Genomic DNA, 72,089 nt, shown 5'->3' on the forward strand with positions numbered 1-72,089 from the left:
CTTTAGAGGATTTTATCATACTCAGATGAATCTTTTGACGCTTGTTTTGAAAAGCAATCTGAGAACCACTATATCAATATAAACTAAACTGGGCGCTAAACACGGATGCTTGAGGACAGGAACACTCCCTGTCGACCCCCCTTCCGTTTTGATTTTTTTCTGATAAATTATCTTACCACCCCGCTCTTTATATAAGGATTTTGTCACAAATGTGGCATTGAAAGATAATTTAGGAGAAAAAAGTTGGAACGGTCCGGGGGCTAACCGGGAGGGGGGGGGGGTCGGGGGCTTGTCAAACACCTGCATTAATTTGATAAAACAGAATTAACTGTAATTATTATGGATAATAAACCACAACTATCAAAAAAAATATTTTTAAATTCATTTCTTTGTTATAGTTTCCTAACTTTAACCCCCCCCCCCCCCATTTCCAGAAGTATAGATAGCTATAATTAATTTCAACGTTCTGTATATATAGGAAATATTTGTCTAAGTATGATATATAGTAATAAAATGCAAATGAATGTCCGTGAACCAATTTTTTAGTTTGTATTTTCCTTTCTATATGAAATATTTTATATATAATTAGACAGTCAGACAAGGGCAATGATGAAGGAAAGAAAAGAGAATCAAGCAGAGGATATATACTTTGGTTAAAAGAATTAGGTTTTAAATTGAACTTTTTATTTCATATGTATCTTCCTGGGCCTCGGATTATCAACAAAATATCTTGTATCTTCTATCTTTTATAGAAAAAAAAAAACAAAAAACAAAAAAAAAAAAAAAAAAAAAACAGTTAAGAGCTTGTAAACACGTAAACACGACATTCGACAATTTGTTGTTTATAAAATATCTTTAATTTTAAACACAATACTATAACAACATCTACATTAAAGATTAGAAAGAAGCAATCCAATTGTCAATTTCACTTGAAACATATCTATCAAAATCTCCTTCATTCAGTCCTGTGTCTACATCAGTTCCCAAATCATGCGGGTTTATGATGTGACATTTTACATGTCTTTTAAAATCTAAAATTTGTTTGTTTGTTTGTATGTTGTTTAACGTCCCTCTCGAGAATTTTTCACTCATATGGAGACGCCACCACTTGCCGGTGGAGAGCTGCAAATTTTGTCCTATACTCGGCACGTACGGCCATTGAGCAGTGAGGGATCTTTTTCGTGCCAGCACCTACTGCGACACGGGACCTCGGTTTGTATGGTCTCATCCGAAGGACCGGTCTCCACGTCCCACAGTGGGATTCGAACCCGCGACGTAAGGATCAACTCCTTACTCCGCGACTCTAGAGCAGACGCTCTAACCACTGCGCCACGCGGGCGACAAAATCTGAAATAGAAATACATGTATTATAAATTGAACTGCATTCTAAATTTAGAAGTTTCATTTACTGCCCACTTAATAAAATATTTAACTAGATAGATGAAATATTCCAATTATTTTTTTTTTTTGGAGAAATTAATACTCTTGTTTACTATTTATAATAAATGTACAGGTACTAACTTTTCTTTCCCCACCATTTCTGTAACTCCATCACTCCCATAACCATCCACGAAAATCCAGGAAACATTTTCTGAATGCTGTAGAAAAAAGAATATCATGGATTTGAAAAACGGGAAACACAGAGGCATCTAAAACTCGTTAGATACTCTTTCAAAACTGTTAACGTAAATTGCTTTGTCTTTTACTAAAATCAAAATTTATATTACAATCATTCTAGCTTAACAAAAGTTGGTATTGCTACTTACTTTATATGGATATGCTGTCTGTCTTGAAATATTATATTCCAGTCGATGCTAGTATTTCACAGATAAAATCTATGAGAAACTTTTGGCAGGAAAATCGCCGATATTCTCAGAGAAATACTTTTCTTTGTTTAGAAGTAACCACAAACTACTGCCAGTAGAGTGTGACGTGTAAATCATTATGACGTCACAATGATAATGAAAACGAGATTGATATTAACATCCCCTTTTACAAATGGAACAATGCAATTTTCAGTCAGATTGGTGGTGGTTCTAAGATACATTCGTGGGGTTCTAAGATACATTCGTGTATCTAGCCGGGTGAATGGGGCCGGGGGGGGGGGGGTCAGGTGACTTTAATTGGAACCCCACTCTTCCTCGGATTTTTTAAGTTTTAGAATTTAAGAAGAAAAATACTGTAATAAAATTTAACCTTGAAAACCCCTTAAACAAACAAACCTCTTTTAAGTAGAGATATTTATATGATTGTATGTATATATACAGTATATATTCAATTCAATTCAATTCAATTAGTTTATTTACCAGTTAAGGGCCCTCTTGGGACAAAAGAAAGTACATCGTAAATTAACATTTATATATAATCATATACATGTATAATACAATATACATACACGCAAGAGAGAAAGAGTTGCATGGTTGATAGGAGAAGGACATAAAAAAAAGGAATAAACCAGATCGTTTTTATACATATACATAAATTCACATAAATACACATATACATGTATATTAAAGGAAAGGCGACATATCCCCCCCCCCCTCCCCCCGTCCAAAAAATTTCCTGGACGCGCTCGTGAAGATATTTAGGACTCAAAAGGAAAAAAAATGCCCCAAATAATTATTCACTCTATTCATCCACCCCAACGTTTTGTTTATTTAGGAACTAATTAATCATAATATTTATTTTTTTCCCTTCTCTTTGTTTTCAAGATTATAAGAAAATAATGAAGTGTTGTATACTTCTTACACAACTCAACTAAGTTCTTATAAATTTCTTATATTTTGTTTATTTGGTACTCATATTGAATGAATACCATAGAAAATCACAAATACATTCCGGAATCGATAATTCTCTCGAGATCGGTCCTTTAATTCTTACGCATTTGTCACTTCTTGTGCTTATGCAACCGCGATTTTTGACTCTTCGGAACGTGTTTCTTAGCATTCAAGGCCCAGTTCAAAGTTTTACAGGTAATTATACTGTAAAAACATTACGCAAATGAGTCTTATATATTCTGGTGACACTATTCCGTCATACAGACTTGAATAACGAAGCAATTCTTATTTTTAACCACAGCATTTTGTGTGTCATCTTGCACAGCTTTTTTTTTTTTTTTTTTTTTTGCATAAAGTTATTATCTCCTAGGTCTTGTAAATTAGTTGATACACCGTGATCTTTATGTCGACAAGTTTTACAAAATGGAAATCCTTTTTATCCCTTTCAATTATTATAGTTATGCCTACGCATCCTTATGATGATGAACATGTATAAATTAATATATTTCTTATAAATAAATAATCCTTTTTTTAAACATAAACAGTAAACATGCCCAAAAGAAAGGCATCTTCAGATGATGGAAAATTACAGAGTAAAGTATCCAAGAAAAGGAAATCTACAGAATCTGATGAAGAAGAATCTAAAGGCAGCAAGCAGAAAAAATCTCACCCCAAACTGATAGACCCAGCAACAAACACAGAAACTGTAAGTAGTCTATAGCTACTTAAAGTAGAATATTTTTCCCTAATGTACAACTGACATGTATGATATTTTAATAAAATCTTTATTAGTATTTAATGAATTAATTGTACTGTATTTAATAACTGTTCAAGAAATTTAAAAGTTTCTATACACATTCTTTGAACAGAAAATGCCTTTGTTGGGCAAATATTGGTCATTGAGACAAGTAGGTACTGCTATACAGTATACTACTATATTGTTTGTGTTTTTCCCATTACATATTAGGGGTGCAACGATACACTAACCTCACGATACAATATGTATCACGGTATTCAGTTCACGATACGATATGTATCAGGATACATGACAAGGTTAAAAAGTCTTTCAAGTTTGTCATCATATTTTTTTTAACTTGACAGGTTTATATAAAATGTTCATATTTTTTTAATAATAATTAAAATAAAATTTTGTTAACTTGAATTGGATTGTTAGGAAGATCTTTGAGTTTTGACAATATTCTAAACCAATGATGAACATTTACAGGGAACTATGGGAACCTTTCCTAATAATCTTCCTTTTAAAGTGGAATGAAAAAGGAAGACATTCATTCTTTTATTCCTTTTATTTACGTAGAAAACCAGTTGTCATATTTCTCGTGTTAACACGTTTTAGTCAACAAGACAGTGAATTTTCATTGAAATACACACGTGATGAAATATCATGCATTACCAAAGAATACGTTTAGATCTAAAGGGTTTATCATTTGTCTTAACATCTATAACTTATAATTACATTAAGTCCTTCTCCGTGTTAAATTTGAGGTCTGTAAGATGCTGGAGATGAGTCATGATCGTGTATTACCAAAGAATACGTTTAGATCTAAAGGGTTTATAATTTGTCTAAAAATCTATAACTTATAATCATATGAAGTCCTTCTCCATGTTAAATCTGAGGTCTGTAAGATGCTGGAGATGAATTAATGCGGTATCCAGCGATCTCACATTTTGCGCGGAAGCCATTTTGAAATTGTAAAAAAAGGAAACAAAACAGACGATTCAGATAATTCTGGACCGATTGAACTGAACCGCGATATCATTTTAGCGTATCGTGAATTGAAACGTGGAAAAATATACCGCGATATACCGTCAAACGGTTTATCGTTGCACCCTTATTACATATTATGGATTTTGTCTGGTCAATGATTGCATTAAATCCATTAGATAAATGCAGTTCCATATTTCTCCTATGCACCATGTTACATTGTTCTACTATTGTATGGGCCAATACAACATTCAGCCTGGACATAATGGAAATATACAGTTACATGATATGTTTTCTGAGTTGAATTTTTATGTTTCTTATGATAAAGAAATGTTGAATAAAGGCATTTTCCTATAAAACTTCATTAAATGACCTTTTTTTATCATCAGATAGGGGAAATTAAATACACAGCAAAGGAGCCAACAAGAAACAAGAAAGGAGAATTAGTTTTTCCAGATTTTCCAGAATTCCGTCCAAATATGTCACCCAAAGAAGTTCTGCAGGCTGGCAGTTTTGGCGGAACTTACTTCCGTCCAATCAAATCATCTGTTACAGGTGAGAAGCTAAAGTATTTTAAGTATTGAAAAAGTTTATACCATGCACAACAGGCATGTGAGTTCATAAAAAATAAATTCACAATGAACTGATTAATGTTGTTAAAACTGAACACCAGTATTAAAATTTACAAGTCTTAAAGATGAAAAATACTGTAGATTCCTAATTATAAGCAAGGAATCAATTATCATGTAATTATGCGAGAAGCAAAACTCAAGAAATAGAATTACTCACTTTTATATTTATTTTGCTGAAATCAATGTAAAATCTCTTGCGATTTGATGTCAAAGAGCCATTTCGTGAAAATAAGTACTCGCCAAAAATATGGAATCAACAGTAGCTCCAGTCTATAATTATAAGTTTGGCTTTGTTAGTGAAAAATTTTGTGGAAAAAATAAATTGCATCTAGAGCATTTAGCATGTGATATTTGAGGAATGTTTTTAAGTTTTGTGTGAGTTATTGGTGTGTAAATCACACAGACTTGTCATGTAGGCATATTTCATGAAGCGCGCTAGCGCTTCCATGGCCGTAGGAACCGGGGGGGGCACGGGGGTCCGTGCCCCCCAATACTTTTGCCGATATATAGAATACTATAGAAAACTTAGCTGCTATATGCTTGTGCCCCCTCATTAATAACGTTTGATGAGCTTTTTTTTTCTTTTTTTTTTTTTTTTTTTTGCTTGTCAGGGAATTTTGGTAGTTGATAGTGCCCCCTCAACTGAAAATGTATGGTTGTGCCCCCTCAAAGTGAAATTGCTTCCTACGGGCCTGGCTTCATGAATTATATGTCTACATGCAAGTCTGTGTGATTTACACACCAATAATTCACACTAAGCTTAAAAACATTCCTTATATTTACATTTTGCCTGTTTAAATGCACCAAAAATATACTCAATGTTTGAAATTCTCGCTGCCCTATATTGTCATATTTTTATTAACGTCTCTGTAGCCTCATTGTGATGTCACTTTAGCGCGAGTTCCTCCATGTATATTTCTACGTGTGAGTATACACAAAAATGGTTTTCAAATCAATTTCACAGTTGGCTTAGTAGAAAAAACACAGCAAATGTAAATATTGACATTTATGCTCTCTTTCGAAGAAGGGAGGGCATATTGCTTTACTGCTGTCTGTCGGTCCACCAACAGTTTCTGTTCGACATTTTCTTTGCAGAGGTTGCACATACTGAAATGAAATTTGGTATACAGTTTAATCATAAGAATATCTAGGCCAAGTTCTGTGTTGGGTACAATTGATCCATTTTTGACAAAGTTATGTCCCTTGGACTTGGAAAATTCCAATTATGGGGGGAGCATAAGTGTTTTACAAACATCTCTTGTTGATGTAGATTCCTTATAAACATATTTTTTTCTCTTTCCAAGAATTGATAGGTCATCAAAAGATGATTGAAAAGACACTGTCAGACAGTCTTTTGGATTCTTTAATTCAAGGTGCTTAAAATGTACTCAAACGCTAAAACCTTAACAAGTTAGACTTTGTCATTTGGTGCCATAATGCACTTGTGGCTAGTGATGAGATGAACTGTGATAGTTGTCATATTGAGGCCTTTGAGAACATTGTATACAACAAGAAATGACAACAACAAAAAAGAGCCAATAGTCGACTTGAAACATGCAAACTCATGACTGATTTCTTTTTCTGCAGGTAAACAGTATAAAGATGAGGCTTTCAAAGAACTCCCCAAAGACTGGACAGAGGGTCTTAACATTAAAAAACAGGTTAATGAATACAAACAGCAATATACTTTTAATTAAAATACATGACCATAGGAAATTATTTTTATGAATTTAATAAGTTCAAAAGTGGATGCCAGAAATTTAGAATAAAAGCTTAGACAAGTTAAAGGAAAATCAATGATTTTGTTTTTAATATCTTTCTAATATAGATACAGTTTTGAAATACAGTATCTCGAACACTGTTATCTCGAATACCATGGATATTTTGAAGTGATTTAGAGGTCCCAAACACTTATTCTTTAAGTATTGTACCCAGAATATGTCAAATCCACCGATATCTCAAAGTGTTTTCTCAGTCCGACTGAGTTTGAGATAACGAGGTTTGACTGTAGTGCATATCTGGACTGAGAACTATTACTTAAGTGTATCACATCACAGGCGACCTCTTCATCTTACAACGAGTCAGTAAATACTTGGTATCGTTGATGACAGGTAACCTCTTCATCTTACAATGAGTCAGTAAATACTTGGTATCCTTTATGACAGGTAACCTCTTCATCTTACAATGAGTCAGTGAATACATACAAGGTGAAGTGTGGGGGAAGCCTGGAGATGTGGGAGGAGAGTGGGTGGATCCACAAACAAGACCCCTATGGGTGGTTCCAGTGGTACTGCAGGTAAATATACACTGACTTGTACAAGTGGTTCTAGTGGTACTGCAGGTAAGTATACAGTGACTTGTACAGATGGTTCCAGTGGTACTGCAGGTAAGTATACAGTGATGTGCCACAATTAAAAAAAACTTCTTAAGGTTTTTGACCAGATATGAACAATGCATGAAATGAAGATTTTTACCTTTATGAGGTATAAAATATATTGAATTTTTAATAGACCAACAATTATTACATTTGAACTGGTTGTGGCAAATATTGCAAAGTCTTTTTCAATATTTAAAGCTTGAAACTTAAAAATAAATCAATAAATAAAACAAGTTTTAAACCAGTATTATTAAAGAAAACAATTTCCGCTGTAGATTCTATCAAGGAAGGAGGACCCTTGATGATGAGCGACAGGTGGGGAGATGGTTGAGGTGTGCAGGACCCACAGGAAGATGGAAAAACAACCTCATCTCCAAGTGTTACCGCAGTGGAGCACGATATAATGACCCCAACATCTCCCCCGTGGTCAGACAGACCCTACAACACTGGGGGTACAGGCTAACGGAGGAGGACTACCTGGCCAAGGAGAAACAGCTTAAGAGAAAGAAAGTGGTTTAGATAGCCTTTGAAAGATTTCTGGTCATTCAAAGCAGTTATTTTGGTATGGTAAAAGTATGAAAAGGTCTGTAAGAAGAAGATAAATGGTGTGGTACAGAAAAAATCATAAGCCAGAAAGATTTGTCCAGTACAACAAATGCATAATGAATATGAAACTAGGACAGAGATGGACACAGGTTGAGATGAGATTATCTAGAGAACTTACAAACAATTCTGTCATTTTTAAACAGTACTGAATTCCTTAAAGTATTTTTTTCTGTGAAGTATTCTGTCGTAAAAAAAAGTATGTTTTGGAATCATTGAAGGATGTGGATAAGTAACAGACATAATTCCACTTAAAACATTGCTTTTAACTATTATCATTACTTTGCATATAATGTGTTTCCGCATGAGAAAATGAATGTACAAATAAGTATAGTTATGTTATTGCCATTCATTTTAGTCTGTAGTTTGATATTTTTATGTAACTACATAATCAGTGAGAATTGTTGGCTTGAAAAGCTATAAAATCCCACATTAGTATTAGAATTCAATTTTGTTTTTAAACATTCAATGTATTTTACATTTTACTAGATGAGTGATTGTAAAGTGTCATACCCATGTTTACTTAGATTAGTATTTTTAAAAGCATAATTGTTATATGTTTTTAAAACAATATTACCTCAAAATTGTCATTTTTTTAAAGCATTCATATGTTAAATAAATATATGCAGCCACTATATATTATTTTTATTGAATATTTGCTTTATTCTATGTATTCATGTAAAGCAGAATTAATTCAAAAACTTCTATATGAAAAGAAGAAGTCTCTTGCTGTGACCCTCAAAATGAAGCCAAAAAAATCTTCAGTTTCTCAGGCGTAAAAATTTCAAAATTCAATGATGGAGATAGTTTTTTTTTCTTTTTTAGCAGTTATCTCTTATGTCTGTCAATTATCAAATTATTGATATCAAATGGTTCTTATTTTTTCCCCTTGCATTCATTACAACATGTTCCAACTTTAAATAATGTTATTCCAACCATATGTATAAAATTTAATTCATAAAATACCATATTTTCAAGAAATATATTTAGCATAGAATAAAAAACATCTATTAGCATGTATGAAAAGGAGAATAGTTAAATTTTCTTTCAGTACATAAAAAATGGAGAACTGAGTTATTTCCCTTTTCAATATACGTAAACATTGATCAGTGAGGCAGGATTTGACCTTATGAGACGGTGTATTCATACCCCCTAGGGTAATCACTCTGTCTGTCTGTCTGTCATTCTTCTATCCACAAATTTTCTGTTTTTTGCTAGTAACTTTTTTTTAGGGTTGACCAATTAAGTTCAAATTTGGTATGTTGGTTGAAAAGGCAGTAAGACATATTTTGATGCTAAGTTTGGTTCTCTGTGTCATCCGGTTTGGAGCTGGGGTGGTGGGGTAGATTCCTTAACTTTATATAAGAGTGAATGGGCAAAGAGAGATAACTGCTGAGGATGTACCTACATGTATTGTAAACTATGAAAGGCTGCAGTGAGTCTCTTGGGATTAATTTACTTTCCTCTTGAAGAAAATCCAAAGCATTTATCTTTATCTGTCACATTGAGATTAATTAACACCTCTGTCTGCAAATAAAGTTTATTTTGAAGTTAAGGTCAATTCTGAATGAATTTCTGAAATGTTGATTTAAATAATGTTCATACTTTATTTTGGTAAAATACACAATGAATTATGATTTTATTGAATTCTAAAGACAAGATATAGATAAAAATATCTTTTTTTATAATTTTTTTTCTTTTCCTTTTTTTTTTCCTTATGTAAATTCAAGAATACTATTTATTTTAACAGGTATTCAGATTATAACCTCATTCTATCATTGCTGAAAAAGTTCTTATTGTAAACTTAAGAAGAACAGGTTGAGGGAGCAGTATAATTAATCCCCTGGAATTGATTATCTTGCTGGTTGCAGAAAATTGTATAGGGTTATCTTTCTGTCCTTTTATGATTAATTAACACCTTTGTCTGCAACTGATGTTTGTTTAGAAGTTAAGGTCAAGCCTGGGTGATATTTACATTCACTGAAGGCTGGTATTTTAGAAAACACTTGCTTCATTCTTCTTTGGATATACATTTGATTTGAGTTATTATAAATATGATGTTTTTTACTGCCTTATGTAAATACAAGGACACTATTTACAGGTTGTTGGATATTTAGCAGTTGCTGTTGCTCATTCTTCTTTATTTTTAATATTTTGTAATTAAGTAAAATTCTCATCCCCTAATCTGTACCCTTATATTTCTACCTCTCGGCGGGGCCCTTGCTGACTGGTCAGATTTCTAGTTTTCATTCCTTCATTTTTGGACATATCTCGAAATACAAGACCCAATAGAGTCTAGCATATCTGTTTTCATAATTGGATATTTTACCAGAAAAAGACATAACGGCAAACTAATAAGAAAAGTTAACAAAAAAAGTTGATGACTTCAGCATTTCTGTTTTCAACTTCCCTTATTATTTTATGTCGCCACATACCATTTTCACCTGCATATAGAGTTTATGTCTTCTAGTTGATTGGATACGAAAAGCATGTTCTACGTACGAAGAATTTCTAAAACAAGGCAAGCTATTGACAAATCAGTTGACGATAACAAGACTATGAAGAATCTCGTGTAAGTTAACATTTCGCAAATTCTATGGTCGATATAATGGCCTTGTTAGCAAATAAATCTATCGTTGAGTCGAATGTTGACTGGCGTTTTTCATAGAAATGGTTACGTAGTAATTTACGCACTGAATGGTCTAGAGATTTTTCCGTTTTCCCGATCATGACAGGGATCACACAGGCGGGTGACCAGTCAACAGGGATGCTTATTCCTCCATAGCACCTCATTCCAATAATGATGTTTTTAGGGAGGGGTCTGTGTTTGCTCTGCTCCCAATTTGTTTTCTTCCAATGGACTTTTTTCGTTATTTTCATGTTTCATTTTAAATACCCTTATGCTTATTAGGCCCCTGCCATTAAAAACAGAGGGCACTTACAGGTTTTCTCTTCGTATGTGAATCTTTCTGTCAGTTTTTCCCATTTAGTTTTCTGACCTCCTTTCCTACATGCTTATAGATATTGAGCGTATTAATTTTTTAATGGGGGTTTTGAGGTTTCCTTGTTGAGATGCAGTTAAATTGTGTTCCATTCCATCCGTTTTATCAAGCATATGTAAAAACGGAACCCGTTTTGTATTTACACGCATAGGCAACCATTGACGGCCAGAAACAGACTAGATGGCAAACGGGGAAAACTGGTGACACTAGAGAGACAGCTGGCTGCCAGAAATAAACTGTTGACGAGTGAAAAGGGGAAAGCCTCCTTTCACTACTGGACTTATTATCCCCTGATATTCTGATTTTTCTCTGAAAATCTCTGTCAACCATTGTACTTTCACTGTACATTACTGTACTTACCTCTGTATTTCACAGTACATAACAGTACAACACTGTACAGAAGCACAGCATTTCACAGCACCTCCCTGTACTTCACAGTACACTTCCTCTGTACATCACAGTACCCCACAATACTCCACAGTACGCAGCCACTGCTTACCACTGTACGTCACAGATATTAGCTGTACAGATAACTGATCTTCACAGTACATTGCTGTTATTCCCTGAACCCTCATACTGTACATCACAGTACATCAAAACATTCTACAGTTTATTCAGTAAATACCAATGTACAACCAATTTTACTCTGTCCTACTCTGAAAGCTTTGTATCCTAGGAAATTTATTTAATATTTTTTTTTAAAAATCTTATTTTATTTCATGGTTCCTTTTGGATACATGTATTTCTGAGAGATTAATTTTCAAAATGGATAGAGCGCCCTTGATTCTAGATATAACTGAAAATGTTTTATTTAAATGTTCTATTTTCTTTTTAATACTTTTGTTCAAGTATTTTAAATGAGTTTCCATTTAACATCTGAGAAATGAGTAAACGGACATTTTAAAGAGTTAAAGAGTTTTACAATTCTTTTAAATTTATAGTTAATTAATTATATTAATCTTTTCTCCACACAGTATTGCATGTTTTTAATTCTACATAATTGTGTACACTGAAAAGCTGATTAAAGCCAATGTTATGATTTAGATTTCTGATTTTCAATTAATTCAACTTTTCATTTTCCTTGAATTATCTTTCATGTACAGCGTACATCTACTGATAATTTTCTCTTTATATTCATATTATGAAAACAACTAGAATTAATTAATCGTACTGATAACCCCCCCCCCCCATTTTTCTCGACAAAATGAGAGAAATTATTGAAAATGTACCGTCTTTACTGCAATATGTCGATAATTATTGACCTTAAGTTATATTGCCGGTATTGAACTCCAGAACAGTGCTGATTATCTTGGTTTGTGATGATAAACGTAATAAAATATAAATAATTTTATTAATAACATAGTTGCCGATTAATTCGATATAAAATACAAGGTATTAATCTTGCGAATCAAGTTTTAACTTAAGTGAATATATGGAACCGTTGCTTTTTACCTCTTTCCAAGTTCAACCTTTAAATCAATCAATACAGGCCCGTAGGAAGCAATTTCACATCGAGGGGGCACAACCATACATTTTCAGTTGGGGGGGGGGGGCACTATGAACTACCAAAATTCCTTGACAAGCTAAAAAAAGGTCATCAGACATTATTATTGAGTGGGCGCAAGCATCTAGCAGCTATGTTTTCTATAGTATTGTATATATCGGCAAAATTATTGGGGGGGGGGGGCGCCCCCGTGCCCCCCGGTTCTCACGGCCACGTAATAAATTTAATTCAAGAATTAATTATCATTTTATTCTATTCAATACAATGGGTACGTATATCCGTATACATGTAGCTTGCTTTATTTCCTTTTACCATTGATTAGAAAAACATGTTTTTAAATATTTCTCAACAAGACAAGCGCCTCTGAATTTTTTTTCTCTATGTACAATTTGGTTTAAAATTAAGGAGTAATTGTACATGTAATTCAAAATATCCCTGCTAACCGCTTTTGAGGATTTCTGGTATCCTCAGACAGATTTCTGAAATGGGTAAGAATAATGATCGTATGACATTTGTTACAGCTGATGTGGAAACACACCTCCCGCCAACCGCAACCCCTCTTTCCACCCCCACCCTTTACGAAAAAACACTAGACACTTGGTATCAATACTTCATAATAAACGAGGTCCTTACTAAACTTCCTTGCTGATCGAAAATAGATCGTGAATTTTTAAATACTATATCAAACAATTGTGTCCTAATTAGGCTCTAAACCATTACATATAAGAAAACTTAAAATATGAATAGAATTCCCCGATTTAAATAAAAAAAAAACCCCTAAATATCTGGTATGCATCAAAGGGATCCAATTTTATGTGTCGTTTTACTTTAAATTTCTTTGACCACTTGGCACAAACGTATTCATCATAACGTTTTGTCTCAGTTTCATAGATCTCAATCACTGGCCCAAAAGATAATCAGCGCAAAGTTTTACCGTCATCTCTCTCTCTCTCTCTCTTTCTCTCTCTCTCTCTCTCTCTCATGTACATATAAAGACAGAGGCTGTGACATCAGTGTAAAAATAAAGTTTTACATGTATATGCAGTGCGTATAATTCCGACTGAAATTTGATTTTTTTTTTTATTTCTTCTGAACTTTTTGCATGTGATTTATTTTCAAATTATGAATTTATTGAATTATTTAAATAATAATTGCAAGTTCACATAATGTACCCCATGAACATAAGAACAAGGTGTGTATTTAAACTATACTTATGAAAAAAAGACTTAATTAGACTCTGTTACACCACCCTTTTTGTTGCTTGATATTGCCCACCCAAACTAAAAATGTATGGACATTCCCTGTCAAACCAAGTAAACAGGTCTTTCGCGGGACTGCACTTGTTTTATTCTATTAAAGTTTATATTCACACTTAAAGTTCGTTTTCTTTTAATATATGTTTATAGATCTATAATTAATGTAGTTCGGACGACATCACAATAACTTATTATTGTGCGATCTATAACTTTTCAGTCCTGTAAAATGCGCATCGCACACTAAACCGATCTACCAGAAAACAGGGGGGAAGGATGCTAATATCATAGTGTAAAATTGACCCTCTGATATATTTTCTATTTTTAATATAAATTTAGTATAAATTTATTATCAATTTCAAATTATTTTTATTTCATTAATTTTTATTTACCAGTTGGTATTTTTATTTACTGCAATAAAATTCATGGCTTTGGATTTAGAAGAAATAATAACTTGAGGCCCTTTGTCAGTTTTCTTGAGAAAAGTTGTGAAATCAATTAGTGTCATCCTTTCGTGTAAAATCTGTGCTTTTCTTAGTTTTCCGCAAATGGAACTTTGTTTTCTTAATTACTTAAAATCTATTTTGCCGTAAAGCCCTATTGTTAATCTTCCGTTTGATGTCGAGTATGAGTCCTTTTAGATTAACGCCCTTTTGTAACAATTAGTGGCAAGAATAACTCAACACCTGGACAGGGGACGCGATCGGGTTTTTGTCCGATCACTTTTGCGACGGACATTCACGAATAAACAGCTTTAATTTTAAGACTGTCTCCTGTCCTGTTTTTCAGGTTTAGAAATCTTAGTTATCACTACAGTCCCCAAAACACGGTGATAAGTTGGTGCAGACATCCTAATAGTCCCGGATGAAAGAGAATAGACCACAGAACTACAACCTGAGGCCGCGGAGCCCAAGCTTCATTAATACATCGAAGTCATCAGAGACAGAACAAGAACCTACCAACACAGAGTCTACTGTCGCTGAGTCCCAGCATCAACAGACAACTACGTCAGACAACGCTGCTGGAATTCTTATTGAAACAGGGGCATATCATTCAACAGAGGAAGCAGATGATCAGCAAGTGAGTGATGACCTACCTTTAACACCATCATCAACTCAACCTTCTGAGGAATCACATGACCATCATCAAGACATCATAACAGAATCTTCCGAGGAATCTCAGAATCCTCATCACAGTGTTGAACAATTCAACAACAGCATACAAGCTGACATTCCTGAAGAAAATATAACTCCTCTTCAACCTACCATTATGACGACCTCTCAGCCAAACAAGTTTAACGGAAGTGAGTCACCATGCATTTGGCTATCAAAATTAACTGCATGGCAGAAATTTAACAAACTCACAGACAATGCAGTGCTGGAATACATTCCCTGCTTGCTGGACGGAAGTGCAGGAACCTGGTTCCAGACCCTAAACCCCGCTCAATACCAGACTTTGCAAGGATTTAAAGACCTTCTAAGTGAGAGATACAAGCCAGCATCATACAAGATGGCCATGCTTGGCATTAAGCAAGAATCTGGAGAAACTTGCGAGAAATACCTTGAAAGAGCTGAGCGCCTTGCCCTGGCACACCATGATCTTGATGAGGCCTACAAGGTGCAATTCATTGCAAACGGCTTGATTAGCAACATCAGAGGAAGAGTTCTTGCCAGAGAACCCCAAACATTTCAAGCTCTTCGCAGAGACATTTCCTTAGTTCAATTAGAACTTGGTTGTGATCAACAGGTGTCATTTGTGACGAACAATTCATCATTTGATTTAAGTGAATTGACAAAATCAATTAACTCACATATTGAACAAACAGTCACTGCACAAATCAGTGCGTTAGCTGATCAACTCCATGAAAGACCTAGGTATTCCTACCGAGAGGAATGCCCAGCAGTTAACCATTCACATTCTTGTTGTGATCACCACAGAGATCCACCTCGCTGTGACCATTATTGGGATCATTCCAGAGAACGGCACCATGGTCACGACACACGCTACAGGGATCATTCGAGAGAACGTCAACACAGTCAGGACTCTCGTTACAGAGATCAGTCTAGAGACCGCACACATTACCGTGACAGTTCCAGAGAGCGTGAGCCAAGTCAACAGTACCACAACGAGGACAGGTCCAGAAAGTCCAGACATCACGACTCCCAAGGATCGAGGAACTGGAACCGACGTGACCAGACCCCCAAACGTCACCACGATGAAAGAAGAGAGTGTGTGGGTGGAAGTCAGAAGTGCAGAGGTTGTGGTGGTAAGTCATGCCCAGATAGAAAAAAATGCCCAGCCTTTAACTCTCAGTGCAGTAATTGTAACAATTTTCACCACTACAGCTCAGTGTGCACAAAACCTAAAACACAAGCTAAGCACTATCATAGACAAACACCTTCTAGTAGACAAAACACTAATACTAAAAGATAGGGATTCGTGCCTGTCCCCAAAAAGGATAGGCAACACTGTACTAAACATCAATCAACTTCCCCAGCATCCTCAGTTCACTACGAACCTTCAACTAACAAATCTTTGTCTAGTGCTAACAAACGTCTAAAACACCATTCAGCTAAAACAAAAGCAGCAACATCAGCTAGAAGTGTCAATTTAATTATGCCAGTGGAAAAGAACACAGTAAGCATTTCAGTTTTTGGAATTCCAATCAAAGCATTAGTTGACACAGGAGCCAGCATTTCCTGTTTAAGTGCTCACCTTTTGCCAAAACTTGGTCTGAACCATAAGGAACTAGAACCATCTGACATTAGAGATGCTGTCGCAGTCGGTGGCGAACGACATGCTAGCCTTGGTGCTATAACCCTCCCAGTGTCATTCAATGGACCAATCATACCCCAAAGATTCCATGTCTTCAGATCATTTCATCAACCACTTATTCTTGGACTGGATTTCCTACAAGCCAACGATGGAATTTTCAACACAGAAAACAACACTCTTTATGTGCGCGACTCTGAAAGTACAACATATGCAATTGATACAAATACAGGATGTGCTAAAGTGTCCAGATACACGATCTTACCAAAACATTCTGTGACTTCACTACAAGTGTTTGTGTCGAACGTGCCTAAAAATTCATGTGTACTATTGGAACCCATTTCAAAACTACCATCCCTGAAACTCGCTGGTGCAAAATCACTTGTGGACACTAAAAACAACAAAGCCTTCATTCAAATTATGAATCCAACTAACAAAACCATCAGACTCAAAGCAACTACTGTGATTGCAACTGCAGCAGTTGTTGATCCTGACACAGTGTTCACCATGGATACCCCCAGTCAAAAGAAAGTGTCAACAATAAACACTGCTCAAGAACCAATCAACATCAACCTAGACCATGCAGACCTACAAGAAGATCAGAAAAAGTTACTCTTGACATTCTTAAACAAACACAGATCTGTTTTCGCCACAAATCTTCAAGAACTAGGTCAAGCCAAAACCCAACCACATCGCATAGAAACAGGTGATGCCTTACCAATTAGACAACGGTTTTACAGACAATCACCCCAAACAAATGCGGAAATGAATCGCCAACTACAAGAAATGTTAGATTCAGATATTATTGAAGAATCAGACTCCTTGTGGCAGAGCCCTGTAGTAATGGTGAAGAAGAAGAATGGCCAACTACGGTTTGCTGTGGATTACCGGAAACTCAATGCTGTCACGAAGCAGTTTACCTTCCCCCTGCCTAGATTAGAGGATGTGTTTGACACAATTGGTACCACACAAGCCAAATTCTTCTCAACATTGGACCTTGCTTCAGGATTCTGGCAAATACCCATGGATGATGAGACCAAACACAAGTCAGCATTTGTTACCCCCACTGGTGTGTACCAATGGAAGAGAATGCCATTCGGTCTAGTAAACGCACCTGCCAGCTTCCAGGCACTGATGACCCATGTTCTACGTGGACTTAATTGGAAAACATGCCTTGTGTATGTGGACGACATTCTGGTCTTTTCCAATTCCTTCACAGATCATTTAAAACACCTTGATGAAATCTTCAGTCGCCTCCAATCAGCCGGCCTAACCCTTAAACCCAGTAAATGCTACTTTGCACTTCCAGAAGTTAAATACCTTGGACATATTTTGACAAAAGATGGCATCAAAGTAGATTTGTCAAAAACAGATGCTGTTCAGTCCTTTCCAACTCCAAAGAACCAAAAGGAACTAAGATCATTCCTAGGACTATGTAACTATTATCGGAGATTTGTAAAAGGATACAGCAAAATCACAAGTCCACTATCAAGTTTGCTGTCCAAAGATAAGGAATTTACATGGACTCAAGAATGCCAAAATGCCTTTGAAAAGCTCAAAACCTTGTTAACAACATCACCTGTCTTGGCCTATCCAGACCACACACGTCCATTCTCACTAACAACAGATGCTTCCGGCACAGCCATAGGCTATATCCTTGGACAACGTGACAAATATGGAAAGGACCGAGTCATAGCATATGGTGGACGATCATTAAACAAACATGAAAGAAAATACCCTATATCTGAACGCGAAGGACTAGCCATCATTGAGGGAATAAAGACTTTCCATGTTTACTTAGCAGGAAGACCCTTTAAAATCTTTACAGATCACGCAGCACTCAAATGGCTACAAAATGTGAAACAGTCAACAGGTCGTTTAGCTCGATGGGCAGTACTACTTCAAGGATATTCCTATGAAATATTATTCAAAGCTGGAAAGAAAAATGAAGTAGCTGATGCTTTGTCCCGCCGTCCATATCCTGATACAACAGTTGCAATGGAGGACCCAGAGGACATTATCCCATCACCAGATGTGCAGTGCTTCACCCCTGTAAAGGAAGAAAAATGTACGCAAGCAACATTTTTCTATGCTGACCATCAGCAACCATTCCGTAAGACCATGGAAACAGAAACAATATACCCCGTGGACACAACTTCTATTGGTGATCTTCAACAGAGCTGTCCAGATTTCAAAGCTTTGTACAACTATTTCGTAGATAAGGATCTACCAGAGGACAAGAAATGCCGAGATCGACTCCTCAGCGAATCAAATTTTTATGTATTTCTTGATGGTGTCCTTTACCACTATTACCAGCCAAGGTCCAAAAGGGCACGTCATCCAAACAACCACCTCAAACAACTGGCAGTACCCCGTTGTCTCAGAGAAGATGTAATACGGTCATACCATGATAGTCTTGCAGGAGGTGCACATCTTGGATTTGAACGTACATACCGTGCCATCCAGTTAAAATATTATTGGCCTGCTATGTATCAAAATATAGCAGATTATGTCAGATCCTGCAGAGAATGTCAATTGTCCAAAAGACCAACACATCATGCTCCAGCACCATTGACACCAATGCCTATTGAAGACAGATTTTCCCGAATCCACATGGACATCCTTGGCCCACTCACCAAAACAACAGAGGGACATAAATATATACTTCTAGTTGTGGATTCTTTCAGCAAATGGCCAGAGGCTTTTCCATTAAGAACCCAGGATTCCACTGAGATAGCCAAAGTACTTTTTAAGGAAATATTCTGTCGTTATGGTGCACCATATACCATCGTCACAGACCGCGGACAAAATTTTATGAGCAAGCTTGTAACAGCCGTCTGCCAGATTTTCCAAGTAACGAGACATTTCACCAGCTCATATCATCCCCAAACAAACGCCACATGTGAACGGATGAACAGTACCATTACTCAATGTCTACGTACTTACGTGAACCAGCATCAAACGGATTGGCATGACATTTTACCTGGTATCCTGATGGCGATCTGAATGAGTCCCTCCACCCAATCCTCGGATCTTGCTCCATACCAAATTCTCTTTGGAAAAGAAATGTACCTACCATTTGACACATCTCTTATACCAAAAGACGGAATGAATCAGGATGCAAAAACTCATGTCACTAACCTGATGAAACACCTTAAATTAGTGCGTGAGATTGCAACCCAGAACATTCAGCATGCTCGTCAAAAACAAAAAGAGCAATATGACAAGACCTCGAAGCAACCTAACTTCTCTGTTGGACAAAGTGTCTTACTGCATAAACCCCATGTACCAAAGGGACTTTCCCCTAAACTACACAATCCATGGGATGGACCATATTACATCACTGCTGAATGTCCAAATAACACCTACAGTCTCAGAAAATGTTCAAATAACAAGGTAGTGAAATCTCGGATCCATGCCAATCGACTGAAACACTTTGAGAATCCAGATTTTCGCAAAGTACTCGATCCACCACCTTTAACAGATCCTATAGATGATTCTCATCTGCCACCAGAGCAATGCAACTCGCAACCAATTGAAAATGAAGAGCAGGAAAGAGCACAAATCCCAGTGGAACCTCACACTGAACCACAGCATAATGATGCACAGACTTCAAATGATCAGTCCACAACTCCTAATTTAGCAGCACCTCAAACTGATGATCAGCATGTACCACCGAACCCTCAAACTCAACAAGCAATGCAAAATACTCCAGAAAGACAAGTGGATGCTGACCAACCAACAAATGATAGTCATGGATATGTTGAAAAACTGATGCAATACAAACTTGTCAATGGAAAGAAATACTTCCTAGTAAAATGGCAAGGAAGCAGTGTTAAAACCTGGGAACCGGAAGAGCACATCAATGATGAACTTATCCGGCAGTATCACATCACCAGGACTCAAATGGGACGGGCGCGCAAGCGCAGACGCAGGACCAGATCATGTTTTTACTAGATTCCAAACTTTTCCTGTCTACTCCACTTAACCCTTAATTCTTATTCTTAAACCCCTTTCCTGTGTACACTGTATAAGTTTATGTTAAAATTTTAATGATTTCTCAAAATTATTAATCTAGTGCTTCTCAGTAATGGTACCTACTGATACTGACATAACTGTACACTGTGCACAATCTTTACCCTACCTTCTTTCCTTCTTTTAGTGTGTCGTGGACAAGGAAAGTACCATGGACGGAATAACTACTATGGACCGAAAAAGAGCTTTGGACCGTCTCATAACACTACTATGTTTATCATCAGTTGCCTCTGTCTCACCTCAGTGTGTGCAACAGATACTTCAAACCAATATATCCAAAGAATCAACTATGGAGTTGTCTTTGAAAAGACCAACGACCTATACCTTGGCCAGGAACATTGGTTACACACGTTCCAAATACCACTGCCAAAGAAGATTCATCTGCCTGAGTTGTACTGCACTATGCCTCATTGTAAAACGGCCGGCCACATAGTCAAATCACTTAACTCATTACGAATGCAGTGTATGGCTAGTGTAAACTCCACCGTGCATCACATACATGAACTTATCCCAACAAGAGAACTTCCTGCAGCCAAGAAATATATTGGATCGTCGAGATCAAAAAGAGGTCTTTTTGATTTCATTGGAGAAATTTCAAAATCACTTTTTGGAACTGCAACGTCTGACGATATTGCTACTCTCCAGCGCCACATGCAAGTATTGAACAACAACAATGTGAAACTCGCAAAAGCCATGGCCCATCAGGATCAACATCTGTCATCCTTTATCAATGCAGTAGACAAAAGATTTACAAATGTCCTAGCAGCTGTACAAAAGAATCATCAGGATGCTGTTGCTATTTCCAATTTAGCACAGGCATCAATGGATGCCCTGGATCACGAGTTCCTCATCATGAGTCAACTCATCATTAAACAGACGAATGTCTCAGCACAATTAGAAAAGGAGCTTGAACATATTAAGTTAGCAATACATGACTTGGTGAAAGGCAAGCTGTCTCCATTCCTGTTGTCACCACATGTTTTAAGGTCATCTTTAAACCAAGTCCAAAACATCATCACAGAGAAATTCCCACAATTTCAAGTTTCCAATAAGGACCCACTGTTTTATTACTCCTTTGGGGAATTCCTGTTTACCAGACAACATTCTCATTTATACCTGACCGTGAAAATACCAATATCCTCCTTCCATCTACCCATTTCAGTGTACAAGGTGATTACTTATCCGGTACCTGTCAACTCTAGTTCCAATCATGCTACTCAGCTAATGAACATGCCGCCCTACTTTTTGAATACAGAGGACAATCAACATTATGCCACCATTACGTCACAACAGTTGGCACAGTGCAAAGGATCAACAACTCTCTATTGCCATTTCAACATTGCACTGACAGCCTCGGCATCTCCAAGTTGTTTGTCAGCAGTCTTCTTTAATCACAAAGAAGCAGTAAGCAAAATATGTGACTTTCGTTTCTTGACCAACATGCTTCCCACGGCCATGTACGAACTGTCACCCTCACATCTACTTCTGTACCGAACAACAATGATTGCATTAGATTGCGCAAATGGTCAACGAATTCTTAAGGGCTGTCCTTTTTGTGTTGTGAAGATACCATGCCTTTGTTCAGTAACAAGCAACGACTTGTATCTGCCACCACGTTTGGGCAAATGCAACAACAATACTGATAAGGTTACCATCCTCCATCCAATCAATCTGGCCCTGCTCCAGCAATTCTTCGACAAGGATGCCCACTCAACTATATTTGGAGACACCATCTTTGAAGAATTTGTTCACATCAAATTGCCAAATTTTCAAATCTTCAACCACTCATTTTCCCAGTATTTGGCCAACGACAGATAACAACATCTAAGCCTCAAGTGCATTGCGAAAGCTGTTCGACGTGATGGTAAAGTGTTTAATAACCTTGCGGAATCTATGATCGCAGGCCAGGTGGAATTTGCGGTCGACAAATGGCCAGACACAAGTGGTATTTTAGCCATCATTGCAACATCCGTTGCATTCTTTGGCTTCATATTCAGCATCTGGTCATGTTACAAAATTCGAACTGTCCTGCTTCCATTGTTACTGCTACATCAGGCCCACTCAACAACGGCTTCTACACTTAAACCAACCTTATCGTTCATCTACCATGAGGCACAAGAGAACACACCACCGCCCAGCATAAATGAGCACATTTATGCCTCGTTCACCACTCCCCGGCCATATGTTTCCATATCAGTATTGACAACATTCTTCGTATTGGCATGCATCGCTAACCTCTTTCGAAAATTCCAACGATCGCACAGAACAGCCTTACATTTGGAACTCACTACTGGACCAACATGTGAGCTCTTTACGCTGGTGACACTACCGCTGTGTCCACATAATTGGACAATACAGACCCCTGAGGACATTTCTTCAGTGAATATTACCACCTCGTATTTTGTCCTCCATTACCTACACATTCAGTGCACTAACTTCTCGGTCACTAACAAACATACTAACCGCTCAATGGACGTACCAACAACCATTTTAATATCACCTTTTACAGCTTGGAAAATTCGTAACATTCTTAAGCATCCCTACACAGCTTATTTTCTTTTGTCACATCACAACTATTTTCAAATACTGTAAGATTTTTTTTTTCCTTTTGGGCATGACTTACCTTAAGTGTGTGAGTGAGATACATTATGTTTTGAGTTTGTTCAGTTGGTATATCTACCACATGCTTTGTACATAACTATTTTTTTTAAGTGTTTGTTCAGACATTGAGTCACCATACATTGGTGTGAATTATTTTTTTTTGTGTCTCATAGATTGCAAACTTTTGTTTAGTGTATATATACAAGTCTTTTAAATTTTTTTTTGATACATTACTTTCATTATCTACGAGCTTGCCACTTCTGTAGGATATTTTTCATTTTTATCTTTGAGGACAAAGATTTTTCTGACCAAGAGGGAATTATCATAGTGTAAAATTGACCCTCTGATATATTTTCTATTTTTAATATAAATTTAGTATAAATTTATTATCAATTTCAAATTATTTTTATTTCATTAATTTTTATTTACCAGTTGGTATTTTTATTTACTGCAATAAAATTCATGGCTTTGGATTTAGAAGAAATAATAACTTGAGGCCCTTTGTCAGTTTTCTTGAGAAAAGTTGTGAAATCAATTAGTGTCATCCTTTCGTGTAAAATCTGTGCTTTTCTTAGTTTTCCGCAAATGGAACTTTGTTTTCTTAATTACTTAAAATCTATTTTGCCGTAAAGCCCTATTGTTAATCTTCCGTTTGATGTCGAGTATGAGTCCTTTTAGATTAACGCCCTTTTGTAACAATTAGTGGCAAGAATAACTCAACACCTGGACAGGGGACGCGATCGGGTTTTTGTCCGATCACTTTTGCGACGGACATTCACGAATAAACAGCTTTAATTTTAAGACTGTCTCCTGTCCTGTTTTTCAGGTTTAGAAATCTTAGTTATCACTACAGTCCCCAAAACACGGTGATACTAAAATAATTTTCTTTTTTCCCTTAAATGAGTTTCACATTATCAGAAATCCTTTCTTTTTATATATTTATCTATTGTGAAGGAAAGTGATAGATTATAAATATTTCAATTGATAAGGTGTTCAATGGCTCAAACTTGTGTCCTTAACCTCGCTGTGGCCGTAATATTGCGTAACTAACTTCCTGTGAACTCCGGCGAGTGCCTTTCTGTATAATGCAGTGACACCTATTGTCTTAGTGTCTCGCTACCGTGCACACTCGGATCACCTCAGTCGATTCTATCTACACATAGAGTAACATCACAGACTTTCCGATTGTTTGTTTGATAATTCCGGTATTCAACAGACTCGAAACATTTCGTAATTAGTATTACTGAAAATGAAACTTGTTTATATACATAAAAAAAAGATTCCGACTGGACTTTGAAACATCAATTAAATTTTTTATAAAAGTTTTGGTGTAAACCTTTATGAAATTAAAACTATTATTAACCCTAATCATTGAAATAAATAGGAACGTTTTATCATGTTATAAAAAGAAAATATACAAATGTTACAAATCATGCCATAAAATAAAATGAATTCTTCTCTACATTTTAGTATAAAATATAGTATACACTATTTAATTGACCATATTTAGATTAGCGTACAAAATGTGGGCACATTAATACGACTACAATATTTTGCTGTTAAATCAGGCGAGAAATTATAAATTAAAAATAATGATACCGTATCTACTGAAAGGTCAGTCGCTCACACACACAGTAAAAAAAAAAAAATACATGATTGTCCGTGTGTCAAAGTTTTGAGAGATCTGAAAAGTTTTCGCCTTAGTTAGTAATTAGACACTTGTTCATTATACTTCCCCGTCCACAATTTTATTTTCAATTAAATCAATAACAAAATGGCACATGCACTTAACGTTATGTATTTTTATTATTATTATTATTTGTTATCTTCTTAATCTCGCTGGGCTTTACGTACGAATGAAAATGGACGACTAATTTTTTTTTCTTTTTTCACACTTCCCGGTAATTGCTGGCTATTTTTTTTAAACAAATAAATAACTTACATGGTTTTTCTAAGATAGCCAGGTCTCTGAACTTCCATTATAACTTTTACATCATACGTGGAATCCTCAATGATCAAAATGTTATTTTTAATTCCGAAATCATTGATGGCTTGTTCGAGTTGTCTGGAAGATGTCCTTGAATCTTCACGTTTTTTAGTCACATTTCTCTCCTCCTCTAGTTGAAGATTGTTAAGTGCGGAACACGATCTCGATTTTAATTTCATATATTGAATGCCAAGTGCTATCGTATGCTGTATACGGATCTGCACATAGATATATTATTCTCATCTGTTTGACGAATGAAGCATTTCTTTAATTGTGAATGCATTTTCTTATGAATATGTACATAAATCGTAAATTATATTAGCTTAGGGTCATATTATTGATATTGATACATTTGGTTTGTACAGCTGATCATGAATAAATGAACCGAATTTTCACGCATATTGTTCGATTTTAAGGTATATGTCATAATATGTGCACCAGATTGATGTCAGACCCCCCTTTTTTCACCGTTGAACTGGGGTGCCGATGGGGACATTTTACTTTCAAAAATTCACTAAATGTAGTAATTATAAGATTTCAAAAATTAATTTTATTTTGTTATTCTCAACTCAAATTATGGGAAAAGAAACAAACAAAAATTCATCCAACACTTGATCTGTGGTTCGCATTTTTCGACTTACAATAACCCAAGAAATATTATACTAAATATAGTATGTCAGCTTTTCAAATTTATCTTGGATATATTTTTCCTCTCCATATGGTCATGAAATAGACAATGATCAACTAATAGCAATGGCCTTAAATGTATATTTACAGACTCAAAGTGCTAAAAATGTGTTTGAAGCAACTAAAAAATAACTAATTAAAGAATATATTTCAAAAAAAATATGCGAATTCAACCTTTAAAAAATGGAATAAATACAAATACAGCAAAATATCCTGAATAAATTTGAATTCACATTTCACGGCATTTGCAGCAAATCATAAATCAATTCATTGAATTTTTTATTAATCAATCTTTCTTTTAAAATTTAATTATAAATATCAAGCTTAATGGAACCAGTTGGGGGGGTGGGTGGCGGGGGGGTCCTTCCTTTTTTTGGCTCACTAAGGAATTCGAACAGTACGGTGTCCCTCAAACTGAAAAAAATTATCTGTTTGCCCCCGGCAGATCCTGGGCTGCCTATCTGATTTCTCTGCCCCACGGAGCTACATGTACAATTCTACTTTCCGTATAAGTATAATAACATTGTTAGTGAAACTAGGCCTTCCAATGTAATACTCTAAGGGTATGCAAGGTGTATATTGTATATGAAACACATCTTAAAGTTTTTAAACACAAACTTATTTAACACTGATTGATTACTCTTGCAATTAAATTGGCTTATCCTCTCTCTCTCTCTCTCTCTCTCTCTCTCTCTCTCTCTCTCTCTCTCTTTTACAGAGAGGTTCTGTATACTTTTATCTGAAGTGCACTTAGTCTACTATTTACACAGCAAATAACACATCAGCTGCATGTTACTTTTTTCGTCCTAATTTAATATTATAATTATTATTATTAATATTAAAATTTCAAATAACTCCCTTAAGTTTGTTGTTTGTTTGCTATTATATTTGAAGACTTAGAGAAAGAGAAAAAAATTACAATCCAAATGATAAATAAAAATAAATAAATAAATGAATAAATAAATAAAAATATAATTTTTCATAAATAATTCAAATAATGAAAGTATTCTGAAGTTTTTTTGATATCTAATTATTTGATTATGGATATCAAAATAAACGTCTCAATACGTATAATCTAAATCTGTGTTTGAATTTGCGTTTCTATTAATTCAAAAATATCTTAAGTTTGAAGCTCTCAAGAAATTATAAATATATTGCTTCCTGTCGTTGTGTAACCACCCCTTGTTGATATATCAGGACACTCAGTCTTGAAACCTATTGTTTAAATCTATGGCTACTGTCCGCTGTTTAATCCACCGTTTTCCTGTTTGGTATACATTTTCTGTTGGGTGTACACGTTAACCCACAACCATGATAAGCCACCCTACCCACTGAATCATTCTTTTCATTTTTTGATATTTTATTTGTATTGACAAAGTCAGTTCAAACAATAATTAGGTTTTTTTTTTTTATCACAAGCCGTGGTGAAAAATAATTAAATTGACAGGGTAAATGTATGAGTGAGAGAAAGAGAGACTTGATTTTTTCATAAAAAATATTTTAAAAATATAAAATATACTTAGTCTAATGTTTCAAAATTTTTCTTAACATGTAACTTTGCCTACCAAATCAGGTTGTTAACCGCATTATCGAACTATGGAAAATGACAATGTGACGTTAAAATTGTTCAATACTATGAATGATAATTATTATGTATAATTTAATTGCTCAGTAAATTCAAAACTTTAAGACTAGAGGAATCATAATTATCAATTAAATGATCTTAAATATAATTTATAGGATTTATTTTTTACTTTTTATGTATGTTGCTTGTGTGTGTTAAGTGTACTAACAGCACAAATTTATCACTCTTGAAATAAATATTTTATTCGCTTAAATCTAAAATACCAAAGGCTTCTTAACAATTAGAGAAGTAATAAGAGAAGAATAAAATTTAGGAAATTCAAAAGTTAAATTTCATTCATTTAATAAGTCTAAAATATTCGCAGTATGGTTCAGTGATGTACAGTGCCAAACTGGGATGCGTACATTGAATTTCAGTGATGTACAGTGCCAGTCTGGGACGCGTACAGTGAGCAACAGTAGTGTACTGTGCTGTACAGAAGTTGAGTACTGTACACGTCTGTGATGTACAGTACTGTACTGTGCAGGCGTACAAGGACAGACAGTGGTGTACTGGGCCGTACAGAGGGGACGTACAGTAAAGTACAGGGATGTATAGAAAATAACAGTGGGTTTGTACTGTGATTTACTGGGGATTACAGTAGGCACAGGGATTTTGTACAGTGACTGTACAGTGTTTATACAGAGAAAAGCAGTACTTAAACAGTGGATATCAGAGTTTATCAGAGATTTTTCAGAATATCAGGGAATTTTAAGTCCAGTAGTGTTTGTAACATATTGTGAGGGGACAACGAGGAACGCCTATTAGAACAACACCTCCAGAGTCTCCGAGAGGGGGAATGAGAGGTTCAACACTCAAAACGGATGATCAGATGGAAACAAATCGGCCGAATCAATTATGAGAATCACAGTACAGAAACCATGGATGGAGGAGTTGCAGAAGCAAAATGTTAAGCGTGGCAAACTCTGAAAGAAGGCGGGAGATCTAAGGATACACAAATCTAGGTTTGGATGCAGTGTTGTGGTGGATGCAGTGGTGGTACAAACGCAGCGCATGATTTTACCGCCTATGAATTGCAGGAAATCCAAGCACCAGGACACACCAAAGTGTTTGGAATCTCTGAGATTCTGAGTCAGCACTCAACAGAGCCGCAGATCTAGTGGAGGTCAATTAACCGCAGGCAGGTCACATGCCGCAAGAAAGAGGGTGTGTGGCCTAAGATAGAGAATGCCACATTATGAAATAGCTTTGACAGATACGTCATTGCAATTTTGGAAACAAAATTGCAAGACAATTAATGCAGAGGGGAAACTTGACACACTTCCCAACCTAATTTACAACATCGGGAAAGAAAGATTTTGCATTGAGGAAGCAATAACATCAAGGGGCACTTAAAAAACAACAATAGGGGAGTGTTGAGAATCAGAAAGTGTGCTGGAGAACTGAGACAACTCAACAAGCAATTTAAAAGGGCTCCAGAAGTAGACACAGTTGGAATAACTGTACTGACAGATGCTAATAAATCAGATTTGAATCTTGCCAGACTGAGACGAGTAGAAAGAACAAAAAGGATGTCGAAGCGAAGAACATGAGACAAGGCATGGTTTCTGAAAGTTCTGTTCAGGTTCACAAAAGAGTTGCTTTGCATAGAATGATTTAGCACATTGCAATGCTCAGAGGAGGGGAAAAAAGCAGCATCTGAGGGAAAGCCACTCAGACCACAAATGAGGCGTCGATCTGAACTTTATCAAGCAATGTGGAAGTAGTACCACCGATAAGAGAACTAACTATAGATAGCAAGGAAACAAAATGGATTAGGATAACATCCATTATAAAGAAGGTTCTATCTGGACCAGCCCAGGAACCATCAGGGTAAAACACAATTTTTACAAGGCTTCCAACATACTACAGAAACTATTGGGATTGTACAAAGTCATCTGAAAAAAGGGACAGTGTCGGAGATATTGAAACAGGTCGAGAGATCCTTCGTTCCAAAGGAGAACTCTAAGATGGTCAACTCAGGACAAAAATTTCTTCTCAACACTGAGGGAAAAATCTTCCCATCAGTTTTAGCAAAGAGGCTGTCAGATTGCATGTTGAGAAGCAAATACATCAGCACTTCTATCTAGAAGGGAGCCCAAGGTATCTCTGGATATGTGAAGCACATCACCATTAAGTTCCAACTTATCAAAGAGGCAAAAATAGGTAAGAAGGATCTAACAGTGGTTTGGCTTGTCTTGCTAATGCGTTTTCCTTGATGCTGCATAAGTTTAAAGAGGTAGCGATACACTTTTCATCTATCACAGCATGTGAAGAACATTGTCAACGATTACTAAAGGGTTTACAATAGAGAAGCAACAATTGGGAGAGGGAATTGAACGATCTCACCAATACTGTTTGTTATGGGGATGATCTTGATGAGGACTGCTGCAGAAAGAGAAACAAAAAGACCAAAGATGAATTCAGGAACATACCACATTTTAAACGAGGCTTCATGGATAAAATTACAGTGACTATATCCACACAATACTAGCCAGCTAGGTTCAAGTTTCACTGATGGATACTATAACTTGGGAAAGCATGAAGTTTAAACCAAAAATAAAATCTTGGTTTTTGGTTCTGAAGAAGGAACGAATCAGTCAATATTCCAAATGAAGGTCCAGGGTGAATAAATTCCAACAATAGATGGCAATCCCATAAAATGCCTTGGTAAGTGGATCGACTCATCACTGACAGACAGAAACCAGTAAAGGGAACTAAAGCATTTTGCAACATCATGGCTGGGATCTTTCCGAGACTGATGTAGATGGTGCTGATTGATGAGGTGCCAACGACAGTGGTAAAGAGCTTGTATAAGACAGTTAATGGCTACGTACGAAAATGGTTAGGAGTTCCACCAAGCTTTGCCTCGATGGGACTCTATAGCAAGACATCTCCGCTCCAGTTACCTCTTCATTGGTAACTGAAGAGTTCAAGTTTGCCAAATGCATAATAGTGATGACTTTACGAGACTCAATAGATCAAAAGGTCCGTGATGTCGGATCAATGATTGAAGAGTTCAAGGTGGCTAAATGCACTATTGTGATGGCTTTACGAATCTCATTAGATCAAAGGCTCCGTGATGCTGTTGTTCAGACAAGGTCAAGACGCACTTGGTCGGCAAATACAGCAGTAGACCAGTAAATAGCATACTGGAACTACGAGAGATAACCGGCAATACATGCGAATTAAGGCAGAGAAGGATTTGGTGTGTCACATTTTCAACAATGGGACAAGGCTGACAAGACCAAGAGGATGAGCATGCTCCGTGGAGAGGTGAGAAGAGAGGAAAAAGAGGGAAGAAGTTCAAGATCAGCAGAACTCAGTAATTAAGCAGGGGACTAATGGATGAGATATGATCTGCCAAAACGCACATCACATTATCAGGCTTATGGAGGATGGATCAATTAAGAATTGTGTTTTTACTGCGATCGGTGTACGATATACTACCTTCATCTGCAAATCTACAACAGTGGGATTCACAGAAGATCCTGTATGCATGTTGTGTGGGAAAAGGGGCACTATGGCGCAAATCTTATCTGAGTATTCATCAGTTGCACTGAAGCAAGGCCGGTACAGATCGATGGAAACATGAAAAAGTTTTAAGGGAACTTGTTGACGTGGTGAAAAAGGACAAGAAATAGATAGATTGATTGATTGTGTGTTGTTTAACGTCCCTCTCGAGAATTTTTCACGCATATGGAGACGCCACCACTTGCCGGTGGAGGGATACAAATTTTGACCTATACTCGGCACTTACGGCCATTGAGCAGTGAGGGATCTTTTTCGTGCCACCATCTACTGCGACACGGGACCTCGGTTTATACGGTGTCATCCGAGGGACCAGTCTCCACGTCCCACAGTGGGATTCGAACCCGCGACGTAAGGATCAACTCCTTACTCCGTGACTCTATAGCAGACGCTCTATCCACTGCGCCACGCGGGCGACGACAAGAAATAGAAGAGCTGTAAGAAGTCAGATGATTTCGTTAGGAAGGGTGCACAAGACTTTAGAACAATAAAGGATACTCGACATAGGCAGAGACTGGGAACGTAGAGTGGATCTGATTAGGAAGCTTGTATTTCCAGCTATTTCCCTGATATTTCCTGTTGAGGCTGGATGCAGAAGCTCCCCAGCTCAGTCAGTGTGGAAGTTGAGGAGTGGTACCGGTGTCATTACTGCGAAAACATGATAGAGGCAGCTTATATGTCGTCGATTAGCTGAGTGTTGCACAGACCAGAGGAGCCGAACTGGATGACTGGAACCAAGAGAATATGTTTGGCATTCACCGATTTACCAACTTGAGGATGTCATGCATGGTCTGGGGAAAAACATCCGGTAAAGGATGACGTGGGACCCAGGCGGAGGGTGTGGCGAATTCAAGTCAAATATGGACAGGATGCTTGAATTTTGTTGCAGATTTAACGTCATCTTTTAGAGTCGTTGTATTAATGGAATAGTCTATTTTGGTAGATAAAGCTTTCCTAATTATTAGTCATAGATTTCCAGACACTTTTTTTGTCACGGATGCTTTTAATTTCCCTTAAACCTTTCACTTTTCTCTGTCACAGAATATCTTAAGCAGCTTTGAATAAGAGAAAGTTTTATTTAATTAAAGCATACCAGTACCAAATGTATAGACAGTTGTAAATATTTAAAAACGAAAAGAAAAACAAGTGTACACTGTATTTGATTTCACTTGTCAATTTGATTAACAAGCATATTACATTATTTTACCTATTCATTAGATATTTCGTAATTATAGTAAAATGCAATCCAGTTTCAAACCATTATTTAAGACACATTAACTGAAACATTCTATGAAGTCATGTATAATCTTTATTACAACCGGATGTATAACAATTCATGATCAAGTGTTTGTTTTTAAATTACATAGAACGTAACATTTCATCAACAATAATTTCTATGTTCAGTTTTTTTTTTCGTTGATAGTTGCATCTTGTACCAATTTTCACTGTTTTAGAAATATTTATGTACAATCATGTATTTTGAAGATTGCATGCTTTGGAAAGAATTTCAAAACACACTAATTCACACTATTAAATGTGGTACTCCAAACATTGAAATCACTCGTTCTCTCGAGCAGGAAACATAGAAGATTCTTTTTACAGTGTTTAAACCAAACTTTTGAAAATATAACGAAGAATTAAACGTTGATTGATTTTGTTGTTTATCAAACCTCGAGTCGGCAGTTATATCAGCGAACGAAGAAAATGTAACTAAGTAGCGCATGAAATGAAAAAAAAATACCTAAATACTGTGGATATTAAAAGCATACTAGTACTTATACATAAATTTCAACGCCTGTAGACTGAACAGTATTTCGTCAACGAGGCAGAAATTCAGGCGAGCTTACAGACTCTGATATATTAATGCATGCATTTGAGGTCTTTTGTTTAAAAGAATAATTCATTCATTTTGAAATAATTACAGTTTTCTCTTTAATTTGTCTCTTTAGAATGCCCTTTTGTTTTGGTGCCAGTGATTGGTTCTCTGATCGTTGTGTCGTGGTAGGTTGTGACGTGACTGACCGAGCAGTCAAAACATCTTCAAGCTCCAGAGAATTAACTCCCTTGACTATAATAAATTCGTACAGCACCCAGTAGCGGCCCTTTGGATCGTTTGTTCCGGCAACTCGAACACTTCCGCCGGCAGTTGAAGTTCGGACAGCCGCTCGCCAAACATCACCATTTCCTTTTTCAATTTTTCGTCCATTTACAACTGCTTTAATGATATCACTTGACCGAAACCTTATTTTTATCCACGTTTCTTCCGGAAGCTCGCGTGTCAGAGGTTCTAGTAACTGGCAGTGATATTCTGAGGCGGAGGAATACATAACTGGAAATGGTAAGGTGTGTTTCATGGCGTCTTTAGTACAATCTATTAGATACAAAAGAACTGGCTCATAGTTCCCAGATTTGGCTTTACAAAAGATTTGCAATTTATAGAACCCTTTCTCTGGAAAGTGACCGCGTATGGATATTGCACTTCCAATGTTTTCTACCAACACGTAACGTTCTATGTTTTTTAGTGTGCATTCAGAGTAACTCACTCTAAATGAAACAGGGAAATTTCTTTCTATAGGTAAAGTCAACTCTAAAATGCCATCTTTTGGGGTTATAATAAGAGGTGATTCCACACCAGTTTGAAATCCGAAATCTCTGTAATCAGTTCGTGACCTCCAGACTCCGGAATGTTTTGGGTATAAAAACACCTTTGGCTCTGTTTGCCTACAACGCAATATGTATGACACAAGCGCATAAAGTGTTGTGTCGTTCTTGTCAACACTTCCGAGAATCGTCAACCGGAACTTTCCCACAGTTGGGGGGCGTATTCGAATGGAAAATAAGTTCTGGTCTGGATTTTGCACTAACGTATACTGTTTATGAACATTGCCATCTGTGTCCGTTAAACGCGCTGCAACATTGTTTAACATTCTCGTCGTCCCTTTTATAAACACGGTGGCAGACAACGTCACCTGAATCACAGCCTGTCTATGAGACACTAGTTCCACGCCCCATTGGAAGGATTTGATCGTCCTTTTTACATTTTTATTAAATGTTTGCAATGTCAAAGGTTTCTGAAGAAGTTGCCAAGCTTTGCTTTCTTTCTTGTTGTTGTCCATGTATGGAAAATGGGTAGAAATTAGCTGGTCGGGATCGGTAAGGAAGTAATAGTTTTCAAATTCCCTGGTATAATGACCGTCATCATTCACGTGGCCTGCGCCCAAGGTACAGTCAATCAAACACCACTGCCCGATCACGTGAACAGCATTCCAAGCGTGATTGGTTGGCTGTGTGTACTTAAAAGGTTTAGTTGCGTTATATCCATAACCTTTTACAAATCCGTAAAGAGTTTTTACGGGAATGTTTGATAATCTATAAACAGAAAATATACATGTTTCCAACAAAATACATAATATAGAGGTATGTTCATAAGATTCGATACAGTAGTATATTTAAAAATTAATGTTAGTATAAACAAAGGAATACCTGCATAGTTCCGCAAACAGTTCAGCGTATCCATAGCAAAGGGCCACTTTTGTGTGCATTGTAAATTCAGCTGCTACAGGCTTCTTATAGTTATTGAGAAAGGACCGAAGATCTAGTCTGTAAAATACATATGGATGTTACATAAGTCAACAAATTCCTTGATAATGAAAGCAGCTAAAATGAAAATTATCAGTAACTGCATGAACTTCTAGTACGCATTTGCATAAATGACATAGGTTGATGATGTAACCATGGAGATATAAAGCCTCTCTTCGAACATCCTGCAATCAATGTGGAAAAAAGAGAGGTAACTCTAAATTTTCATACAAAGTAGTTGTAAGAAGTTATCTCTCTTTGAACACGAAAATTTGGTTTTTGATGGGAATTTTTAAGATGATAAGTCATAGCACTTTTAAGTTTTTAACAGATAAACACAGAGTTTTGCTATACTTTATAGATGACTTACTCCACATGGTTACATATCCAGTGGTAGAAGGCCCGAACTCGTCCCAGGTTGGTCTTAGACGCCTTGGACAAATACTTAGCGAGGTTATGGACGGAAAGATCAGTGGACTTGGGAGCCTGTAACATCAAAAAATTATTCGTTCTCTAAGTTGTGACCGCTTTCTGTATTTTGTTGTTTATTTTATGAGGTTTATTGTATACTGATCATGAAATTCTTTTTTTTTTCCCTTCTCTTCGGGTATATATTATTTTTAAAATTTGAAAAAAAGACAAAAGACTTATTTTCCTTGTTGATGACTTCTATCATGTTGTAAATTTTGAATTTATTAGGTGGGGGTAGGTGCAAAATTTAAACATGACTTTCGTAAAACTCATATTTCATCATTAAAAGTTGAACAATTTTGAATGTCATGGAGGAGGCAAGTTCTAACCATATATTCAATAACTTAAAACTTCATGAAACAGTTCAATATATATATTGTCTGCAACATCATAATGACCAGGGAATAATCATTCAATTAATTTTTAAAGTCTTTCCTTTATTTTTGTTTGAAATTTAAGTGTGCTGATTCTGTTTATAATTATAACATTTTTTTTTGTATTTGAGTAAACTTTAATGGGTATATATGTACGGTATCATATATTTTCAAACTTTATATATAATCGTGTATAATATTTGTCTATTCTTACGCAAGATTCTCTTGATTACTTGTTATACACTAACTTTTGCTGCGTAACTGTCGACTTTTTTGAACATCGATAGATCGGAAATGACATCATCTCTTCTGAGACTGGGCGGGATTGGTGCCAAATCCTCGTCAACGATTGGTTGGACGCTGATTAAGCGGGTCTCGGGGAGAGTTGTGACGTCAGTGATCTCACAACAGGGTTTGGAGGAACATCTACCCATATTTCATCCCATCGTCTGAATCACATTTGTGACGGATATCTGTGATTGAAATAGAAGCATTAAGATGGCCATGCTAGCAGGCAAAAAGAAAGAACTTAACATGGAAGATTAACGGGAGAAATTGTATTGGGAAAAATCTTTTTGAGGGAGGAGGGGGTTCGATTCTTTATCAAATTTAAAGCTAGTACAAAATAACTTACTTATTGCTTCATAAAACTTTCGATTAATATTATTGTAGAGTAAAATATTTGGCAAAACGATGAGGGAATGAGTCAATGCCCCCTTCCTAATTTTACCACGCACAGTCACTTGTTTTAATTTTTTACGAATTTTCTTGTTTCCAGAGACACGGAGGAAAAGGGGGGGGGCAAAAAATATTCAAATGATGAGGATGATACAGTTATAGATATAGATGTGGGAGCTATACCGAAGTAACTAGACAACTCCTACAATGTGAAGGAAGAAAATGAATAAAATTATAAACTTTTAAGATATTCAATTAATCTTTGAACAAATGAATAGATGAATGTTACAAAGAAATTATATGCATTTTCACCTGTCATATGTAAAACAGTTCGATTCTTGGTATCCCGTTCCTTTTCATGCAGGTTAATTCTCTGCAGGATTTATACATGATTTTCGTTAAGAAATAGATATACTGTTTCATATGGTCCATTAAAGCTAAATCTTCTATTTGTCTTTTTCCCCTGTTTTCTACGTATCCCTTGGTATGGTAAACACAATCACGCAAACATTCCACTTGTTTATCCCCAAGGTAAACAAAACATCGATAACATCGGACACACAATTTTGATAATCCAGTGAAAATACGGGTGAAAAATAATAAAAGCACAAATATCGTAAAGAAAGATACAGGCAGTTTTTTGGATACACAATTCCGAAGTTCGAGAACGTTGAGAGAGAAAAAATATTTCAAAAAATCAATCTTTACTCTCGCTTTCTCAGTAGATATTGAATAAAACACATTTCCCTTATTTAAATTCACAGTACGGATGAATTGTCACGCACTTAAAACAAAGAAGTGTTTTAAATGAATGTTATTTAAAAGACGTCACTGCATGTTCTCTTATCTAAAATTAAAGCTTGTGTGTCTTTAAATAACGCGTAAACTTGTATCTTTAATAATCTCTCTCTCTCTCTCTCTCTCTCTCTCTCTCTTTAGCCTATATAATGTCGAAGGGAAAGTACGTTTGTATCAGTATAGTTCTAAGGAAATTAAAGTAATTCTTGTTAAGGTTTCGATGGGTATTGTATTTTTTTTTAAACATAATTGATATTTGATACTTGACAAGTATTTTTTTTCATATATATGAAGCCTATGACTAAATAGGTTTCTTGTTTAGGAATGAATTTTTTTAAAACAAATTTTCAACCACTGCAGTATATAGAAAACATTGTCTTGGGATATTTTGATATTTTTATTTTATCTTAATATTTTTGCCTTGAAATTCCATTATTCATTTCTGCAATATTTTAAACAGATGAATTAGCTATAATTTCTATGAATTATGGTAATATGGGATATTTTATTGTAAAGAACATCAATAACAAGCAAAGGCACTCAGGGAATGGAACTCCCCCCCCCCCCCCAAAAAAAAAAAAAAAGTTTTCTTTTTTAAATCTGAGATCGACACATTTTTTTTCCTAATTATATTTTCTAATCTGCATTATATTTTACATGTATCAGTAATGTAATCATTTCGTCTTCATTATCCTTTTGGGAAAAAATAAATAAAATAAAATCACGTCTTTTCGAATGAAACTAGCTTAAAAACTGGTCTTCCTTTTAATGTGTCTGTCGATTTCAACGCAATTTTACGAATAGATTTCTGAATATCAAAAATATACAATATTTGTTGCTTTCGGAGTTTTGTTCATACATTGTAATTTTTCCAATCCTTGTTTTAAAGATACACGCTACCAATTTTTTATTTTAAAAAATGGATATACTGGATCGGTATATCTTTGGCATTTATTTTCTTTGTATATAAGGCCTAGATAAATAAATTAAATAATGTTTTTCCCGTTCCCCCACCAACCCTAAATAATATGAGCCGACCTTGAAAATTTTTCTGACGTTGTATACTTTCTGGAAGTAGACCATTCTGGTTTCTCTATTAAAAATCCTTATACATGTATCTCCGTTTTCCCCTGTATTTTAGAAAACACATATATATTTGCCACCGGTTTCCCCATGCAGGGAATATATGGCACCATCAGCCGCCCTTTTTTTTAAAGAAAAGATGTAAACATTATTTATCTTATAAAATATTGTTTATTGTCACAGTTAAATAATAAAATGTTGAAATAAAATAAAGGTTTTTCCTTCCTACCGTCTTTTTTAATTTTTGAATAAGATACCTATTTATTTATCAAGTCCTTATTTAATGCATATATATCAGCTATATATTGTTAAGAAATTGTAGACATCTGTGATGTTCAGATTTCTTTCTCTTTGACATCAACTTTATAAATCTATAAAAATTTATCACTTTGTTAATATAGTGTCGTTTACTAATTATTGAATTAGAAATTCATATAATGAGTACATTGTCGTGTACTCATTATATGAATTTCTAATTCAATAATTAGTAAACGACAATAGTATCGCGATACATAAATGTGGGACTTCGAATGAAAAATGATCATTCATTTTACTTATAATGTTAACATGGATTTAGTTGTTATTTTCACATATGTCATGACTTTTACAAAAAATTAGCTTGTATCATCAGTCCTTTACATTCTGGCCTTCGATTCTTTATTTAATGTCTGATTTAGGAAAGCGGAAGTGACTGCTGCTCGAAATGATGCAGGGTCAAACTGACTGGAAACCGTCTATCATCTCTACTTCCGGCTTGATGTGTAGACAGACGTGTACGTTTGTGTAGACAGAAACCGACATAAACATGCCTGGGATGCAATTTGAATACGATGAGGAAGGAGGAACCTTCTTCTATTTTTTGTTTTCTCTATGGGGCCTCGTTCTTATTCCCGCCACGTATTATTTTTGGCCCAGGAAATCTGTAGACGGTAAGAAACTGTCGCTGATGACACACAGCTGTTCATTTTGTCTAAACGGTAAAATTTGGAGGCTCTTAAAAAAAAATTAAAAACAAAAATATTTTGTTGGAATATTATTTTATGATGATATACTGAGACAAGAATATTATGCACAGGATGTGTATTGAAGTTTCACAAGTTGAATCAATATTTTGCAATTAATTTGCTTAGGTGTGAGCAAACGGTAAAGTACTGATGGTTGCATCACTTGCATGGAAAATGAATTTACCATATGACTGATATGACTTTAAGTATGCTGTATGTGAGAGACAAGATGTGAAAAGTGTAATTTAAAACATCTTACTTTAGGGTAACATACCATAGAAACTTGTTTCTTGATAGAATATTCTAAAGATCATGAAAATTAAAACTGTGGTGCTAAAGTTTATATGGCATATAAACATTCTGATACAGAAAGGATGAAATCATCACTGAAAATACTTAAGTTACAAAGCTTTGATTTTTTTTCTGTACAGATGATAAAGATAAGAAGAAGAGAGAGTGTAATTGTGATCCTTGTGTCATAAAACGGCATCAATTAAAATCCAGCACAAAATGGAACAGAATGAAAGAGAAAGTTTTGTAAGTGAATTTATTGCTATTATCATATACAGTTAAACTTCGGTATCTCAAACACTGATATCTCAAATACCAGGGATATGTTGAGGTGATCTGATAGTCCCAACCACTTATTCTTTAAGTATATTACCCCTGTTATCTCGAATCCTCGGATATCTCTTACCCGGTAGTTTTTTCTTGGTCCATCGAGTTTGAGATAGCAAGGTTTGACTGTAGTTAGCATCAGAAGAGTGATGATAAGTTAACCATTGTTAAGGTGAGGCTTATAGTTTATGCTTTTTTATCATTTTGATATGATAAAATTATCATATTTCTACATTTTGTGAATACATTCTCATTAGTTAAAATTTATAGCATATTCCTGCAGTTTATAGATAGAGCACTTGTTAACGTACATGGAAGAAAGTAAGGGATGAAACTTATAATCATGCTACTGATGCAAGTCATATAAATTGATAATGCTGATTTTTTTTTTTTTTTAGGAAAGTGGTATTTATAATAGCTTGGATAATATTTGCCCTACTGGCCTACAAAGTTTCCCAGATCCATATAGAATACCAGGAATATGACCCATATGCTGAACTTGGACTGGATGTTGTAAGTTTTTAACTGAATCTAGATTTTAACAGAGTGTAGTCACCCCTCAAGGTTACCTGTAGGGTTAAATAAGTCCCAGCTGAAGGTGGCATCTTTTATAAAGGAATTACATAAATATGTGTCAGATGGGAAATCCTGCTTTAGAGCAAGTTCTGTATTATGTGCCTTCCATGAAGACACAATCTCAATATTATTGAAAAATTAAATTAATGTTGTCCTTTTCTTAATTAAAGTATTAAATATTAATAGAAATGAATTTATTTAAAAAAAGAATTAATGATAAGCCATGATTTTGATGACAGTATTGCTCCTATTATTACTATTATAATTATATTGGTGTTATAATTTCAACATTTCTTTATCATCAACTTGGCAAAATGGCTTTGAGTCAAAATCATGACTTATTTATCCATATAAATTATGAAATTTGAGAGTTAGATTTTTCCTTGGATCAATTTTTTTAAAGTACAATTTGTAACATTGTTTAATGATTTTTTTTCTTTTTTAATGTATAAGTTTTGTACCCATGCATTATTTGTAGAGTTCATGAATACGACTCTGATACGTTATTTGTAGGGAGCAACAAAAGAGGAAATTAAGAAGGCTTACAAAAAACTAAGTTTGAAATACCATCCAGACAAACCTACAGGGGACCACAAAAAGTTCATGAAAATTGCCAAAGCCTACACAGCGTAAGTTTAGTGTAAATTTTTTGTCTTCAGTATTTTCTTTTATAAATACCATTTTGGAATGCAGGTCATTGAGTCTTTAAAATACTTATGTCTGTATGTCATGACTTTCTCAATAGAAAATTGATATAAATACTTAGTCCTGTAACAGGAAAGGAGAAAACGTATGGCTGGACTGGGAAACGAACCCTGGACCCCTGTATCACTAGTCAGGTGCTCTACCGACTGAGTTCGCCAGGCCGATATCCACGGCCCAAACCATTACATTCCTCCCTCCTTATATTGTCTTTGCCCTCGAAGACACAACCCAAGTTCTTATCAGCCCCTGGCAGGACTTTCACTTGCAAGTCGAGGGGTGGTCAATGGCACCAAATTTGTAATAGGAAAGGAGAAAATGTATGGCTGGACCGGGAATCGAACCCAGGACCCCTGTATCACTAGTCAGGTGCTTTACCGACTGAGCTACCCAGGCCGATATCCACAGCCCAAACCATTACAGTCCTATATAGCCCACATAATGCTTTTGCTGGAAATTTTGAAGAGTACAGTTGAACCAGTTTTGTTAATGCACAGTGCACACTGTACTTTTGAATAATTCAGCACACCAACACTGAAATAATTGCAGATATACACAAAGTCTACAAAACGTCTTCCAGTACAAAAGTATACAAGTTTGACCTTTTTCTATTTATAGATTGACAGATGAAGAAACGAGGAAAATTTGGGAGGAGAGCGGTGATCCAGATGGTCCAGGAGGTAAAATTACTGGCAGTGGATACTGGCTTATACTGGGTTTAAATAATGACGCTCTTTAAAGTTAAAAAAAAAGATTACAGAATATAATTTGCATGCAAGTTCAACATGTTCAATATCTAGCAAAATAGATTCATCTAAGATGTTGCAATTTAACTATCCCGTATTAAAAAGAGAAGTGGATTAAGTAATTATTAAATATTTCATTATATTATTTGAAATGCATATTGCAAATGAACAGTTGAAAATGGTTTATAAGTATAAATTTTACTGTATGAAAAGAATTTTTTTAGTCACCAGATTTGGTATAGCTTTGCCCAAGTGGATTGTGGAGAAGCAGAATTCTATGTGGGTATGTCAGTCTTTATGTTATTATAAAGTAAAAAAAAGATAAAGTGATTGAATGAATCATTTCAGCCATAACCTGGGGATGGGCTCTACCAAAATGGCTGGTGGAAAAACACAACGCTAAGTGGGTATGAAGCAGCGCTGAGTAGGATAGTATTTCTACATATACTAGTATTTGAATTTAGAAAAGATGAGTCCAGTTCTACAGAAAGAAAAATTCCCAGCTAGTTTTATTGCTTCATTTGCTTATATATTTTCATAAAGAAAATTTTGTCTGTTGATGTTTTCATCTGAATTAGCTCTTTTCCTATATGATCCAACTCTATCTTATTGATAAAGCAATTATTACTCCTTGGAAGTTGCTTTGCCTATATACATATATAAAGAAATGGGAAAAATTTATTCAAAATGGAAAAAAATACTTGTGAATGTTTTAAAGTCAGTGTTTATTGCTTGTGGCTTCAGCTTGTTTCTCCTAGACTTGGCTAGTGTATTCTTTAAGTGGATATACACTGTATTTAATTGAACAGTCAGGTAATCACTGCCCCGCAGGACCTGATATGCATTGTTACTTGATTCTTTATACACATAGGGTCATCATGACCTTTCCTTGGTGTCAGCTTTACAATAGACAACAGCTGTATGATTTTCATTACATTTATTAGAGGCTTGAACAAAAGCATATACAATCTATCTGCCTTATATGCAATATGATGCAAGTAAATTTAAGTTCATCTGATATTTTTACAGAGTATTTACAGCCTTAATACTGAGTGTGAATAACCTTACACTTTCAAAAATTTCATTATGAAAAGTGAAGGTTTTGAGATCAGCATAAATAATCAGTATATCATTTTCTGAAATTTTTCTAACAAAAATGTAGAATTTTATTGAAGAGTATTTTATCTCAGTAAATCTCAGCAATCTGAGAAAAATAATGTACTTCTGATGATTTTTTTTTTTTTTTTTTTTTTGCATTAGAAATAAAGTTAATTAATATTCAAAATTTTGAATGAGAATGATTTGCATGCATTTATCACTTTTTGCTGTGTCAGAAAGATGTTGTTTAATACAGAATTAAAAAGAAAATGATTTTAAAAATAAAAAATGATTTTAAGAAAATTTTGTTAAGAGTGAAGGTCCTTTATATAGTTGATAATATCTGTAATGCTGATGCTGTTCTATTCCTGTAGGTCCTGTTGGTTTATGGTCTGCTATTCATGGTTCTCCTGCCTGTTGTTGTGGTGAGTACTCAGTAGAAAATAATCACAGTCACACTATCTTCACAAAGGATTGGTTTGAAAAAAAAATGCCATGTAACCAGCTTATCATATAATTGCCTGGTTTATCATGCATAATACATTTATTTTCAAATTTTTCAGCTTTTAGAGGGGATTTTCAATAATATTTGTATGAACAGAAGCATAATTTCTAGTAAAAATCTTTTGCATTGAAATTTTCCTCTTCAAAACAAAATACAACTACATGTATTTATCAAACTAAAGAAATAATCAGTGCATCTTTGTGCACACATTTATTGTAATCAAAGTCTAAGTGATTATGTCTGGCCTTTTCTTTGTTTACAGGGTGTTTGGTGGTACCGCTCTATCAAGTTCTCTAAGGACCAGGTTCTGTTAGACACCACCAGATTGTACTACTATTTCTTCCAGAAAAACCCCAACATGATTCTTAAAAGTAAGCATGCATGTATAGTTTCTGTGCATAAATGGTGCACATTGTTAAGTCATGGCAATAATGTTCAGTGTTGAAGCATATTCTTAACATGAGAAGACATTATTAAATAAATGTAAAATAAACAAAACTTGAATGATAAACCACTTTGAATGACACCATTGTAGATTAATTTCTGTACAAGGTATCAGTCTATTGACAGATATAAGTTTTTCTCCCATGATTTCAGTCAAAATACAAGAGTTGCATAATTAGATTTTTTTTTATTCTTCATTTATAATCTCTGCTCTTTTAAACTTATTCATATGCTAACTTTGGACTGAAACAGTGAAAAAGACTTTCTGAAATAAATTAAAAAAAATGACTTCAAAAGACTGTTAACTGAGTCTTTGTGTCATGTAGGAGTGATAATGGTGTTAGCTGGATCTTTTGAATTTGACAAATTCCACAATGCCGAGATTGTCGAGAGACCGAGTGATAATGAGGAGGTCCCTATGGTAAGATGACAGAAAGATGAAATTTGAAAACCATATACAGGTTTTTTAAGAAAAAAATGAATATGCTTATACATTATATATATGTATATCAGTTAGATAAAAATAAACAAGTAGAGTAAAGATAATAATGGAAGGGTAGATATATCAATATGTCATGTGAAATTTAAAATCTTATTTGCTATGAGTTTGTCTTAAATTGATCTGAACTAGAGTTAAAGTAATAAAAGTGCTAAAAATATAATATTTTCTTGATCAGCTGATCAAACGTTTGCCAAACCTGGATGAGAAGAACAAGGAGAAGCCCCTGTGTTATCCCTACAGTGTCAAGGCCAGGGCTCTCCTACACGCCCACTTCCAGAGGCTGGACCTTCCCCCGGACACGCTAGCTATTGGTAAGTGGATCTCAGTCCTTCTCCTTCATCCCTTCTCCAATGTAATACCTCCACAACGGACACTTTACCCTTTAGCTACATTGTTTGAATATTAAGAATTTCATCTCTGTGCACATTTTCAGTTGTGTTAATTTAAGGGTTTTAATTGTGAAATTGGGCATTTTTGATTTATTGAAAAAAAAATCAGAAAAATATGAATATGAAATATTTATATACATTTATTTTGATTTGAAGTGTTATTAATTCCATTGTCAGTAATAACCTACAGAAAAATTTGAAAGATTTAAATGGATTCAGATTCAAGTTGATTTATATGGAAAATTCCAATGAATAATTTAACATGATATATATATATGTATTAGTGACATTTTATTATTATTGACTTCCGTCTGAATTAAAAGTAATCCTGTTTCATTTCCTCTTCCAGACCAAGCATATGTGGTGAAAAAGTGTCCATATCTTATCAATGAAATGATAAATGTTATCGCACAGCTGGTGGCAGGAGCTCACAGAAACGGTACGTCTACCTGGCAACAAATAACATCAGCTTATATTTAGTAAATGAAATTTACAGTAATTTCGTGTATTTAAAGCTAACTGTATACATGTATCTTTTTAGAAGCCAAAGTAACATTTAAAGATAAACATATATACATTGTATGCTCTGATTTCACATCAAATGTATTGATATAATGTTACACAAAATGTTACAGAAACGTAACTTCATTCATTAATGTTTATTTCAAATCAGCTGTCCAGTACATGCCTCGACTAGAAACAGTGGAGAACTGTATGAAGCTTTCACAGATGTTGATACAGGCGGTGGACGTACGGACTAGTCCTCTGTTACAGCTACCACATCTAACACAGGACATGTTGAAACATTTCACCACTAAAAAGGTAAATACATCACCTAACACAGGTCATTCTGAAATACTTCACCACTAAAAAGGTAAAAAGAAATACACAACCTAAACAAAACATTAGAAATACTTTACCACTGAAAAGGCAAAAAAAATACCACAGCTTACACAGGACATGCTGAAACATTTCACCACTAAAATGGTAAATACACCTCAAAGGACATGCTGAAACACTTTTCCAAGAGAAAGGTAACTCCTAGGATGGCTCTTCACCAGACCTGATTTTTAAATTTTGAAAGAGTGACTGTATCCTTGACCTTAAGTTTAAAATTTCACATACATGTATGTGGAAGGACATTTTGAAATTATCAGTCTCAAGTTCTTTCATGCAAGAAACTAAAATCCCACAAAAATGTTTTGCACTATTAAACACTTAATGTTACAGAAATGTTACTGTCCACAGAGAACCCATAAGAAAGGCTCTGTTGGTGAAGATTGATACGATTACTCTTCCTGTGTAGATTGTACAATTTATTTTTGTTATTTAATGATTGTAGAGACACATCCAGAGAATCCGCGACTTGATCGGGATGAAGGAGGAAGATCGACGCTCACTTCTACGTCACATGACGTCTGACGAGTATCGTGACATAATTAATGTGTGTGCCACACTGCCACATGTCAAGATGGAGGTCCACTCCACAGGTATAAAGCAGAATGATGATTTTATTGATGGAGAATTGTTTTAGATGTTGTGTAGGATGGAAATGTTAATTTCGCCTATTTGTGTTGTATTTCATGTATACAGAAATATGTAATATTACATGTGAATGTGTGGCCTTTGTTTCTCATACATGTACAGTCAGCCCTTTTTAATCCAGATACTTTTGCTCCAGAGTAAATGAAGTGTCCTGATTAATGAAATTTATCTTCAAAAAATTGGTATACATAAATGTAAATACTGTAGAAAAAACCCCCAAAGAATTCAAGTGCACATGTTCTGTGATGTAAACTCATCATGTATGTTTGCTTATTACATGCCTATTTACCTATTATAGTTCTGGATGATGAGGATACATCAATAACAGCTGGCTCTATTGTGACGGTAAATGTTAGCCTGACCAGGGAGATGATGGAGGTGTTGTTTGATAAGGAGGATCTGTCTCATGTTGACGAGGAACGTGACAATCTAGCCATCGCTAACGAGGAAACGGAATCTAATAAAGACCAGGTGAGTGGGACAGGAAATGATTTGTCCAGTAGGAATATTTGCAAATGTCAGTGAAGGGACTACCACTGGTAGGCATAAGGAATAATTCAGCATGTCCTGTGTTAGGTATGGTAGCTGTGGTTTAATTTGGGCAATGTCATGAATTTCATTGTCAGTGTATCATGTAGCAAAAGTATTGGTTATATAGTCAATATACATGTGTAACAGGAAAGGAGGAATGAATAAAGAACATATATGGCTGGACCCTGAATCTGGGACCCCTGTATCACTAGTCAGGTGCTCTAACCACTGATCTACCCAGGCCAATATCCACAGTTCAAAGCCCAAACTTCTACGGATGTATATTTAAATAAATGTAGAGCACAGGTTGTCAAAGATATATTTAGTTCAAACAACTCACAATTAAACAGATCTCCTTCAGAGAATTTTTTATTTTGTGAAAAATCTACCAGCATGTGAAATGATAAAAATACATGAAATACAATAGTAGTCCACTTTTTGAAATTTGTAGAAACATTGTTTTAGAAATTTAAATTTAAATACAGGTAAGGAACAATAAAAATGAGGAAACTAATTCTCACTAAGATGTAAAAGTAAGATGTAAATGTAAAAGTAACTCAATCCTTATGACATTCAAGCCATCATTGAAAATTCTGCTTTTTAAAATGAATGTAACTTTGTTTTGAACTGCTATTTACTCTAGCCATTGATTCTTTCATACTGCTGACACCTGAATGCAATTTTAGCTGATTTTATAATATAGCAGGAAAATGAGACAGAGGATAATGTTGAAGCAAAAGAGAAAGCTCCTATCTGGCATAAACAGAAAAAACAACCGAAGAAAAAGGGAGGTAATCAAAAGAACAAAAAGGTCAAACAGGCGTACAACTGGAAAGCTGCCGCAGCAACAAACGCCACAGCAAACGACAAGAAGGAGGGCAAGGGGGAGTCAGAAAAACAGGTGAGGTGACTGTGATATTAAATGACTGGAAGGGGGCAAGGGGGAGTCAGAAAAGAGGTGAGATGATATCTAATGTAAAAAAAAAGGGGGACAAAGGGGAGTCTAAAAACAGGTGAAGTGATATGCTACCAGAAGGGGGAGTATAAAAAAAACATGAAATGAACAAAAAAGTTTGCAAGGGAAAGGTGGAACACAAAAAAAGAGAAGATATCTGACTGAATTTTTATATAGTTAGATGATGATGTAGTTAAATAAAGGTGAAAAAAATTTAGTATCATTTTGGTTTTGTAAAAACATACCAGTGGCCTATAGTCATGAAATGTATCTTATTTCAGGGTAATGAGGTTGCAGTGAAAGATGACGAAGAAGACAGAGAAGAGAATGACAATGACTCTGAGAGGGCAGAAACAGACGAGGAAACAAATGCCTCAGATGGTGAGGACCGATCTGTGGATAAGTCAGAGTCCTCCAGAGGACACGAGGAGGACGAGGAGCAGTGGAGGAAATATCAGGAGGAGGCCAAGAAAGAACAACAGCTGGACACAAAGGTCAAGGAGAGTCATCCTGTCCACTGTCCATATTACGGAGAGGTAAGTCGTCATTAGCAACAGTGTCAAAGGTCAGGGAGATTCATCCTGTCCACTGTCCATATTACGGGGAGGCAATTCATCTTTAGCAACAGTGTCCAAGGTCAAGGAGAGTCATCCTGTCCACTGTCCATATTATGGAGAGGTAAGTCGCCATTAGCAACAATGTCAAAGGTCAAGGAGAGTCATCCTGTCCACTGTCCTTATTATGGAGAGGTAAGTTGTCATTAGCAACAGTGTCAAAGGTCAAGGAGAGTCGTACTCTCCATTGTCTGTATTACGGAGAGCTTAATTGTAATTAGCAAAAGTCACAAAAGTGCAAGGAAAGTTATCCTTTCTATTGTTCAAGTCAAAAGAGAGGTACATTGTCAATTTCTCGTATGTGGATCTCTGTAGGTTTGAAGGTTTCATTGAGTGCTGATTCTTTTCAAATGAAAAAGCCTCCAAAGGGATTTTAACAACTCAGTGAGTGAAAATTCAATCATTTAGGATCCTTCCTGTTGTGAAACATTTATTTAAGGAATAACTGTCTAATTTTTTGGATTCATGATGTGATCAATCGAGTGGCTTGCGTGATAATTTGCATAAACGCCGAAGGCGTTTATGCATAAAATTATCACGCAAGCCAATCGATTGATCATCGTCATGAATCCAAAAAATCTGACAGTTATTCCTTATATTTACATGCTCCTGATTCTGCAAATTCCCGTGCTAATAGCCCCGCTTCTGTCTCTATTTGTCCTGCCCCGCACGTGATTTTTTTTTAACCGCGCCTATCGATGAAACAGTAGATTTATGTAGAAATAAAGTATTTTTACAATTTGTAATTTTATCTCGGACAAAGACATTGGAAATGTAAATATATATTTTTAAAGTATTATTATAATGTGTCTGATCTCTGTATTATTTTCTAGGAGAAGCAGGAGGGATGGTGGTTGTATGTTTGTGATAAGAAATCTCACATGTTGATTACAGCCCCAGTCCAGATCCTGACACTCAAAGACACAGAGGAGGTGGGTACCAGACTACCAATACAGTGTTATAAATGTACAATGCAGATGAGCCTCTTTACATAATCTGACCTTCATTATATTCACAGTCATATTCTTTTTTTTTTTTTTCAGATGACACTCAAGTTCTCTGCCCCTCACAAGCCTGGATTGTATACCTACACAGTGGTGCTAAGATCAGATTGTTATGTTGATTTTGATCAGTCCAAGAATATCAGGGTATGACATGAAATTGTTGATTTAATCTTCATCTTCATGGTGATGAGAAATCTGTAATTTACATGCATGAAACAGAATTTTGTCTTGCTAAAAATGCAAATTTGCACTTTGAAAAGTGAATGAATTACCAACTCTATGACTTAAGATCAATATTAATTCTGATGAATGATTTTTGAGTACATTAAAAACAAATGAGTTTCATTGGATTTTTGTTTGTTAACGAAGAATTTATGGGAAAATAAAAATTTTGACAATTTATCTCATTTATCCCCATTATTCATCAGTGCGTTTAATGTTTTTTCAACAGCTGGACGTGAAGGAAGCCAAGGTGATCGATGACCATCCTCAGTGGGACTTTGTCGATGATGAAGAAGACAAGGACAAAGATGACGAAACTGACTCGGATTACTCCACGGATTTTGATGAATCTGATGATGATTGAACATCCACTCACCATTAGGAGGATGTCTAAAGATTCAAGCATTTTAAGTGAAAGTCAATACTGTGACAGCAAAGTGAATCTAAAAATTGTGTCAAACTAAGAAATATCGATAACAAATATATATAAATGTGTCTTGTATAATGGGGAGAGCACTTCAGTAGTAAGATGATTAAATTCAAGATTATTCAAAAAAAATCTTTCTTTATATGTATGGCAACTGCATCAGTTGTTTGTTTGTTCTTTTGACGTTTACAATCTTTTCAATATTTTTATTGGCAGTTTGAAAGCTTAAATTGGCAATAGCTTGCTGTTCAGTGCTCTCTTACATGTAAATACTGATTGATCTAAATACTGATTGGTAGAAAATTATCTTCAGTTTATAATTAGGAGATGAGGTGAATTAATTTCCTACATGCTGTCAAATTGACAAGAATTTAGTGATAAGTTCCAGTTATGAATAGGTGATTTCTATTTCTTTATGAAGAAAATCCTATTTAGTTTAAGCTGGTTGTATATATGTGTGTGTGTGTATTTCACAACTGTATGTTAAATACTATGTTTTACAATGTCTGACTGATAAAAACTCATTGAACATTTATTCACTGTACAAAAATATGTGCCACATTTGCCCTAGAACAGTTTCATTTCAAAATATTTACATACATTATCAAACATTTTCATATTAGCACAGAGACAAATTTTTTTCTTGAACTTCAAATGCAACACTTCATTTGCTTTTCATATTGCAAGAGAAAAATGAAGTGAATGTGTGTAAAGAAAGTCAGTCAAAAGTGTGGTGGAAAATATACAGCACTACCAACTACTGCCATTTACAAAATCAATGTACACTTGTTCATTTTAAGCTTTGTTGGTAATTTGATGTAGCAGTTTAAGATTTTGTAAATATAACTTTTTCGATGTTATTTTAGTTTTTGTACAATCAGTGGCCATAGGCATTAGTCATAAACGTGTTTATGTTTTTCTTGTACAAAATGTATATCAGAATGCATTTGCATGGGGGGGAAAATACACAATTTACAATATTTTCCTATACATTTGACCGAGATTTAATGACAATATTTATAGAATTTCGGAATGATTTTGTATTGTTTTATTTATTTGATATGTGCAACATCTCATTCCAAGAACAACTTGTCATAAACTCATTGTAAATATATCATAAAATGAAATGGTTGATGAATGTCATGAAATGATCACTTGTTATATTATGCTTAATGTGGAAAATGGAAATAAAAGTAAACAAATCAATGTTTCTGTGGGTTTTTTTTATTATTATGATTACCAGATGGTGAAATGAAGATCTATTTTGTTGTTTAAAAAAAAAACAGAGAGAGAAAAGAGAAATTTTATAATTTGTATGTGTAAATATTCATCTTAAGGATAATTATTATAATGTTGAATTTCTTATACAAATTCATCTGGATGGTGTATTTATAGTAAGAACATTTTGCTACATGTAACTTGAGTGAAAAAGCAATTGGGAGCAATGTATGTACCGGTAGTGCTGAAATGGTATCGACTTTCTAGAGAAAACCCATCCCATACAGTAAATGTTGTTTTAAAGTTTAGACATGGTCACACCTAGTCTTGTTTGGAATTCAATAAATAGGAATTGTTGTAAAGCATACTTTTTTTTCAAGCAGCACTATTCAAAACAATTTGCTGGAACAAACTTGATAAAAGTGATTTATAGATTCAGGGGAATTTTGAACTCTATATACATGTATTAATGCATATCCATTAATTAATTTACATTTGGAAATAAATTGCATGTGAAGAAAAGGCAATTTTCGATCTGATTCCTCAACACTTTGGGCCTACCTGAGAAGTGCATGCAATTATAAACCAATCATTTTGAAAATTTTCTTTTTTAACCCCCCCCCCCCCCCCCCCAAAAAAAGCCAAAAATGTAGATGAAACAGAAAACAAGTTTCTAACCATTTTTTTTTTTGGTAACAAAAAATACATAACCATCCTCTTTTTGTGTTTTATTTGTTTTTGCAGAGACATAAATATTTCTGGTATTTTTTTTTTTTTGGGGGGGGGGGGGGCTTTTAAAGTTTTCTTAGAATCAGGGGGTCTCTTTTGTTTTTGTCCTATATTTTTTTTTTAAATTTTTTGGCTTGTTTGATTATTGAGGTAAACAGTACATTTAGACTTTTTCCCGAATTTCTTATTATTTTTTCTTTCTATTTTTTTTTAATATAATTATGATGTAACTGCTCCTTTTTCATAGTGGGAAAGTAAGATTAATATCCTGCTTAAAGGTCAACTGTATATGTATCTAATTTAATAATGCATATTTTAATTAAAGTTAAATACAATGTTCCTAGATTCATCCTTGCGTTTTAAAACTATTTACCAGTTCAATGAACATTTTCTATTTATTTCGTACATTAGTCTGAACCCTTGAATGGGCTATTTCCAGTAATTAGCAGAACCCTTACTTCCGTATTTACAAATATTCGTCACGATCATGAGTGTGTATACAAAAGAAATAATAGTCTAAAAACTGCAGAATTTACTCATCACCTGCTGTTAGAATCTAGTCACTGTGTGATTTAGTCGAAGAAGAAGACGAACATCATGTTTAAAAAGAAGCCAACCGTCCAAGGTAAAAAGAATAAATGACAAAGAGACTAATGGGGAGGGAAGCTTTTCTGATTTCACAATATTTTCTATGATTCTTATGTCTTTGACTTATTTATTAAGATTTAACATTTCTCATCTGTTCTCTTTATGCTGATCGCTGAAATCTCAGCATCACACATGGAAATAACATTAAACAGCTGAGTGAAGTTCAGTCTCGTGTCAAAAGTTTACAACGAACATTGTATATATACTATGTACACATGTATACTGTAGGTATTAACAGATTAGGCATTATCTGTACTTCTTTCATGTACCACAGATAGCTCTATCTGAAAAAATGAACATTATTCCAGGGATCTGGTTGTCTGCCCCAAGATATAGTTAGATTATTTTAATAAGGGCCTGCTTTTTTTATGAAACTCTTAACTCTTAACAGTTGTTCATGTTATATGAATTTTTGTTATTGAACCTTTGTACACATACACAGTTATACAGTATACTTGATAAATTATATCTGTGATCACATTTAAATGTTATTAATAAAGGGGAACTCCACAAAACAAGTACATGTAGTTACCATTTCAGGGTAACTGCAGTACTGTCATTTTGCAGGAAGATTTATAACGTTTTGCGAAGTATCTGATGGCACATAATTAAATGATGTTTATTTAGAAATATTTACATTTCAAACTCTTTTCTCTATGATACATGTAACTTTGAAAGTTAGGTGTGTTGATTTCTTGATAATTACAACTGAATATAAATTTCTCCATGTGAAAGGTTAAGTGCCTAATATCTGAATATGCATGTCAATCTCTCATGGCTGTCTTTGTGTCTGACTTAGTGACTATCAGAACTTGAATAACATGGAATGCCTCATGTATTTTAAATCTATAAGACAGCATTTTTTATTTCTATAAATTTATACTTTTATTTCATGTATAAATGTAAATATAAGGAATCATCACTGTCTAGTTTGTTGGGTATGCCAGGGAGATCAACTATAGTTGGAGATATGGGATAATTTATGCATAACCAGCTTTGCCAGTTACGCAAATAATCCCACATTTCCAACTGTTTTTGATGCCTGGCATACCCAACAAACTAGACACAACAAACTAATTTCCCCATATATTTCTGCCATACTTGTTTAAAATTGGTTTCTCAAAGAGGAAAATTCACTACTTTGACCTACAAGATGGTGGCCAAGGGGAATAACTTGAAGGCAAAATACGTCAGAGGAAAACTATCTATTAACTAAGGATTAAGGATCTTTTATCTTGTTCTGAATAATGAGGAATAGATAACAATTTCTATTTTAACAAATTGGTTAAAAGTGTGTAATTTTTCATTGTTAATCCCTCTTAGAATCCTATGTGTACTGTAATTTTTTTGGTAGAACAACTACGTGAGAATGACAGAACGATGAGAAAAACCCAGAGAGACCTCACGAGGGACCGAGATAAGCTCGAGAGGGAGGAAAAGAAAATTGTAAGTAAATTAGTTATACTTTTTAATGATAGCGAAATATCTGAAAGAAATTTTATGATTAGGTTGTATAATATTCTAAAGAATTTTATTTCATCATTAATGTCAAATCTGATTCTCTGTTAAACTGTAAAACAGTATTATTTTTATTTTTATATATAAGATATTCTCATTAACATGATCAAACTTCATACACTAATACAAAATTTCATGTTGCATTACTAATATACACTCGGCGGGGCATTCATGTCCTATGGACATATTTCTAGTTTAGTTATGTTTCATGAGCAATCTGCGGTAGAGTAAGCAAAAATTTGTCTTGAAAGTCTTGCATGTCTGCACAAAATTTTTATCAAATACTGTTACAGGTTTTCTTCTGTGGCAAGAAAACACTTAAAACTACTTTTTAAGTTATAATCAGCTCATATAATATGTGCTTCTTTTAATATATTAATTAAGGGAAAATATTGTGTTAATTTTTAGTACATAAAACTTAATTCAGATCATGTAAATTTATTGTTTATTTACAGGAAATGGAAATAAAGAAGGCAGCTAAGCAAGGGAATAAACAGGTCAGTTCCCCTTAACACCTCCCAACCCTCATGCCTAGAAAAGGGGGAGGGAGTAAGCGTATAACTTTAGGCACAAAAGTTTCATGTTAAAATTGATCAGGCTTCTGACAGCCAATATCTGAATTGGCATGCATGCCTAGATTACTTGTTGCAGAGTTGTTTTGTACTTGATTCTCAAGGGTTATAGTCCTTTAACTGTAATATTTATAAAGTACCCCAATCTTAAACTTTCTCGTTTGCTAAATGCCTCATGAACTATACACAAGAACACAAGTAATAGGTATTCATTTACACCTTCTAGCAAGAAAAAAAATGTCATTGCCTGATTTACATGTAATTTATTTGTTTCTATTTATTAGGCAGCCACAGTCTTAGCTAAACAGTTAATTGCAATAAGGAAACAAAAAACAAAGAGTTACTCTGTAGGCTCCAAAATATCCTCCATAGGGAACCAGCAAAAGGTAAGATAGCAGGAACCAGAAAATGGCAATTTCTTGAGATGCAAAGTTTGTTAACATTAATGAATTCTTTCAATAAGCTTCATGGAAGATTAGTTAACTTGAAGGGAGATGTAATCAGTGTTACTTTTCTTTACCTTGACAGTTGGAAATGTTTTCAGTTTTGTAAACTTTACTTTTCTTAGAGATAGGGTAGGACACCTGTACTCAGTATTTGTACCATACTTAATAGTTGTTTCAAAATTTCCAGTAAAATACTGTTTCATGTTATGCTGGTACCAATATTGGTATTTACAATGTAATTTTTTCTCTCATAATTTTTAATGCTTTCTAGTTGATTGAAAAAAAAACTGAATCCTTTAAATACTGTTAAAATATATATATATATATATATATATATATATATATATATATATATATATATATATATATATATATATATATATATATATATATATAGCCACAATCAATATATATATATATATATATATATATAGCCACAATCAGTTTTTACGTTTCTAGTAATAAAGGTTACATGTATGCTAATTATCCCTACTTAGAGAGCTGTCTTAATTTTCAATTGATAATTTTCAATCATTGCTAACCTTTTTTTTTTATATAAAAAGATAACAAATTTTAATCCAATACTAGATTGCTATAATATAAAATCAATCATTCTCCAATTTTCTCTGTACTTTTTTGTAGCTTTCTCTTTCAAAGTCACCATAGAGAGAGCTGTTTATGTCAAACTTTTTAGTGATTGTGAATTTAGTCATTTTATTATTATTTTAGCTTATATGTACCTTTAACTTTTTTATATTAGTGTGTTTATTTATTTTTTACCAAAGGGCTTAAAAATAAAAACTAAAATAATTTATAGTTAATAATACTAGATACTTTGTTCTATCAACTACATGTATTTTGATAGATAGAGGTATTGTTAAAAATACTGTATCATTGAAAAAAGAATTTGGTATGGTAATATACTGGTTCATTGTTAATGGGGTCCAAGCCTACTTAGAGACATACTTTAATTTGTCATGGATAAAGTATCTGGAGAATTTATGATTTTTTTTATTTACATGTATAATAAATTTTGCAGTTTTATGCAGTTTGTATTATAATTATTTTTTTTTAAATTCCAGTTAATGCACTCTAACATGAAGATGGCTGGTGCCATGGCAACAACAACAAAGGTACGGCAGTTTTCTTTTTTCAAGTGATGGTAATCAGACTTGCAGACTTACACCAGTCATAAAAGATCATATTTTACAGATTTCAAAAGAGTTATTGCCCTTCAACTGTAAATTCTGTCACAAAATTGCAGACTTTTGTTGTGTTTAATTGTAATTTTATAAATCAAATTAAGAAAGAAAATTTTTTCTTTACTTAACCAAGATAACCTGTACACAGTGTATAAACTTAAAAGATACTGCTGAAAATTATTTTATCTGAAAAATTATACAAAATTATGCAAAAGAAAAAAAATCTGCTCTAAATTGGGTACATTGATTTATAAATTCATAGCAAAAATTGATGTTAATTTGTCTTCTCTGATTCAGACAATGCAACAGATGAACAAAGTCATGGATCCTCAGAAGACAGCGAAGATGATGCAGGACTTTGAGCGAGAAAACATGAAAATGGGAATGTCTGAGGAAATGAGTAAGGAAACACTAGTGTATCTAATTCACTAGATTAACATTCCACTATTTTAACCCTATAAAATTTATAAACTATGTAATGAATGTTCAATAAAATGCATAATAAAATGGTAAAGGAATGTTTGTTTCCATGTATCGAATGAATAATTTTGGCATTTCACAAGTATTAAATCACACAGCTGTGCATATATAGGCTTTCATAGGTGGTACTGAATTTGTCTATAAACTTTTGTGGTGTATATGACATGTCAGATGTATTTATTTACTCATAGGGCATCCTTCATAGCTACTTAAGGGTATATAAAGTCGAAATATCTAAATATACAAAGAAATTTATATCGTTATTTGATATGGGCTGCACCTGTCACGAGCCTTTTGATTGATACTAAAAAATTTTAAGAATCTAAAAGTACATACATTGGATATCTTTGAGTAAATGAGTATTAATTATTTTTTAGTTAACGATACGTTAGACGACATTCTGGGAGAATCAGGTGACGAGGAGGAATCTGACGCCGTCGTCAACCAGGTCTTGGACGAGATCGGAATCGAGATCACTGGAAAGGTACGGACATTATAGCCTCTCTGTACTGATGGTATTACTTGTATAGATGTATTAATGAAGTCCATACATTCTGAACTTTAAAAATTGTTGGTTAGGCTAGCAGATAATTGTCTACATCTCTGCCACACGGGGACCAATTTTGAAGTTTAAAAAAAAAAGGCCAATGATAAAAGTACCTTTGTATCTTTATTATCATTTTTTGACCTCTTCAGAAAAAAATTGTAATAAGTTCAATAGATACAGTTGGACTTCTGTATCTCGAACACGGATGTCTCGAATATCATGGATATGTCGAAGTGATTTGGAAGTCTTAACCACATATTTCTTAAGTATTTTACTCTTGATATCTCGAACCCTCAGATATCTCGAAGTTTTTTCTCGGTCCCATCGAGTTCAAAATAATGAGGTTTGACTGTAATTGTATAACTTTTCCTCAAATTGAGACCAATTTAAAATGTCATATCTTTGTTTGCTTGCTTGCTGTTTGTTAGTCCCCTACCGGTGAAACCGGAGGGGACTATAGGTTTCCTCTGAGTCTGTCCGTCCGTCTGTCCGTCCGTCTGTCTGTCCGTCTGTCTGTCTGTCCCTCTGTCTGTCTGTCAGTCTGTCCCACTTGGTTTTCCGCATTTTTTTCCTACACGCTTGCAGATATTGAGCTGATTTTTGGTATGTGAGTGTATCTTTATGAGTTACAGATCAAGTTTGCATTTCGTTCCGCTTCATTGATTTTTGACGGAATTACGGCCTTTTCAATTTTTACAGGTTTTCCGCAATTTTCTTCTAAACGCTTGTAGATATTCAGCTGATTTTTGGTATGTGGCTTTACCTTGATTAGTTATAGATCAAGTTTGCATTTCGTCCCGCTTCATTAATTTTTGACGGAATTATGGCATTTTGAATTCTTAACGGGAACGGAACCAGATTACACTTGCCAGTAGGGGACTAGTATTGCTAATGCAATACTCTCAGAATGCTTGTTTTTGTGGACATCTCCACTTGAATTGATATAAAAGGAATTAATGAAACAATATGTTTATACAGATGGTGAGTGCTCCTGCTGCTCCTAGTCGAGGCCTCGGGGAAACTTCGAAGTCTCGGGTGACAGATGATGATATAGAAAAACAATTAGCAGCTCTTAAAGATCTATAGTGAAAGATAAGAAAGATGTTTGGCGTTATTCTGTGTCCAGAATGGATTCTAGATAAATGTGACATACAAAATTGTATACAACCTTATAATTGTATGAATTGGTGTATTCAGTTTATGCCATTCTTTTGAATGGGTTTGGGATGTATGCTTGAGTGATTTGAATAATATTACCTCTGACTTCTATAAGCAAACTGTAAACATAGCTACATGAATATTGATGAGTTTATTTTCAAGGTACCTATCCTTATTCACGTTATTTTGTGAGTGGGAACTTTAACTGTGTAGTAGAATTCAGTATTTTCTGTTATCAGTGATGAGAAATTTGATGTGCAGATACAATGATGATTATTACGTTTAATTATTCATTAATTTTGCCAGTCTTTCCAGATGTCAGCCTTTGCAAGTTTCAATGTTTGCTATTTTTTTTTTTTTTTGAATTCTGTCTTGTTTAATGTGGAAAGAACTTGTTTTAAAACCAAAAGTTCTGACACATTTGTTCTGATGTGTTATTTTTGTATGTATAGTATAAAGTTTTATATGTATCATATCACTTTAATACAGTAATGTAATATAATCTGATTCTATGAATTAAAGAGGGTGGTGTTATACTTGTCTGACAGTAAGGTTGACAAATAATTGGGAAATTTAAAGTGCATTACTTTGCTGTATCTTTTTTAATGGAATATTGTTAAATACGTGTAAATCTGTTATTAAAATTAAAAAAAAAAATCAACAGTATGAAAATGTTTTTATTTTTCTTCCTGGAAATGGGTTTAATATTAATACAATATCTAAATATAAAAATGATAATAAAAAGTATTTGCTATAAAAAAAGAATTTAAGGAAGTTTCAGGACAAACGTGGATGACTCAGGATATTAAGACTGATATAGCATGCATTGTATTATGTTATTGTTACCATATTTGAAATTTTTGGTGTTGATTCACTGTTAAAAATTTCAAAACTCAGCTGATAAGAATATATTCATAGCTATCGTTTAAAATCGGTGACACTGATATATCAATAATTTTGCCCACAAGAATTCTTTTATAGCGATTACTACGGTAATTTGAAATTTTGCGTAAGACTTTGTCAGTACTGAAGGAACCATAATTGGTTTCAATGTTTGAAAAGGGGGAGGGGCAGTTGACCTATTTCAGCCCCCCCTTTTTTGGATATTGAAAATACACCTCACTTTCACTTAACACAACGTGACAAATGAAGAAGGTTAAATAGGAAACCCCTGTACTTTCAGTATATAAATAAGCACAGTGTATTGTTTTAGGTTATGTGAATTCAATGTTAAGTTTATATTTAAATTACCTTGCTTTGTAATACTTGCATTCCATTTTGTTTGTTAATTTACATACGTAAAATTCTTGCGATATATTTTGAAAGGTTGTCAATCCTTAGCCTGACAGTTAGGTGGGGCCTGGTATGGAGTGACATGTATATATGTTGAGTCTATCTATTAATATCTGAGTTTTCCCTATTCTATAAGCTTGCAGACATGCTAGTGCCAACCGATATATACAAGTCCGCCTACAACAAAAGGTATCGGTTCTAAATAACTACACGGTAAAACACAGGGAAGTTCTTGAAATGGTTATTTATAGAGCCTAAAAAAAGCCTTCTGTTTTTTAGCATGATAAACCCAATATAGATTCCTCCTTTTTAATTGCATTCAACTCAAGCATCTTCAGTGAGTGGAATTCTACAATAATCATTTGCTCTACTTCCGTGTTAAATCTTACTGCCTGTTCACAGGCAATTGACGTTACATATAATTATTTTTCCTATCGCAAAAATATAACCTCGATCAGACCTAATGATTTATTAGTGCTTGTAATCACAGGCACTTGTTTCGATAATATTTTTTTTAACACAAAGTAAACTATTAACACGTGTTATTATTATACTATGGGTTAAAAATAAATTATTACAGAAACAAGTGCCTGTGCTTATAATTCAAAACATAAAATTTCTAGTGAGAAATGTGAAGATAATGAACGGTGATCGATCTCAAAAATCTACAAAAAATACAAATATTTGAAGATGGCATAAAAAAGGACCCCAGGAAATTCCAGAGGTGGAATCAGGTGCCTAGGAGGAGTAAGCATCCCTTGTTGACCGGTAACACCCGCCGTCAGCCCTATGTACAGATCAGATAGACGGAAACTCCGTAATCAAATTCAGTCAAAAACAAAAGGCCTAACAATTGTTATGAAACACGTTAGCCAAAATATGAACCAATGACAGGTTATATTTGCTAATAAGGTCATTATGACGAACACAGAATTTACGAAATGCTGACTTTAAACGAGGTTCTTAAAATCCCTGTATCAATCATCAACTTATCTGTCAGTAGCCTGCCTCGGTTTAAAAACTGATCGTACTTGGAGCATGCTCGTGAGTATCGAATAAATTGGGAGATGTAAACACCATCTGCAGATCATAGTGGAATATTACTACATACATGTAAGTAAGGAAAGTTGACGATTGAAAAGCTGAAGTCATCTCATATGTCATATAATTTAGTTGTTAGTTTGTCTTTGTCGTCTATAGTCAGTAATACATCCAAAGATAGACGCTGTGGTGTCTTTTATTTCAAGTTCACTGGGATATATCGAGTCGACATATGATCATGAATGGAAGTAACTATTGTTAAATTAAATAGATAATACGTCGTCGATATATCTAAATGTCACATTGAAGGCCACAGCAAGAGCTTTCCTCTTCTCATGTAGAAGTGTTTGAATACACCCTGCTTCATGGGAATATAAAATCAGGTCGGCAAATAAAAGAGCACATTTAGTGCCCACGGAATTCCAGCATTTTGTTGGAAGACCTTGTCTCCGAAGACTACATAAAAGAATGCATCTAACGCGATCTATATAGGATAAAGTTTTTTTTTGATCGATATGTTTCGATTAAATAAAATAAAGTGTAACTTTATAAATTTGATTGATTATTTTTCTGTTTATTTGTTTGTCTATTTGACTGACATGTACATGTGCATGTACTTTTTCAACCGGCGACAATATGTGTTGATGGGCAAAAATATGTGCAGTCAAGGAAAGTGCAAATTGTCATTAACGACAATATGTACAAAGCGACAACATCTACAGGAGGACAATATGTACCGCGACACACCTCTTATCACTAGTACACAGTGAATAGAACTTTGACAAGTTCATAAAGAGGCGGACCCAGATATATTATATTACAAGATACTGATTTTTGGGCGTAGTTAGGGTTTTCTTAGTACAGCAATTGATACTTAGGTGTCTATGACTTATTTCCTTTTTGCAAAAATAAATTAATGCACAATTTCATGCATTTTTCAAGTACATGCTCATACTTAGAAGTGTAAAATTTTAGTTTAGATTAAAATGTTTAATTTGATCTTATTTCAAGTTATATATGCAAGAACACTTCGCCCATGTTATGTAAAGAAAAGAACTTAAGGCGTCGCTCGTTTATACAATGTAAGACTCTTGTCTTTGTTCTAACTCAGTTAAAAAATTCTTTATTATGGTTACATGCACCTATTAAATGTTCCATGATGCATTCGTTTATCTGTAATAGGTTTGTTGAGTACAAGCAATATATTGCCATGTTATGTGGTCGTTACTGGCATTTTAAAAAGTCGATATGTTTAAAGAATTTAAAAATTAGACTGCTGTTCGTTATTCTCACCTTTTTTCATTCAAATACAAAATTTAATACAGAAAATACAGGGAAAAAACATCAGACATAAAAACATGGATTGATTAATAGTAATGTGTTCTTGGTTATTATCATACATGATTATTATTATCATTATTTTGTTTTGTGTGTTCTGTTATGAAGCTATGGTGACACAGGATACTATATAAAGTCTAATGCATGGCGCTTGGATACTAAATAGGTAAGACGATACCTGACATAAAGGATATATTATAGTAAGTCTTTTTTTAATTTTATTTTCTTTTAAATTCATAGAGAATATTACATACTAAAAATCCATATCATATGTCATATCAGCCCGAGGTAAATAATATTAAAATGGCATGATTCGATTGAATAACTGAAATATCATCCCGATGGATTTTAAATTAACTTTTATTTTACAAAGCATTATCATATGCACGTGTTATCATATCAAATAAGCAGATTCTGATAATCTTTGAGTTTATCGGAATCCGATACCAGTAGATGTTTCTGATTTTTTCAAATGCAAAAATCATGCAAAAGCCTGTTACCAAGGTGACCAAGATACGTACATATGTAAGCAAATTGTTAAAATTTTGATATCTCTCCAGGGTTAATAGAAGTTATTAGTCTTTTGTTCCATTTATTCTTTCAAATAATACCATGGAACTAAAAAACCTGGATTTCTCTTAAATTCAAGATAACAACCTTCCCCATAGTTTCTTTTTTTATTATCTGAAACATTAGACATTGTAATTAACACATTTGTGGTTATTTACGTTGTTTGTTCCAATATGATGGGTCACAATAGCTGAGTACTTTTTCACATTTAGATCCGTTTTCCATGGAAACAGTAACCGTAGCAACTAAATAGTCACTGTTTTAGTTTGCATTGTGAAGGTCTACTTAAGCAATGAAATTTCAAGAAAAATCCATGATCATATACGTGCCAGAGTTTAAGAACTATGAGAGAAATACACTGTATGTACTTCTATTTTACACTGGAAGTACTGAAAAAAAAAAAAAAACTTTATGTGTTAGTAGATGTACGACAATTGCTCCCCTTAACATGTGAAAGTTTCAGTTCTCAATATTTCGAGATGCTTTTAAGAGCCATTCTCTGTAATGACTTGAAATTTTAAATAGGAGCTGTGGCACGCATAGTCTCAGAATTTCTCCAAACTCTCCATGATAAAAGTCTTTAATACCCTAAACTAAAATCAGGCAAAAATTGGTTGCTACCCAGTATGTGTTACGGTTATCTTGCAACATGTCTTTAAAGTTTGAAAAAGGAATTTTTTAACATATTTAGAGCCCCATAGTCAACATTTGCGGAAAAGCAAAAATTTGGCAATGCTTTTTCCAAAAGTTTAGGCCTGATGTCTTAAATGCATGATAAACATGTTTAGTAATTCAACTATTACATATGTTACTATGGAAACAAAGTATTCAAAGGTAAAAAAAAATATTCACTGTATTTTATAAAGTCATACACGTAAAAATAAAAACAATTATAGATTGAAATGCGACCAAATGATAGAGAAAAGAGCCTTGAAATTAAACATATACCAAGGACAAATTATGATATTTCTTGTTGGTTGGCAATGGTTGCCATGGTTTTATACCACAGAGAGCTTCAAATTTACACTCGGTGTGTTTAAATCTGATCCTATCTTTTAAAAAAGCACATTTTTATGGAACTGATGATTATTTTTTAAAAGGTGTTAGTTTGTTCCTAATTTTCACATTAAAAAAAATTCAAATCAAATTCTTTAAATAGAGCGTTGCTATGGAAATAAGCAGAAAATATATGCATAAAAATCTGAAAAATGTTTTGTTTCCTTGGATACGTACCCTTAAATGTAGATTCCAAAAACTTTTGATTGATATTTATGAACAACTAACCTGACTTTTAATTTTGAAATCATTCAATCTCTAACTGGATGCAAGAAGCTGACACATAGGGTTTAATATTGATATTAAGTTTACAGAATCGATTAGTTTCCCTTCTTGGTAACCATAGCAACAGTGTTGTTTTCTTCATCAAATTTTATCAATATATAATATTCAACTTTAGTTCTTCCAGATAAGTACTATTCAAGGTGTGTCATATAACATGCTTCTTGATTAAATGGTAAGTTAATTCCTAAAGCTGCAAAAAATATCACTTTAAACCACTGGTACGTTCCATGGTTACACCGCAAAGTAGCAAATAATCCCAATTTTTCTTATGACATTGATGTTGCAAGGTCCTAAGGATGTATATTTGCCATTCTTGAATTTTCATATTTCCCTCAAGACAGCAGCATTAACCCAATCTTAGTTACTGATTTTGCTTGGTTACACTGTGTTACCATGGCAATCATAAAAGTTATTTATAGAATAATATTGCTTATACCTATTTATTTAAGGTCAAACATTTTCATTGTTTTTCTTACGTTGCTGATCGAGTTTGATGATGTAACACCTATCATTAGTGAATATTGAGCGTTTTTCAGCATATATTTCAGCATTTTAAATGTATTCCAAATGTACCCATGGTTACCACTTACTTAGAGATATATTGCAAACAGTTTCTTTAAAGCATAAGTGGCAACAAGGTGTCATGTTTTTGTGAGAATGGTTTGTTTGCTTTTCCTAGTTTTTATTAAGGCTCAATGAGATTTAAAGTAGCTGAAAATCTCTCTTTCTCAAACTTTTCCAGCTGTTACAATGGCAACCAAGACACATAACAACCGAATTTTATTTGAAATATGTTTTTGGTGTCAAGTACTAATAAAAGGCAACGTTTCATCAAAATCGGTGACTATTAATGACTATTAATTATTTGCATGAAAATGTGAATTTTAAAGGGCTTTGTAAATGTTTGTTCGGTAAACAGTATACACATATACAAATTACAAGGAAAGAATGTTTTAAAACAGTAAAAAACGTTATTCAATATTCTCTATGCCTTGATTCACTTTGAATCATCAATTCTTACCTCCTCATAACAAAGCCTAAATGATCAATTATAATTCAAGACACCAATTCCAAATCACATGTATTTTTCCAACACAAATTATATACATGACGCTTGATGCATAAACACTTTTCATTCGCGAATTTTAAATGATTGATAGTTTTTGAATCGTTGTTCATTCGATATTCTTTTGTAAGAAATTGTCAACAATTTCAAAGCCTTTATAATTGTTGTTCAATAATTAAAGTCTGACTTGAACGTTTATATATATATATATTAAGCAATATAGGGTTATACCTCTGCTGAAAACATATCAATATTTATGAACGTCAACATTGGTCTGTAGAATAAATTCTCATAGGAAAGGTACCGTACACATTGAAAATCAGCGCAGGCTCGTATTGTCCAAACCCGAAAATCCTATTTCGTGCAGAAGGGGGTGGGGGTGGGTTGGTTAGGTTCCAACTTTCGTTCACAACTGAATTATATAATACATTACCAAATTACCATGATAAAAAGTTGTATAGATTAACAAGGATGTTACAGAAAGGAAGAATTTTGAATATATTAAGTTTACAATTTCTTCATGTTTTAGAAATTTATTATTGACGCATCATTTACAACCATAATAGATTCAAAAATATATACCAATCCAGGCTTTCATTTTTTTTTGTAACATCTGTCCTTAAGTCTAAGGACAAAAATGTACGTTCGTGAAAATGGGTCATATGACACGAATAACCAAACCTGATCTATATATAGGTGATAAACCTGGAGTTCGATTTACTACATGTACCTATATATAAGCACAGCAAATTAATAGTCCGGATTAGAACTTTTCAAAGTTTAGGAAAATCCTTTTTACTGTAGAGTTAACTGCTGCACTCACATTTATTAACCTCTGGCAACGGCATGAACGGAGTTGGAGGGGATATAGTAGTTAACGCAATCGTGTGTGTTCGTTTGTGGGTGAGTGAATTAGCGCTGTACGAAACGGAAGTGAAGTAATTAGCATCGAGATCGATGTCGAATGCTGTTTGATTTATAGATATGATCTTTGCGAGGGGATACTCCGCTTCGCAGTGCCCTTGTTAGAATTGTACTTTAAATCAAATCAATCGCTTACTAAAAATGTGTATAAGCGGATAGAGTTCCAAGCCATCACACTTTATAACATTTAATCATATACAGAAGTTTTCTGTTAAAGAGAATATAAACTTTTGATAGAACAGTTACTGTGTCGATTTCTAAAATACTTCGCTAGTGTACGATAATTCAAAGCAGATACTGTAATCTTAGACGAAGTAATTAATGGAGAAAAAAACCCAGAGTAGTATTGTTGACCTTGAAGATGAATGGAAATCTGGGGTTTCTGGTCATTTACATGCATCCAACTTCGACGAATTATGAATAATGGTTTTTAGATTGAACCATAAAAATCGTATGAAAGTGAAAATTGAAATGCACCGAATCTGCATGAGCATTATATACGCTTCGTAAATATGTCAAATGCATGAATAAAAATATTTACATTGTGCTCTCTCTCTCTCTCTCTCTCTCTCTCTCTCTCTCTTATAGATGATTATTGTGTTGAACAAACATTTATATTCTCTTATTTTTAATAGAGTTTTAGAAATACTTCTGCAAAACGAAATGAAAGTATACCTGAAACATTTGCACATAGATTTATAAACGGAATTTACATCGGCTAGATTAGGAAGAAATACTCATAGGTTGTATATTAAGGTTAGTAGGTGAAGGACACATTCCATTTTCCCAAATCAATACAGAAAATGTAGGAATTCCAAATCAAATGCTTATAAAAGAAATTTTTAGCATGAATATATATTATTAATGGCATATATATGTATATTGGCAAGTTATCTGCTATTTATCACTGCAAGAAGAAGTTTGTAAGTAAACTTATTTACTATTCTTAATTCTTAGGTAATTAATGTTTATCATCATTACTTTACCTTCCTACAAACATATTATTTCATACATAAATTGAATGCGTTTACATTATTATAGTATTACAAAACTGGAAGGGTTTGTTGAGAAATATCTGGCAAATGATAAGGAATGACGTAAATACATGTATCGATATTTTAATAAGAAAAAAAATGCAGATGCTATAATAAACATGGATATTTTAAGAACAACAACATATCCTTAACTAAAAATAAATAATAGAAATAAAGCTAATTTACTTCCTTGTTCATGTAGTTGTACATTTAAATCCTTAGATTCCTACTTTGTGATTAAAATTCTTATCGTGTTAAAATGGCTTGTGGTAATTTACAGAGTGAAGCGAAATGGAGTGGAGTCAGTTTTAATTAACATTGGACTGGAAAAGTGATTTTCATTCCTTTTCGCTATATGCTATAAATAAATGAAGAGAATTTAACAGTTCACTTCGCCCATTATTTATATGTAAACAGAATGTTTTGCCTATATCTATTTGATAACCATCCTAAAAATAACAAATGCACAAAAATATTCATAGCGTTTGATCTATCAGATTTAAATAAATATTATGCTTTTATAATAGACGTTTTCTTCTCTGTGTTGGAAAACCATACTAAAGCTCATTGTTATAATTGCTGGAATTTGAATTGCTCTTTCGTGACAGTTAACATGCTTAATTTTTCTACATACCAAGCAAAGATATAGGAAATCTCAGGCAAATAAAAAGGGATTGTTTGTTTTTGTTTTGAACATCTTTTATTGACAATACATGTATATGTCAAAGGGATTGGGCACAATTAAGTTCCAAAAAGTTAGGTAGTCCTCTCCCCAAGGGATCTTCTGTTTTCCATATACATGTATATAGGGTGTAGATACATTTCCAGGTAATGTTATCTTTATGGATGCACTGATCATGAGATGTATAGTAAATAGATAATTATGTTATTTGCTGTTCCTCATGTTGTCGAAAATTAAGTCATATTACTGGCACCTTTCCTTTCTCGTGGCGTCTTAATATAAATACACGTTCAAAGTGCTCAATAAATCAATTTCTTGTTAAAAGAAATTATTTATTTATATTATAATTTCTTAAAATTAATAACTGAATGAAAGAATATATTTCCTAGGATTTAAAAGGGTTAAATTGACTTAGAAATAAGGAGACACAAGACGAGTGTCTTGTTGTAAATTTTGAATTGGTTTGAACATATTTTATTGTATAAATAATATACAAATGGTTTGAACACAAGTTCTAACAACTTACGAGGTTCTCACCATAGATGGCTACAACTGTCAAGGTCTATATATAGAAAAAAATATATTGATATACAAACATGTTTGTTTTAAACATACATTCATTACATGATAAATATATTACTAACTAAATTTTTAGTGTAAGGCTGTAATAATTAATTGAATCTGCCAGAGTCTCTTATAAATCTTTGTACAGATTGAAAAATATATTTATTGATTTCAACATTTTGTGACTCATCTCCCCACAGAAGTAGGTGACAATCAATATTATTCAATTTAGTGTTTGATTTAGTAAGACACAGTAGGTTTCTAAATAATATACAAAGAAGAAATGGTATGGGTCTTCTGGTGTACCACATGAACAATTAGGACTCTCAATAATGTTTCTTTTATAAAGATCATAATTTAAAATACAGTTGTGTCGTAGTTTAGTATGTATGATACTAAGTCGTCTGTTACCATGACAGAAATAAGGAGGGGGGTCTGCTGGTTTTTTATGTATATTGTTTTTAAAACTACTAAAAGTTGAGCTGTTTCTTGTGGTAATACTTAAACTATTCCATTGGTTTACTGTATCAGGAACAAAAGATTTCTTAAATATTTCGAATCTGCATCTAGGAATAGTGTAGTCATCTCGATTATGTGTGTTGTAATTTGATTCAACACTCCTAATTGAGGGAAAAATACTTTTTAAATAATCAGGTACCAAACTGTGATGTACTTTAAACATGGTATTTAGTTTTCCTACTTTACGCCTCTCTGCGAGAGGTTCCCATCCTGTTTCTAAATATAATGCATCTCTTGAAGCTATAATAGGTAACCCTGTAATTATTCTCGCAGCACCTTTTCTAATTTTTCAACATCTTGTAGAGAACATTCATCCCAAACTACAGGACAATATTCAAGTAGTGGTCTAATAAAAGTTATATACATTTTAGATAGTGTGTTTCTACCAATGTTGTATTTAAGCTTTTTTAGGAGGCCTAATCTTTGGTAAGCCTGTTTAACTATATTGTCTATATGTTCAAACCAATTGAGATTTTGGCTCAATAGTAGGCCTAGATGTGTATGAGAGGTTATGTACATGTATTCTAATTTACATCGTTGAAATTGTAGTTTAGGAAGATAATAATTAGATCTTAATGTAAATAATAATGCTTTTGTTTTGGATGGGTTGAATTTCATAAGCCATTTGGAAGACCACCTATCAAGAATTTCTAAATCGTGATTCAAGATATATTCAATAGTTGCAACATTATATGAGGAACATTGCAACGAGTTGTCATTTGCAAACAATATACATAATGAAATCATGTTTTCTGACACATCATTCACATAAATCAAAAAAAGTAAAGGACCAAGAACTGATCCTTGTGGTACACCAGCATTAATGTTTCTACTAGACGAAAAAATATCTTTATAAATAACTTTCTGCCTTCTATTACATAAGTATTTCTCAAGCCAGGTAAGAATGTTACCACATAAACCGTATGTCTTTAATCTAAATAGTAAACCTTTATGCCACACTCTGTCGAACGCTTTGGACAGATCGCAAAATACCACGAAACAAAATTTTCCTTCATCGATATTCTTAACAATGCTGTGATAAGTTTCAAGTAATTGGTAAACAGTTGAGTGAACTAGCAAAAAACCTTCTTGAAATTTGTAAAATAAGTTATTTTGATGAAAGTAATTTTACACATGTTTAAATATAATTCTTTCCATTTTTGAATTCACCGGGTGGCAGTAAATACAAAATTTACAACATGACACGAAGACAGAAGTAAGGCTAGCCAAAATCAACAAAGGGTAGGCTAGCCTGTTTAAGGTAGCTTTTCTTTAAAAAGTTAAACTTCTCAGCACAAGTGTGGAAGGAAGTGGAAGCAATATAAGTAATGGCTAATGGTTTGTTTGTTAGGCTCCAGATGCATTTTGTTTTAAAGAAGACATCTTTTAATAGAGGAAAGATTCTGAAATATAACTATACTGTAATGTACATAAATTTAGTTAATTTTGTTGCCTGACTTTAAAGAGAAGATGCATGTATGGAAATGCTCTTTAAAGAACTATAAGCAAATGTAGCAATACTATACTAGCTGGGAATAATTCATTTCTGTAGAACTGCTCTCAAGCACTTCTTCCAAATAGTATGTATTTATCGATCATGTATTAAGAAAATTTAAGGTAAATGTAACAGGTACACTGTGAATAAAAATAGTGAAAATAAAAGCATCAAGATTTCACTTAAATCTTTGTTGCAAATGACTAACATTAGACTTAGGCGGTTCGATTTGTTCCCCTACGATGCTGCAACATATGTAATTGCATATTGCCGCCTTTTACACATCGGGTAGAATTAAGTCACTTACTCTGTTGAACGAGATAAACTATCTTCTTTGCCACAATAAATGATTCTTTTACCATTTGAAAAACGTTTTGCCTATAAACGTAGTAAACGTCATTTTATATAAACCTAATACTTTGGTTTTGATCATTAAAACTTTCATTTAACCATAAATGGTGAGATTTTAATTTTTACTTCAAAAATAAATGATACCTCTCATAGCCTTTCGCATCAGAATGTTTCACGAACTAATAATCAAAACAGAGATTCCTAGCAACTATTTCAAATACACAGGAACAACAATGTTTTGAAGGGGGACAGGCAATACTTTTGCTTAAGATTTTTCAGATATACCTAGATTTTCCTATAACCCCCTCCTCTCCCTTATATACTACGGTCCGCTAATACTTATGCTAAGGAACTGGGACGACCCTGATCACATGGAAAATTGAATGTTTTAAACTTTAATTAAAAAAAAAATGCTTTTCCCATTTATCAACATTTCCTAATTTTAGTACTTAAAACATATTAACATGATACAGCGATTTGCTATCCTTAGTCAACAGAAGTGATGCTTCCTTAAAATGTTAGTTAATCTCATTTCCGTTTTAAGAAAACGTTAAGAAACCGGTAATGGGGGTTTCCAATCTAAGATAAATTTTGAAAAACCCGTTCTTATGTTGGATTATATTTAGGGTTTGAACGAGGCAATGATTAAGATAAATAAATAAAAAGTCACGTATGTAAATATACCGACATGGAACATCCTCTAAATTTTCCAGAGATCTTTATCCTCCTTGTATAGATATCCCATTTGTTTATATTAATCATGTAATTTAATCTTATTTGCATCAGAATACTAGTACATGTATACTAGTATTAGAAAAAAAAGCTTCGGGCGATAGCATTCAAGGTATTTTTTTTTCGCACTGAATAATTATTTGTTAAAAGAAATTAAAAAAAAAATATTTATAAGGCTTCTCACGAAAATTGAAATTTATCAAAATAAAGAGAGATAACTCTATACTTTTGGTAAAACATATTTTCACCTTCCTCTTAAAAGAAAATCCCATTTTACATGGGACCGGCCAGTGGGGGGGGGGGGGGGGGGGGGCTTGGAGTAGGTGGCATAGTACAGCATGTTCAAATGTTCATTTTCTTATAATTAAAAAAAGAAACGACAGTTATAAAATATTCATGTCTGAATCTTACATGATTAATTCAAAGTAATATAAGCATATTTAAGGAATAAGTCGTCGTTTATATACAATGTATATATCCGTTAGTATTTTGAAATTTCCGGTGACATTTAAAGCACATTATCTTTGGACATACATGTAATGTTGTGCCCCGCTTTATAAAAAATGCATTGTAATTAAGATCAAGCTTTTTGACGCACAAATTAGAAACATCTTCTTAATCTTATGAAATATACCCTACCTTTAAAAA

General features: G+C 34.1%; 4 protein-coding genes and 1 long non-coding RNA gene across 9 annotated transcripts; 3 read left to right on the top strand and 2 right to left on the bottom strand.

Moving 5' to 3' along the window:
* Window positions 1-926: 926 nt before the first annotated feature.
* On the bottom strand, window positions 927-1,919 carry LOC133201543 (uncharacterized). The gene is made up of 3 exons (XR_009723113.1): window positions 1,767-1,919; window positions 1,522-1,591; window positions 927-1,031 (listed from the first exon to the last, which is right to left on the bottom strand). It is a non-coding gene; the product is annotated as an uncharacterized LOC133201543 (long non-coding RNA).
* A 958-nt stretch (window positions 1,920-2,877) lies between these two features.
* LOC133201440 (uncharacterized) lies at window positions 2,878-8,623 on the top strand. 3 transcript variants are annotated; one of them, XM_061337242.1, is made up of 7 exons: window positions 2,878-2,972; window positions 3,320-3,483; window positions 4,890-5,055; window positions 6,720-6,793; window positions 7,298-7,407; window positions 7,498-7,518; window positions 7,785-8,623. In XM_061337242.1, the coding sequence occupies exons 1-7, from the start codon at window positions 2,903-2,905 to the stop codon at window positions 8,026-8,028; spliced, it is 849 nt and encodes a 282-aa protein (XP_061193226.1). In that variant the 5' UTR covers window positions 2,878-2,902; the 3' UTR covers window positions 8,029-8,623. The 3 variants fall into 3 exon arrangements, with proteins under 3 accessions (XP_061193226.1, XP_061193225.1, XP_061193227.1); XM_061337241.1 differs by lacking the exon at window positions 7,498-7,518 and having other exon boundaries at window positions 7,298-7,428; XM_061337243.1 differs by lacking the exon at window positions 7,498-7,518 and having other exon boundaries at window positions 3,323-3,483; window positions 7,298-7,428.
* A 24,389-nt stretch (window positions 8,624-33,012) lies between these two features.
* On the bottom strand, window positions 33,013-35,987 carry LOC133201453 (kyphoscoliosis peptidase-like). The gene is made up of 4 exons (XM_061337256.1): window positions 35,781-35,987; window positions 35,058-35,173; window positions 34,592-34,708; window positions 33,013-34,477 (listed from the first exon to the last, which is right to left on the bottom strand). The coding sequence occupies exons 1-4, from the start codon at window positions 35,964-35,966 to the stop codon at window positions 33,013-33,015; spliced, it is 1,884 nt and encodes a 627-aa protein (XP_061193240.1). The 5' UTR covers window positions 35,967-35,987.
* A 2,829-nt stretch (window positions 35,988-38,816) lies between these two features.
* On the top strand, window positions 38,817-51,179 carry LOC133201520 (translocation protein SEC63 homolog). 3 transcript variants are annotated; one of them, XM_061337322.1, is made up of 20 exons: window positions 38,817-39,020; window positions 39,527-39,632; window positions 40,112-40,226; window positions 40,803-40,918; window positions 41,610-41,671; window positions 41,962-42,020; window positions 43,210-43,260; window positions 43,603-43,711; window positions 44,111-44,205; window positions 44,462-44,597; window positions 45,025-45,114; window positions 45,349-45,497; window positions 46,018-46,165; window positions 46,519-46,691; window positions 47,455-47,652; window positions 47,988-48,200; window positions 48,414-48,455; window positions 49,154-49,252; window positions 49,364-49,468; window positions 49,776-51,179. In XM_061337322.1, exons 1-20 carry the CDS (start codon window positions 38,897-38,899, stop codon window positions 49,908-49,910), a joined length of 2,325 nt encoding a protein of 774 aa, XP_061193306.1. In that variant the 5' UTR covers window positions 38,817-38,896; the 3' UTR covers window positions 49,911-51,179. The 3 variants fall into 3 exon arrangements, with proteins under 3 accessions (XP_061193306.1, XP_061193308.1, XP_061193305.1); XM_061337324.1 differs by having other exon boundaries at window positions 47,458-47,652; XM_061337321.1 differs by lacking the exon at window positions 48,414-48,455 and having other exon boundaries at window positions 47,988-48,242.
* A 1,239-nt stretch (window positions 51,180-52,418) lies between these two features.
* LOC133201463 (charged multivesicular body protein 2b-like) lies at window positions 52,419-58,838 on the top strand. The gene is made up of 8 exons (XM_061337265.1): window positions 52,419-52,545; window positions 53,923-54,014; window positions 54,542-54,583; window positions 54,943-55,044; window positions 56,187-56,237; window positions 56,604-56,706; window positions 57,164-57,270; window positions 58,312-58,838. Exons 1-8 carry the CDS (start codon window positions 52,518-52,520, stop codon window positions 58,417-58,419), a joined length of 633 nt encoding a protein of 210 aa, XP_061193249.1. The 5' UTR covers window positions 52,419-52,517; the 3' UTR covers window positions 58,420-58,838.
* The last annotated feature ends 13,251 nt before the right edge of the window (window positions 58,839-72,089 follow it).

This window comes from Saccostrea echinata, unplaced genomic scaffold (assembly GCF_033153115.1).
Source record: "Saccostrea echinata isolate AGI-Se365-2 ecotype Australia unplaced genomic scaffold, CSIRO_AGI_Sech_v1 ptg000044l, whole genome shotgun sequence".
NCBI lineage: Eukaryota > Metazoa > Mollusca > Bivalvia > Ostreida > Ostreidae > Saccostrea > Saccostrea echinata.

Coding starts and splice junctions, on each gene's coding strand:
- LOC133201440 (XM_061337241.1), top strand. CDS start 2,903: ATGCAACCGCGATTTTTGACTCTTCGGAACGTGTTTCTTAGCATTCAA. Junction 2,973..3,319: donor CCCAGTTCAAAGTTTTACAG/GTAATTATACTG, acceptor TTTAAACATAAA/CAGTAAACATGCCCAAAAGA. Junction 7,429..7,784: donor TGGTTCCAGTGGTACTGCAG/GTAAATATACAC, acceptor TTTCCGCTGTAG/ATTCTATCAAGGAAGGAGGA.
- LOC133201453 (XM_061337256.1), bottom strand. CDS start 35,966: ATGGGTAGATGTTCCTCCAAACCCTGTTGTGAGATCACTGACGTCACA. Junction 35,174..35,780: donor TCGACAGTTACGCAGCAAAA/GTTAGTGTATAA, acceptor TTGATGTTACAG/GCTCCCAAGTCCACTGATCT. Junction 34,478..34,591: donor CTGTTTGCGGAACTATGCAG/GTATTCCTTTGT, acceptor TTCTGTTTATAG/ATTATCAAACATTCCCGTAA.
- LOC133201520 (XM_061337321.1), top strand. CDS start 38,897: ATGCCTGGGATGCAATTTGAATACGATGAGGAAGGAGGAACCTTCTTC. Junction 44,206..44,461: donor ATAATGAGGAGGTCCCTATG/GTAAGATGACAG, acceptor TTTCTTGATCAG/CTGATCAAACGTTTGCCAAA. Junction 46,692..47,454: donor CGGAATCTAATAAAGACCAG/GTGAGTGGGACA, acceptor TTTATAATATAG/CAGGAAAATGAGACAGAGGA.
- LOC133201463 (XM_061337265.1), top strand. CDS start 52,518: ATGTTTAAAAAGAAGCCAACCGTCCAAG. Junction 54,584..54,942: donor CTAAGCAAGGGAATAAACAG/GTCAGTTCCCCT, acceptor TCTATTTATTAG/GCAGCCACAGTCTTAGCTAA. Junction 56,707..57,163: donor GGGAATGTCTGAGGAAATGA/GTAAGGAAACAC, acceptor ATTATTTTTTAG/TTAACGATACGTTAGACGAC.